The following is a 72,089-nucleotide window of genomic DNA, read 5'->3' on the forward strand; positions in this document are numbered from 1 at the left end:
GGGTCTTGATGGAGCCCTGGCCAACCAGGAGATGGCTGTGTGTGGCTGTATAGCTCCGTGGTGTTGGACAATGACCTGTGCTGTAAATTTCCTTTCATTTTAGCCAATTCTGAGCCCTGAATGACCTATAACTTGGCCTAATTCGTCCCAGCACGTTTCTTTTTCAATTTCTGAACATCATCTTGCCCGCCTTCCAGCCCCCCCCCCCTCACCCTTCTGGAGCTCACCTGATACAGACAACCTCGGTTTAAAAAACTATCTGAAATGGCGGGAAACTTAGCTGTTGACTACTTCTTCAGTGGATGATCAGGAAGGTAAGAAATTGTTGTGAAACGTGTGAAAATTTGGTATGCGTAGCTACCACCATTGGCTAGCTACAACACACTGAATATTTAAAACCGACGTTTCTCGATACTTTTAAGTGGGCGATAAGACCGGTTTCCCCAGAGACAGTCACAATTAAGCTTTGGCAGCCTTGCCAACAGATTTACACTCAGACATTTTCTCGGTGTAAATTTCATGTATTTACATCCATGACTTTCTTAAAGTAATCCTTGTGGAATATTACTCATTAAGCTTTTGTGCTGTAGGTCTGCAGGACGCCTATGTAGTTCTACAGCCGTGCACAAGAATGAATATTTAATTGTCTTCTTGGGTGCGGGCCACTACTTTAGTGAGCTTCTTGGAGCTGTGTAGACATAGCCTTCTTTCTATTTCCAACAAGAACTCAGTTACAATATTATTCTCAATGAAGCTGCTGTAAAACTTTCTGAGTCTATTCTCACACTACAGTAAAGCAGACACCTGCTGATTATGTATAACTTGAACATAACCAGTGCCTATAGCATCATTAACATAATATTATTGCATAACAAGCAGAATAATTGTGTGAAAATCTATGTGCTTTTTTTTTACTTGTAAAATGCATGTTACAGAAACAGTTAAATGTTCATCATATGAAATCATGAAGGTTTGTGTAATCTCCAAAAAAAAAAACAATAATAAAAATCAGCTTCACAATACCTTTCATGTTGCCTTGGCAATATTGATTGGTCAAGTATAATCAAGCATTAAAGTGCCTTCAGTAAGTTGATACAATTATTTTAGTTTAGTGGAATAACTGACTAATTACACACGCCTTCCATCCAGTCTATCTCAATAACAACAAGGCTACTGTATTGATTTTTCACTGTTATATAATAATTATGTCACTACAACCTGATGGATGCCTTTTGGTATACCATGCTATGTACTATGTGCACTTCATGGATTTACTTTTGTCCTTGTTTGCGTCCCATTTTCTTCACACTGCCAGTAAGTGTATTGATCTTTTTAGTAAGTAGTAGTATTGTTGATTTCTGGATAAAATTTGAACCCAGCTCAAAAATAAATACATAATCAAATTATAGGAATTATACAAACTAGCAGAGATCATTACAATAAAAAGGTGCTTAAACAAGAGGGCCATCACTTGAAGTGCAAGTTTAATTCCTATGTGCTTTATCCCATATACAGTAATTGTCAATAAACCAACATGGCTAAATTAGGGATTAACCACTACCACTTCAGATGACGGTCCCCTTATTCAGGCATTTCCAGCTACCTTGTGGATTTCTCAATTCTTACACTTAATTCAAAACTTTTTTGCAACAGTTTACCATTAGTGAATTTCTTTAAGAACTGAAAGGATAGTGCTATATATATGCATGAAGCTACACAAATCATTGTACAACAAAATGCATGTCCATGGGCCGAAGCAGTCAGTTTCTCAACTATGTTACACAGCCCTACACAGGGAATGATACTGTATGTGAAGCAGGTTTTTTAAATGTTGGAGGCATGGTGCAGTATTTACAGATGATTTTCAAATGAAGCTATCAGTGTGCTATACAGTACCATGATTTGACCCATTACTATAGAGCAGTTCAGTAACTGGTTGTTTTATTAGATTATATTGATGAGATATTTCACAAAGCAGCAATTCCCAAACAGTTGTTCACAAGCATGAAAGTTCTCATTTATTCAGAAGGTACATATATATGAAAAGTATTGGCACTAAGATATAGCATTTATTGTAGTGAGAAACAGCTTAGAAAAAAAAATTGGAGCGACAAAAGGAGCATTTGCAGCTAGTTTGTTCACATACATAGCAGAGAAAGGAGACTATGTCTGGCTACATAACAACAACGTACTTTAAGGAGATGGGCTTATTATCCACTGAACAATTTTTGTTGTCAACATGAACTAGACAATACCACTAAAAAGTTTGCAGGGATCCATAACTTGAAGAATAGCAATTTCCCAATCCTTATCTTATTGTTTAGACAACTATAAGTGAATTTAAATTGCCATGGAACTTGAATCATCTGACATGAGAAAGTGATAAAAACCATTGTGAAATCAATGTATATTACAACTGTAGCTGCCTCTTAGTTAGGTATTATCCTTCTATGCAACATGATCAGATTGTATTAATATTTGGTCCCATTTTTGCTTTTAGCTAAAACAATGCAACTGTTGTCATAACTAGGTGAAATCACAAGGCCTCTAGTGGCTTGAGCTTCACATACATAAGTACCTGCAGTTTACTACATATGTGGTTCTAAAATGACAGTACTTCACTTGTGAATGAGAGTCTTCCAGCTTGTACATGTCCATGTGTACAGCTATGTGACAGAGCAGCAAATAGCATAACTAAATAAAGTTATTCAAAAGACTTTTTTATTCCCCAGGTTCATCATACATTATCTGTTGCTACTGAGTAAACATCCAGCCAATAACTGTCCATTCTCCAACACCAGAGAAGGTATTATCTGGTGTACAAACATCAGTAGAATGACAAGAAGTCTGTTGATGTTTATCCACTGATGTTATAGGGCAATTCAGACAAAACAGTCTTTTAGTATTTATTTTATTATTTATTTATTAAGACCTTACAACACAAGTGCTTAAGGTCTGTAGAACTCCTGGTCCTACAGCCTGTTTAAAGTTGTTACAGAAAGTATGTTTGAAAAGGTGGAGAAAGGAGAAAAATCCATGACTGGACCTGGGTAGCCTCAAACCTGCAGCCATCCGATTAATGCTTGAACGCTTACAGGAGTCTGCCAGGCAGTCAGGATGTCTTCTTCTTGTTAATTTCAAGTATTTGTATCCATAGGAACCTTAGAGAGTGACTTTATTATCTCAAAGTACCCCAAGTCCAACCAAGTGGACATTGTTTTATTTATTAAGACTTTACAGCACAAGTGGAGGTCTGTGGGGCTCCTGGTCCTACAGCCTGTTTAAAGTAGTCAGTTTTCTTATTCTGCTGAATGATTCAAAGTTTTCATTGTGGACAAGATCAAATTTACAACAATGCCACTTTTCTATGTAAAGATATTTGGAGGGTTGTCATTGATCCAAAGCATTTTACTTTTTGCACAGACAACTACTATTTCAGCAATGTCAGCATAATAATAATGCATACATACACACTCTGGCTATGAGAATTGATTAAACATTTTGCGGATCAACAACTGTAACAGTTACTTGAATATAGTATAGAATTTAATCCCTCAAGTAATGCTCCTCTAGATTATGTTCCATGGAAATACTTTACATAGCTATAGGATATCCTTCAGCTTGACTGCTCTTTGTCTGATGTGTATGTGTTCTTTATTGTAGCACAATTTGGGCATACCCAGCACCATTCTTTGTTACGCTTTGATTACCCTAAAATATCTCTTGGATGTTGCTCAAAACCATGTTCTCACCAAGATGGCTTTTTGGATCCCTTTTACGGCTTGCTGTGGAATGTTTGGCTGCACACACCTGGGAGCCACTAACTGTGAATCATGCACAATGGTCTCACTAATGTTTCTGCTAATTTCTGCCATTACTATTATGGCACAACTTGTATATTAAACCAAATAACTCAATTCACAGCTGGAAGTGAAATAAATCAAACTCTTTATCATAAACCAAGTCATAACAGTAATTCAACTCTAGTTGATAATTCTATGTAAATGATGTCTTCACTTAATTAGAATTATTGCTCAGATTATCATCATTACAATTTATTCACCATCTACAATGTTCAAACTACATTAGATTGCAAGTGGCATTGGGCACTCACTATTAGTTTTAAGACCACTTCTGGAGTTGGATGTTCCATTGTGTAGGTTCATCTTGGAGAGATAGGTAGCAATTGTTTATTCCATCGTACCACTTGTATGTTTGCATTGTGCAGATATAGTATGCAGAATGAAACTAAGCAGATGATTTTGTATGATCCTATTTTATTTTGTCTGTCCTCTTTGCACTTCTACAAGAGCTTCTTGGCACTACTGAGTTGCGCAATTACTTCTTTCTGTTATGGTTAACAATGCTTTGATGATTTATAGTTCTATAGCACTTATTTTCTTGTCTCTTAGCAACTGCTCCAAGGTTTTCATTATTGCAATTGTTTTGTCTTAGTCATACATTCCAAGTGAGATATTTCCCTCATGTCCAAACATATACTACAGTAAGTAGAATGGCAAAAAAAATTGTGAATACCTATTCACTGTTGTTAAGGGCAAATACAGGCAAAACAAACATTCAGCAAATACATTGGCTCATTCTAAATTATAGTAAACATTCATTACGAACTATTATTATGAATATTGTTGGTTCCAAAAAGCTTATCAATTAAAAGCTCGAGTTATTTATATATAACCTCAAAAGTTAATATAGCATGCTGCCAATCAACCATTATGCCTGCCCCCTGCCTGGTATGGTATCTTGACTGGGCTTCTTAGGAATCATTCTTTGTACATTTTTAGCATGCCTAGCACTATAGAATGCTTGGGTACCTTTAAGCCTATTGCTCAAAGTCTTTACTTTGTCAAGATGGCCTCTCAGAAACCTGATTGTTTTGACTCTTAAGCTACATACACCTGGATGGTACTTGATGTCAATGAAGCTTAATTTATTTGAGGGTATCAAGTTTCTTTAGTGCAACCTGTCATTGTGCAGCAATTACTTTCACTGCTCAGCTAGCTCTCAATAGTTTTTTCTGTTGTCTATCAAGTTTATCGTGTACATTTTAGCCATTGGCCTTACTCTATTGCTTTCATGTGATGTATTCTGATACCACTGCAGGTGTACGTAGCAGTGAGTTATAAAATGGTCAGTTTATTGCTTAGATGTGGTCTATTCAATTATCTGAATACTAAGTATTTCCCAAAGGTTTGGATTTATGAGATTGTACTGTAGTAGCATTCATCTTATTCCTCTGTTTAAGAACATGTCTCCTGTCATCACCATCATCTACATACATTTTCCCATTAAAGATTATACAAAACTATGGGTAGGTTGAGCACCAATTAATGCTAGTAATGGTACTGATAGTAGGTGTTTGTCTTAAGACCACTTTTCTCATTGCATGGATGTGTAAATTTTGGTAAGATAGGTGATAATACCAAATCAATCAAAGTGCAATACTTTTCTGTCAGAGAGATTCATGCAAGCATTTAACACTCCTGTTCAGGAACAATACATCTATTTAAAATGTCTTCTTTACACTTCTTCATGGGATTCTTGTCACTTCTGGGTTGTGTAATAAGGCATGGCTTCCATTCATTCATGGTTCACTTTGAACTACAACTCTTTTTGTTTCTTTGAAGGTTTTCTGATTGAGTACTATAAATCACTTTTCAGGTATCAACTGTATGGTTTCTACATATATCATAAGGAATTTGAGTTGTAGCAGTCTAGACATAACTTGTGTACTATATACATCTGTAGCTGTCTACTGGTTGTGGATTGTATGTGTGAAAAAATTGGTTCCTACTTCTGTTATATGCATCATTAGGTGTTCTTAATTGACATTCTGCAACCTCCTGTGTTTGAGTTATATAGCAAATTCTATAAAACCTCTTTTGCATATTGCCCCCCACCAAGATAGCTTTGGTTTGAGTTTTCAAATCATGGTATGTGGCATGGAGCATTAATTTAATCACACATTCTCACTGCTGAGCTGTTGCTGACTTCTTTTTTTATCTCTGAAAACTTCATCATCTAACAAGTATAAGGAAAAGTTAGCAATTTTAAGTTCAATTGGGAATCACAGTAGAGCGTATAGTGCAAAAAATAGGCATTTTGTGCACTTTGTGATACAATTAGCTATAAAGCTTTCCACATGAATAGTATTCCTGATGACATTCATTTTTGATATAGTGCCAGTGTAGATTTTGCCTTTACAGTTGTTTCTTGCATTGAAAATTCATCATTTTTGTCTTTTTCTCCCTGAGGCATTATTTTATACTGTTTAACCATGCTTTCAATTTAAAGATGTTGTTCTTAGAAACAATATGACTTTGTTTGAAGTGAATAGCTTGCTCCACTGATTAATTTTATTACTCATAACATTTTTTGAATTTATTTGCCCTTGGGGTGTAAATTACCACTGGCAGTAAACTTTATAGAATTTCATGGCTAATATAACTTTGGAATGGGATCACCAATACCAGCTGTTAATGACAGTGATCGCCCAGCTTCTGGTAGTGCAATTTGTCAGAGAGCAGCAAGGATTTACAACTGCAAAGGAAACGTTTAGAACATATAGAACAAATGTTGATGGACAGAAGAAGTGATATAGTTGTTGCGATCCTAGTGAACAGGAGACCATGTCTGGCTACACAGCCAGAAACTCATGTGGAAGTGCCAAAACAGCTGATCAGATACATAAAATGATCAGTTAGCTATTTAAACACTGAGTGCATGGTAACCAAGAGTTGCAGCTGAAATTACATTAGAGATTTGCACCACCAGGTGTACACAACCCGAGATTCTACAGGAAGCTCATCATGGAGTCATGAGAGGCCATTTTGGAGATCTTTGAGCAAAATCTCATAGGTAGGTTTTATTGGCCAGCATATTCCAAGCATATCAAGGAATGGCTCAAATTGTTCTTTAAAGAATGAACCTCACCATAGAGAGAAAGAAGCCTTAAGTCAAGGCATGGGCAAATGGCTTCTCCTTGAATATGAACAAACACATTGATTCTTTTGTGCAGTGCTTATGCAATACTTGTTAACCAGAAGGCAACTACAGCTGCAGCTAAGTTGACCAGCAATGTGTTCAAATGTCAGTGTAGCTCCATTAAAAATAATATGGAAGCCCAATTTGAGTCAGAAGGTAATTATTATGTATTATTCACCATTACTGTGAAACTTCATTCAGTGAAGGTTATACACAGATGTACAGTACAGCATTTAATTTTGACAGTTGCTACTGAGGTAATTATCTTAATTATACCTAATGTGTCACAGTCAATCAAGGTGCTGAGTAATTTGTTCCACATAAGAATTGCACTTGGGATGAAGGAGAGTTTTTCTACAGGATAGCTGGATCAATTTGCAGCGGTGGTGGAATCTTGTTGATGTTATTGAAAGAGTATATCAATGGTATAGAATTTCTGCAAGATTGTTAAACATTTTATAAAATATATGCAAGTAAGGTTTCATTCAACAGACTTCTAAGTGCTCCCAGGAGAGATTTTGGAGTACATTGAACATGGGATAGTAAACATTACATATATATCGAGCAGCACTCCATTGGACTTCTCAAGATTGTGTATTACTACTACATCAACATTATTATCCTTTGACAGACCCTTGTCTTGGCCAGTGAATAATTTTAAACTCTTAGTGTTCCAACTACTAACTGTTTGTTCCTCTGATTCCTTATATTATGCAACCACATGCAGTCAGATAAAACTGAAGGCACATCAAATGAAAGCTTTACAAATAAAAGCCAATAGAGGACAGTAGGTGTTATTTAACAGCTTTACTCTTACCAATAATAGAGGGAGCATAATCAGCATATCTCAACTATGGATAAGGCTATGCATGGGCTTGGTTTCTTCACTGCTATTGTGTTTCATATAGGGAATGCGTGATGCTTTTTCTTGGCTGATTATTCACACTTAACCTATTGCCATTGCAGCACCAGAGTCTGTAGGCACCTCTTGGATCTGCATGATCCATGTATGTATGTGACACACTCTTGTTAAATTGCTAAATTTATTTACTACTTAATATTACTTAATATTTACTACTTATTGATCACGTTTCTATCCTATTATGGACTACACGTAATTCTTTTGTAAGTTTCTTCTGAACACATGGGTTTAAGGCAGTCAATCTTCTGATTAAGTGTAACTATATATCTCCATTACCCTGATGGCAGCAGCATGCACACAATGATTCACTAGGCTTATATATACATCTAACTGTAACTACAGGATTATTGTTATTTGCTGGTCTCTTCTAATAAAATAAGGATATCTCATATATTAATATAGAAAACATTGAGGAATACGAGGAGATCAAGGTGCATATATATCAGGATTAATATATTCAAGATCAAAAGTTAGCTTTGGGATATAACATTGTCATTTGCTTTGGAGAAATGTATCATCAAACTGATTCTGTTTAAGGTACTATACTGGAATAGTTTTGAGCATGATAGGTGCTTAAAAGCATCAAGAAGTATATAATTATGCCATACTGTAAGTCTTTACTGTGAAAATTTTGTCAGGGTAAAATCATCATACTCTAATGGAATAGTCAGTAACTCTAACGGAATAGTCAGTAACTCTAACAGAGGAATCAGGTAACTATAGGCTGGTGGCAAAATTCATAAACTGGAAATAAGAGTTACTAATCCCTCCATATCAATTGCTGGAAACATAGGCGGATCTGAGGGGGGGCCAAGGGGTGCTGTGCCCCCCTGGCCCTTCTCTTGCCCCCCATTGGACTCACAGTACTATATTGATACCAGACTCTGGAGTCATACATTCACACTGTATTCAGAAGTAAAGAAATCCAATGGGCAAATAGAAGAGAACAGTTATAAATTTACTTTAAAGTTATACTGTACATTGTAAAGAAAGTGAGACAAATAAGTTTGAATTGCTGTGCCAAGATTGAGATACTCTAATAGAGCAGTCACTACTCTAATAGAACAGTCACAATTCTGATGTCATTATAACAATACTAGCTACACCTTATTTTTGATTTAGTACACTTTACCATCAATCGGAAACAGGCACGTCTGATGCTGTTGTTTAAGTTTGTAAACAAATTAATTTATGTTCCAAATCAGTATCTGCCAGTGTTATCTCCTGCAACAAGTACCAGGGCAAACCATCCCTTGAAGCTATTACAGTTGTATGCCAGAACAAATCGATATAGTAACTCTTTCTTACCAAGATCAATACCAGACTGGAACAATTTAGATATGGAAGATCTTGACAATATAGACTTACTTACTTTCAAAAACCGTTGCAAAATGCATAGACATTAAAATTTTGTTTTTGTACATTAGCGATTTACCCAATGGGTTTTGCTAATCAATAATAATAAATAATAAATAAATCAAACAGGTTTATCTCACATAGGCTAACTAATCTTTATATGCATTGCAAGCATACACTTCGTTAGCTAAATGTTATCAAAAATGTTCTCAAATTCAAACCTAGGAGGTTTAATTTTTAAATATTTTCTCTTACTACAGTTTTAAAACTACATGACTATCATTCATCCAGCTATGCTGAATAAAGTTATGCAACTGAATATAACTTGGTGTACTAGAATTCCTCTTAGTGGAATAAACACTGTTGCACATTAAAACTTCTTACCCCCCCTTGGCCCCCCCTAACAATGCCTCCTAGATCCGCCTATGGCTGGAAAGTTGTAATTATTGCGGAAAAACTTGCCATCATTATGAGTTATTACTGCCTAGCATATATGTAATAAGCTGTCTAACCTAACACCATTACTACATGTCTAAGTTGACTGCTGTAGTCATTATCACTTTAATCTATGTCATCATGGTTGGTGATCTATAGGGGCCTGTTTCAAAACCTTTTCCAGTACTTTTTTATACATGGAATGATATTGTAGCGCTTATTAAGCAAGTTTGCTATTAACTATAAGATACAATTGTTGTGATGATGGCTATTAGTCCCTACCACAGGATTTGTGAATATTGTTTGGCAGTGGTACTCAGATAATATTGTTTTTATTAGAGTAGTATAATATGTGAATAGTTTAGTTGGAATTTTATTCTCAATTATTGTTTGGGCACATTAATCTGTCTCTATATAAACGCATTACCTGCAAGAAGTCTGTTGCTTAATTATGTGTTTAAGCACATCTTACAAATAACACATTAACTTTAATACTTTCTAACTGTACATGTATCTTAAAATTACAGTTTAGTATAGTATTGCCACTGCTAATTTTTGATATTAATATTATATTTGTGCAATACCAATAAGCTATATTCTTTGTACATGCATGTAGGGAAAATGAGAGAAATTTTATCTGTTTGGTTATTGCTAATGGCATTGGTTGAAGTCAGTATTCAACAGTGTACCATTAAGGGATCCATGTCCAAGATTAAGGATAATCTATCCTCTACCACTGATGCCATGATCACCATCAACAGTACATATTACAACTGCTTGTCCAGATCTGATACTAGTGATCATTACAGTTCCATGTCAGTGTCAATATTGTACATCAGATCAGATGATCCTAATAACATACATGAAGTTCGTTACAACCTACAGTGTAATAATAGTGTTTGGGAAATTGTTGGGAGCCAGTCAATTGCTCTGAGAAATAACAACACAAGATATTGTGAAGACTGTACTGAACAAACTGTGAACAAGTACCATTGTACAGGTTATTTAGGTAAGGATAAGGGTGAGCATTAATGAGTCTGAATGATATTACTATTATAGCTTTGTTGTATAGTAGTGCATATTGTTTAGGTAATCCTCCAGCATCTACTGATGGACCACTGTATAAGAAACGCTTGATGAAAAAGCGACAAACTGATGGTAAAGATTTCATGTATATTCAAAATGGCTTTATTCACACTGTAATTGTTATAGTTGAGTGAACACATTGTGACTATCATGTATTCATGCATATACACTTACTGTTAACAGAATATGTTTGGGGCATAACTGTTACAGCAATTTTAGTGATGGTACTGTTTAACACACCTGCTGTAACTTATATCCCAATATACAGAAAATGAGCACAGCATGCAAGTTGTAATAATTCATGTGTGTTTTATGCGATTTTAATACACACTCTAAAGGACACCGTAGATTTATCCTCCTTATAAAGGACAGTTACTGAGGTCCCTGTAAACCCTATTTTTATCTCTGAAAAAGGACAACCACCTCATAACAGTAAAAAATTGTCAAAATCAGTCAATCTACATAGCTAAATGTTTGCTCTAGCAAAGTTAACTAAATGTATAAAATGTCTGCTCTAGCTAAATGTTTGCTCATTTCCAGGTATCTGGTGACCTGCAGATCAAGTCACATTTGGTTTTTTCAAACCCTTCTAGGCATTTATCCCATTTAGAGGTTTTCACTTAGGTGTGGTAAACACCTCATACAGGCTCTGCCTCCAGTGTTTGCCCTCCAGTGCATAACTGGTATAGCAGATAAAATCAACAGCTTTCCCCTACTTAGCTGGTCTCCCTGGTTTGATCACTGAGTGTGGCACTTGGTCAGTATCTAGGTGGCCTGTGGAACAAGTCACGCTGGGGTCATTTGTGCCTTTGTTCACTGGAGATTAAAACCCTGGTTAGCGCAAGTTTGTAGGCCTGGTAATTTTCTCAAACATTAATGTATAATAAATTATTTATTTGTGACCATATCTGTGAAAACCCAGCATAATTGTGCAAGCCTAATTAAACTTACCATATAAACCCATTACAGTGGATCCTCGCTTCTCCAAACCTTAGTTATCCGAACATCTCGATTATCAGAACACCAAATGTGATTGTTCTATTAGAGTATTTGTCATCAGTGTGCATTCTATTAGAGTAAATGACTGTTCTATTAGAGTAGTTCAACGAAGCTCTGTATATAAATCAATGGGCTTCAGTTATCCAAACAAATCCACTTACATTAACACTTTTGGCTAAGTATAAGAACAAAGCTGTTCGGATAACTTAGGACCCACTGTACTTACAATGGGTAAAACACTTGCTCAAAAAATAATATCCTGTACATTTTAATGCTTTTTTCTTTGCAAAGAAATGGTCTAACAGTAAAAGCTTTCATATCATCTTATTTGCCTATTCAAGAGAAGTTCAATTTTTGTTCCATTGCAGACCAACAGATATGTGAGTTATGGGCATTTGTTTACATTATGTCATCTGATTTCATCTCTGTATGTATTGAAGGGTGATACAAGGAAAAACTTACCAAGCAATGATTTTCCCTATTCATGGCAAACACGATAGTGCAAGTTGCAACTCAGTATATCATTGCATTCGTAAGTTACCACCATTTTTGTAATCGCCTGTAATTTATTTTCCATATACTTGTTTCTTTCTGTTTTTGTTATTATTTCATCTGCTTTACCAGTTAGGCACTGGAGGGTAAACACTAGAGGTAAAGCCTGTACAATGTGTTTACTACATACCAAGGAACCTTGGATTTTTTCAAACCCTTCTAGGTATTTGTCCTATTTCACTTTAGTTATAGGTTTTCACTTTGTAATAATTGGGAGTTTTTGTGCCAGTGATTAAAATGATATGACGATTGCCAATCAAAACAGTTTAACATGTGATGTGCATTCCAATGCTGGTGTAGAACAGGTGTAAATCTAGCGAGTCAAAGTGATGAGCCATCATCCATGAAAGTATACATTTAAATGTGTTAGTGTAATTGTGTACTTCTGAGCCGTTTGCATTTTGCTGGTGACCAGTGAGCCACGGTGGCTTAAATATTGCCAGTGTTTTGCCTACTTGTCAGGTGTTGGAGAGATTACGCTTGTGAGATAATGTTGTAAGCAGGGTGGAAGTAAATCTATTACATTATGTAAAGTACTGCACAATCGAGATACTCTAATAGAGCAGTCACTTAACTGTGTAATAGAACACACACTAAATTGCTGGTAACAGTCTAGCTCTCCATTCTAAAATTAAAATCAAACTATGTGTGTCCAGCTTGCAGTAGAGCAACCTAATATGGCAGTCAGTTTCCTACTTGGTATTGATATGTATGTTTTGCTCTCTTGACGGTACATACTGAATATGTCTTACCCTGGTGTCAGGTTGATACATGTACTTATTGTAGTTGTATGCGATGCAGTCCTAGTAATAGCTAACAGCCAAGTGCTAAGAAATGCAGTTATAATTATTTCAATAAAAATTTAATATTGAATTAGTGTTTGAGAAAACTACATGTCCTAAGGCTTTATAATCTTGACTGGCTTTGATTAACCAGTACTAGTACGAACCAGTATTGCAGTAAAACTTATAGTCTACTTACCATCCGTGACAATAGCCAACTTGGACTAACTAACCATTGACCAAGTGACTGTGATCCTAGAACATTGAACTGAGACACATTCAGGGGTGTAGCGAGGAATTTTTTGAAGGGGTTCGGATTTAAAGTGGAATGTCTTAAGGGGAAGGCCTGGGTGCTTTCCCTAGACCATGTTTGAACGAAAATTAATGATGCATACACAAAATGTGCCCTTAGGCAGAAACATTAAAAGGTGTTGTTTGTGCATCTAACTAGCTAAAACCTACACACTGCTGTTTATGCAGCTTAAAGAAACTAAAGAAACTATAAACCTATTGTAAAACTAACTAATCTTCACTTCCGGACAGCATACTGACAGCCAACTTCAATTTCTAGCACACGGAAGCCTCCACACTCGAGTCCCTTAGTTGGCAATACTTCTTTCCAGCTATACATTATTGGCCCTCCTGTTGATGGTCAACTTCAGACTTGTACTCCAATATGTTCGAGACATCACGTGCCCACAACATGTAACAAATAAACAATCCATTCATCAGGTATTATACATCAACAATTCACAGTTTGTGCTAACCTGGCACATGTATAACACATGACGACCACTCAAGTTTAGCAGCTGCTGCTTTGTAATATGTCTCCACTGAACAGTCTTTCGCCATTTCACTCACGCCATTTCAACAATGCATCACGTGCGCAATTGATCACGTGATTCAATATCTATGATTTGCAATGGTTCAGCATTAATTCAGTGACCCTCAAGAGTAGTACAGAGGAGCGCCAGTAGGCAAGTAGCTACCGGAGAGCTCCAGGGCTGTAAGATTTGGTGTAGGCACTGGCCTATTATGCCCAAAAATTTACCTATTATGCTTTTGAGAATTACTCAAAAATTAAACCAAAATTATGCTTTCAAAATCAAGATTATGCTCTAGAACTGACTGTTTAATTAGAGTATATCAGCCTTTCCTGACTGCTCTATTAGAGTATCTCGATCTTATTTCTACAAAGTGTGAACAACCAACAAAGAAACGGTTTAATAAGTTATATTACGTGTTTTTAAATATGAAATGCACTAATAATGCTATTGGCAGTGAATATTTGCTTTCTTTCAGGCGCGCGTATTGAGCGTTTAATTAATTTTTCAAACATCGTCCCTATTATGCTGGCATTATGCTTGATGCTTTTGGTCACCTATTATGCTTTAAATTATGCTGGCATAATCGGCCAGTGCCTAATTTGGTGTGATTTTTTATTTTTAAAAATTTTGCCTCTGAAAGGGGGGTTCGTCCGAACCATCCAAACCCCCCTGCCTACGCCCTTGACATTATACGTGTATAGATGCATAACAAGACCATAGCGGACGCTAATTTTAACTAAAGCCCAGTGTAACTTTATTTTTCACGTGATTAGGATTTTTCTAAAAAGGTGTCATGGTTGAGCCAGGTTACCGTACGCAAGGAAATTTTGGCGTCAAAAAAATTTGACGAATCGGTTTAATTCGTCAAATTTAAATTCGTCAAATGTTTATAAGCTCCCGTAAAAGTACAGGTTTTGCCTACAATTTCTTCATTTTCGTCAACATTTTATTCGTCAAATCTGCTGAAGTCTGAATTCGTCAAATTTTTTTGACGTCAAAATTTCCTTGCGTACGGTACAACGCTTTAACTGACCTCTTGTTTTTTTCTGCTGGACAAGAGTTATTATAAGTATTATTTCTGAACTATATTTTACGAAGTTCAATGTTGTCATTACGTTAAGCGCGAACTGGGCGGTGAGCATTAGTTGGAGAAGCCAAACGGAATTGCCGAATTATTGGTTCATTACTTTATTGGCATAGGTTGCTGCAAGGAGGAATAAATTTGTTGTTATTATGTCATCTGTTGTTGAAGAAGTGGAAGATACCAAGGCATGTCAGAGTCTCGAATGTGTTGTGACACGTGATAAAATGAAACTGGCCTGAAGGGAGGCTGAGCTGCGCATCGTAATGTGTTGGAAGATGTGTATTACATAAGTCTAGTGAGTGAAGTATGACTATTAGTGAATTGCAATGGCCATCCCTGCAGTCTAGACAGCAATTCTTGTCACTGTCAATTTTGTATGATATTTGGAAGGGGCGTACTGGAATAAACTTTAGTGATTACTTTGAGTTCAATACGCTGTGTACAAGTTTGTACTCCCTAACTTTAAAAGTGTTTTCTTCTACTATCAATGCTTTCCGTTATTGTTTTTTTGTATCCGTGGCATTCTTGTGGAATACTATTCCTGAGGACATTTTGGCACGAAGCCAGGTTAAACATTTCAGATCTAGATTGAAACAGTTTATTTTAATGTGATTGTTTAATTCTGTACTTGTATTGTGTATGTTGTTCTGTTTTTGTAATTGTATTTTTGTAACTAAAGATTGTATGTAAAGGTATCACCTTGTACAGGCACATGCCTTTTGTGTATCCCGTTAAACAATTTGATAATAATAATAATAAAGTATTCATGACTGCAACATGGAGATTACAAATTAAGACCATCAGAATGATGAAGCCTTCCACTCCTACTACATATCAAGAAGTGTCACGTGCATAGATGATGCCTGATCCAGCGACAAGCTGTGGTATAGTTTGCCAATAGCTACTGCATGCTAATCATGCAATGGTGTTGAATAGTGAAGCTGCAGGTAACAGTAGTGTGTAGCTAGGCACAACAATGCACTTTAACAGTTTTAAACAATACAAGTCTGCCAAAGACAGGACTCGCGTTGTATCTAATGCGTGGGTGAATTTCTTTGGCGAACAGGTCCTACTTGTGCCCCACCATCACAAGAAGTCTGGCTACACCACTGGCTGTGGTCTACGTTAGACATAGAAACACAGGGTTCTATGAAATTTAGAAACTCCCAGGCCCTGTAGTAGCACCTTCACTTTGCTCAGGAGCCACAATACAGGGCCTTTCAGTTTACTACTATAATTTCCTGTGGTTAGTATATGTATACTCACCTGTAGTTGGGGCAGGTGACATGCAAATGAGTGCCATGCAGGCCAATAGCCTACGACGTGTGCCAATAGAACCAATTACTGAAGCCAAATAGCCTGCACTACACACCACCCCAACCCATACAAGAGATTCAAACCTGTAGACTTTGATGGTGGTTGTTTGTGATTAGCAGCAGTATTTGTTGATACTAGAGTCCCTATAGGCTGCCAAACTATGGTGAAACACATGTACTGTAAGTCACACATGTACTGTAAATTACTCAGATAAGTTAGTTTGTGTATACATATATAATGTGCTTGTGTCCATGATGGTACTGTATATGAACCATGGCTACTTTGGTGTTTTGTAGTTATATGCACTCCTCATCCTTAGTCACCAGAAGTTTACCACAAGCTGAGTGCAAGTGGTTTATTAACAGTAAATGTGACTGGATTTGCGAAAAGGGGTCTTCCACACTCCAATTTTATAAACTTGAAAGACCATAACTTTGGTTTTAAAAACATACAAAGCTGAAACTTTCTTCATCCATTAACCTATTTTGGTATTCATCATTGATCAAATTTCAGGTCAATAGCTTATACTGATCTGAAGTTATGAGTCGCTAAAGTTAGTAAATTAGATGTATGTGTAAGACCCCTTTTCGTAAATCCAGTCACAAGTTACAGGTACCTCTGACTTAATATGGATTTGGAGTGTACAATACCATTACATGTAGTGTATAACTAACAATGCGTGTATGACTGTTGTACATATAATAATTATTATGATGATCCTGCTATGGTAGTTCTGCTCTGGATTAATTGCTCCATCTGTTGCCCTGTAATTTTTATAGCATTGTTATGAAGTTGTACTGAAAATAGAACTGGTTGATGGTGCTATTCTGGTGCCTGTGTATTGGTACTGCTTCTGAACATGTATAAGTGGGTTTCCTCCTTAAGCTTGTTAACCTCGGAGCATCTATGTTTACTCAATTTCCTCGAGGGTTTTGCACAATAGTGCTTCATTTAGTTTATGTCTAATTATGCGTAACTTGCTCCTACTAGTAATAATAATTGAACACTATACTCGGTTTGGATTCTCCAGAGCACTTGTTTTTTTGTTACATGGGCCAGCTGCCCAAAAATTTGTCATGCTGTGAAGACCAGAATTGTTATCAAAAAGTGCTCTGACAAGTGAGTTATGGGGCTTTAAAATTGTCTTGTAAATTTAGTACGGGCAATTAATATTTTACAACATGAAAACACACTTGTCCCATTACAAAACTGTTGTTGTGAGTGAACGCTTGTTTATCTCTTTGATGCCACTATTTTTGGTGGGGCCCAGGTGAATGCAAACTGAGAGGGAAATAACTTGAAAATGATAGTGCTTATGTTACTTAGCAATTTTACATTTTGTCATTTACAGACTGTGATAATGCCGGGATAGATCTGGTGTTTGTTCTGGATGGCTCTGGAAGTATTCGACGTAGGCGATATCAACTAATAAGAGAATTTGCTGAAAGTGTAGCTTCAGCTCTGACTATTGGTCCACAAGATAGTTTAGTTGGAGCAATCGTGTTCAGTGCAAGTGCATTTATTCATTTTAACTTACAGCAACACACCAATGCTACAACTCTTCTACCAGCCCTCAATCCTGGTCTACCATACCCAAGTGGAGGAACTAACACAGCAGAAGCTTTACAACTTCTGTTATCCAGTGCACAAGATGGTACAATGGGAATAAGAGATGGACATCCTCATATTGCCATTGTTGTGACTGATGGAGAGTCCAATGATCCTTCAAGCACTAGAACTGCTGCTAATACTCTTCATGCAGCTGGTATCTATCAGGTTTATGCTGCAGGATTGGGTGGTGCTGATGTGGATGAACTGAATAGCATTGCTAGTGATCCCTCACTTGTGTCGTTTACAACTACATTTGATACAGACAGTGTTATTGAGTTGACAAACAACTTCACTCAGACAATCTGTCTAGAACAAAGTTAGTTTTATAACTCAGATACAGCACTGTCCTAGATGGTGTATTTGTGTATGTGAATATCAATGCAATCACTCAGTATCAACTCAAGTGCTGTATGGTATTGTAGTTGCTTCCTGTAATACCTATTGTTGAGCTTGTAGATTGGAAAACAGCTGTCCATGGTTTACTTTGGAAGTCTACTTGCAACATGCATTACTTGTGATAACATACTTGTAATCACCTTAGATTTAGTATTACTTGGCATAAAATTTAACTTACTGTATAACATAATTCACGTTATTGCAATCAACATGTTAAAATGTACTTTATTATCTAAATTCAAATTTTTTTGTGATACAATATTGCAGTGTTCCATGTGTTGTAGTGGTGTATGTTATTCAGTTAATGTGTATAATTACTTTATGTGTAATTAGTAATGCTATCTGTACCCGGCACAACTGCAGAATTTATATAGCATTGTCTTATAGTACTACAGCACACTATTTTTTCATTTCTATTTACAGCTTGTCAACTACTAGTTGCTCCTGATGATGGAATGATTAATTGTTCATTGGGAGATGATGGACAAGCTAGTCTTGGAGACACTTGCACCTTCACATGTAATAGTGGTTATGAACTAAGTGGTAATACAAGTAGGTCCTGTCAGATTAATGGAAACTGGAGTGGTACTGAGCCAACATGCACACAAAGTAAGAAGTTACTGTTGTAAGACACACCTTTAACCTTAAAATTTAAAGTGTTGAATTTATACACCTACGTACCAGAAACAGAAACATTTAGGCTGAAAAAATAGAAAATGGATGTATAGACTTTTTTCACTACTTCCCCTTGTTTTCTACAGCCTTAAATATTTAACGTTTTGCCCAATGTTCTATTGGGGTGAGTGCTCCAATAGAGCATCTTAGTAATTATAAATATCTGGTTTATGTATTATTTAACTCCTTGTTGCTTTTATAAGTCTTAGAGATGGTTTTATTAACATGAATACTACAGCTACAGTACTAATATAAAACTCTGTGTATCTCCTACTGGAACACATGGCATGCTTTAAAACTTCATAATAATGCAGTATAGCTACAAGTATAAGGAAACATTAGGAATTCAATTAGGGATCATAAGTAATGAAACTAGGGAGGTTGCTTACACTGAAGATTACGCTTGTCTGAAGACATCAGTCAGTCAATTAGGCAGTCACTTCAGGGAAAACTTCCTTTTTAAAATAATTTACTGGAGGGTGTGTACTGAAGCAATGGTGGATCCAGGTTGGGGCATTTGGGATAAATGCCCCCCACCTTCCCCTTGAGTCCCTGAGCCATACTTCTTTAGAATGAAATGCTGAACCTTGTCAGGCAAAAATAAAATTGTATAACTTAAACTCAACTGGAACCAGTCACAGCAGCTGTCAAACTGTCAATGCATACTAAGTGTCTCTACAAATGATTATTGTGCTGCTGGTTTTTAAGACATTCATAGCCTTTTAACAGCTTTTAAGATTTCACGACCATCTGAAAAGGCCAAAATGACAAAAATCAACTGTGTGGTACTACTAAGAGGATTATTTGCTGCTTCAAAAATACAGGAGAATCTCCTCTCCCTAACCACCTACAACTTGTGCCCTAGCTCTCCTTGCCAGCTTCTGGATCCACCCCTGTGAAGCTGGCACTTTTAGGCTTGGTTATATATACCCCACACTGCCTAGGCACCATGAAGGTATTGTGAGGATGGTTGTAGGGTAATATTTTTGGCCAGAAAAGCCATGATCTCTAATATGTACTGTATGCTATAAATACAAGTATAATATGTTTTAATCACTTACCAAACACAATTAACAGTACACATGTTCTTGAATTGCCACATAATCAGAAACCACAGTACCACATGTTGGGAGGAGGGGCACATTGTTGTGGCATAATATCGCACTCATTGTTTCCATAATAATTATGCATAATAATGACGAATATCACATAATCACTGGATTGAACTTTTCTTGCTTCCATGCTTACTCAAATTCTTTTTTCCACATGTCAAATTTGTTGCTTAGAGCATGCCAATTTTTTTTACTAGAATAAATTGTATCTAATCCAAAAAAAGCCAAGCTATGAAAAATGGTGCGGTCTTCCAAAATAAGCTAGCATGAAAAAGATGCCAAAAAGGTAACTTGTTATATAACTCCTGAGCAACTCTACAGGATCACTTGTTTGTAGCTCTTAATGAACTATATACTGGGTGAACAGTAATGTACATGAACTCTCTACCAGGAGATTTGTAATGTAACTGAACTCTTCACTGGGTGGCTTGTAATGTAGTTGAACTCTCAACAAGGTGGCTTGTAACATAATTGAACTCTTCACTGGGTGAGTAGTTGAACTCTCTACTGGGAGATTTGTTACATAGATGAACATTGTAAATGGTAATGTGGTTGATCTCTCTTCAAGGTGACTTGTAATGTAGCTGAACTCTTAACTGGGTGACTTGTAATTGGGATGGACTCTCTAGAGGGAGATTTGTAGTGTAGCTGAACTCTCTTCTACTGGGAGACTTGTTAGCTGTTTGTAGCTGCAGGAACTCTCTATGTGGTCACTTGATAATAGCCAAACTCTCAACTGGGTGACTTGCTACTTCCTGAATGTTCTAACAGGGTGACTGCATTATTAGAGTACCTCGATTGTGTTACATGTATTTGCAGTGCTAAATTCTTCTAAAGTTATTCTACAATCATTAATCCACCTATATGCAACAATTTTCTGCTCATTCCTATATGTGGTTTACCTATAGCACTGTGGCAACTAAAAATGTTTTAATCTCAATCACATGATTATTACACACTGTTGGTTTTTGCATTGCACATTCATGATCTCAATCTTGATTTGTTTCAAACCACTAAAAGGCACTCTTAAGGTGATTACTCTAACTACAACCAATTTCAACCTAATTCTCAAAGTGGTTTAACCTGTAGGCATTACACGTATTATCAGTCATAACTCCATAAATTTTAATCAAATTCCCACCAAAATTGGCTCTGAGGTTTGCTTTAATAAGCTCTTACATGTGCCAAATTTCAGCTTGATTGGGGATAAGTTTGTGTTTATGGTGGATTTTCCACGCCCACAGTGTGGCATGCTGAGCCGCATGACAAACTGTTGATGTACATTATACTAAATTGAAAATCCTACTTTATGAAACTTAACAATAAAAAAATTCAAGCATTCTATTTTTCACACAAATTGGCTTGTTGTGGTGCAGAGAAAGGAACAAAATATGGAACTTTGAAACTAGAACTGCAGTGCTGATGAAAATCAACACAAGAAACTTTTAACATTACTTGGCTGAGATGTGCATCCAATCTACTAAAGTCCAACCAATTCAAGTTACACTTAGCTGACTCTAATATGGCTGCAAGCCAAAAATAATGCTATTAACTGGCACTGCTGTTGATATTTCCAAAGGAACTATATAAATAACTAGTAGAGCAGTCACGTATGTGACCTTACCTACTATGTGGTTGGTGTTCCATGAAATGTCTTTTGATATATTTGTGTTTAAAGAGCATCACATGCAAAGTCTCCAAAACAGAGATGCCAAATCTACAGTCACGACCATTATATGTATTACAATTTGTTGTTGCTGTCGTAAACCATTTGATGAAAATGATGCGTCTTTTTTATGAAAAGCATAGTGTATATTTAGAAGCACTAAGTCTATCAAGTTTCTATTATGATTTTATGCACATTACCAGATTCAAGTGTTATTATAAGGATGCTTAGCACAATCTGAAAGCTGCCACTGTATAACTAACATTGCATAAGCCTAATCCTATAAATCCCATAATGATCCCATATAGTCAAAGGACTTCTATTACCATTAACTGGTAACCAGGGTTGCCCACAGAAGGTGGGACAACTGAGGCATTTTTTCCGGGCCCCAGCCTGAAAGGGTCCCCAGGGGGCCTCATCAAGGGCTCCTTGAATACCTGTTAAAAAGATCGATATACTCTAATAGAGTAGTCAAGGTCTAGATACTCTAATACATTAGTCACCGTATTCTTCACAGGAGCAGTGTAGCAAGCTATGTATGTATGTAGTAATAAACAAGGAGGTAAAGTTGGTGAGGGACAGTTATTGTCATTGTTGACATGTAATGACCTTTGTTTTGGTCTTTGACTTACAGCTAGGCTGAAGTTGTGATTTGAAGTGGAATTCTCCTTGCCCTAGGGGCCCCACTTTAATTCTTTTCCCTGGGTCCTTTAATTTCTCTGGATGGCCCTGTCTGCTTGGTAAGTTAATCAGCTTGTTTGCGAGTGACCACACCCCGGCATCGCTAATGGTGAAGCACAGCTGAGAATTTTGCTGAAGAAGTTGTAGTAGAAGAGTTGTTGCCTTATAAAGAGTTCTTTATGACTAGTTGTACCTGGAAAAGGTCTTATAGCTGTGATGGTACATTAATGGTAATAATTTTAATAAAAACAATTCAGGTGAATTTGGTGATGAATGATCTGGGCACCAAATTCACATGAATTGCCATTATTAAAAATTTTACTACCATCACAGCCATTTCTTGGCCGCCACCTTGGATTTCATAACTTTTTACACAATAGCCTTTCTGCGGGCTGCACCCTTTTTTTTACAGCTTGGCTGTTTTTGATTATATTTACATTATTAGATCATTTACAATCATCAGTTTATTCACCCATACCCATAATACCTTTGTCAGTACTGCATTATATACCAATAGTTTGAATACATTATATAGACAGTAAATCTATCTATACAACTGAAATAGCATTATATATGTGCGAAATTACAAACCTAATAATCTTTGGTATTACATTATTTTACTACATTGTTTCTATATCCAGTTACATGTCCTGATGGATTTACTGGTGACAATTGTGAAACTAACATAAATGATTGTGATCCTAATCCTTGTATGAATGGAGGTAGTTGTACAGATGGTGTCGATTCTTTCACCTGTATTTGTGCTGATGGCTACACAGGAGACAATTGTGAAACTAACGTAGATGATTGTGATCCTGATCCTTGTATGAATGGAGGTAGTTGTACAGATGGTGTCGATTCTTTCACTTGTACTTGCACTGATGGCTACACAGGCGACAATTGCGAAACTAACATAGATGATTGTGATCCTAATCCTTGTATAAATGGAGGTAGTTGTACAGATGGTGTCGATTCTTTCACCTGCACTTGCATCAATGGCTACACAGGCGACAATTGTGAAACTAACATAGATGATTGTGATCCAAATCCTTGTATGAATGGAGGTAGTTGTACAGATAGTGTCGATTCTTTCACCTGTACTTGTGCTGATGGCTACGCAGGAGACAATTGTGAAACTAACATAGATGACTGTGATCCAAATCCTTGTATGAATGGAGGTAGTTGTACTGATGGTGTCGATTCTTTCACCTGTACTTGTGCTGATGGCTACACAGGAGACAATTGTGAAACTAACATAGATGACTGTGATCCTAATCCTTGTATAAATGGAGGTAGTTGTACAGATGGTGTCAATTCTTTCACCTGTACTTGTACTGATGGCTACACAGGTGACAATTGTGAAACTAACATAGATGATTGTGATCCAAATCATTGTATGAATGGAGGTAGTTGTACAGATGGTGTCAATTCTTTCACCTGTACTTGTGCTGATGGCTACACAGGAGACAATTGTGAAACTAACATAGATGATTGTGATCCAAATCCTTGTATGAATGGAGGTAGTTGTACAGATGGTGTCAATTCTTTCACCTGTACTTGTGCTGATGGCTACACAGGAGACAATTGTGAAACTAACATAGATGATTGTGATCCCAATCCTTGTATGAATGGAGGTAGTTGTACAGATGGTGTCAATTCTTTCACCTGTACTTGTGCTGATGGCTACACAGGAGACAATTGTGAAACTAACATAGATGATTGTGATCCCAATCCTTGTATGAATGAAGGTAGTTGTACAGATGGTGTCGATTCTTTCACTTGCACTTGCGTTGATGGCTACACAGGCGACAATTGTGAAACTAACATAGATGATTGTGATCCAAATCCTTGTATGAATGGAGGTAGTTGTACAGATGGTGTCGATTCTTTCACCTGTACTTGCGCTGATGGCTACACTGGTGACAATTGTGAAACTAACATAGATGATTGTGATCCCAATCCTTGTATGAATGAAGGTAGTTGTACAGATGGTGTAGATTCTTTCACTTGTACTTGCGTTGATGGCTACACAGGCGACAATTGTGAAACTAACATAGATGACTGTGATCCCAATCCTTGTATGAATGGAGGTAGTTGTACAGATGGTGTCAATTCTTTCACCTGTACTTGTGCTGATGGCTACACTGGCGACAATTGTGAAACTAACATAGATGATTGTGATCCAAATCCTTGTATGAATGAAGGTAGTTGTACTGATGGTGTCAATTCTTTCACCTGTACTTGTGCTGATGGCTACACAGGAGACAATTGTGAAACTAACATAGATGATTGTGATCCTAATCCTTGTATGAATGGAGGTAGTTGTACAGATGGTGTCAATTCTTTCACCTGTACATGCGCTGATGGCTACACAGGTGACAACTGTGAAACTAACATAGATGATTGTGATCCAAATCCATGTATGAATGGAGGTAGTTGTACAGATGGTATCGATTCTTTCACTTGTACTTGCGTTGATGGCTACACAGGTGACAATTGTGAAACTAACATAGATGATTGTGACCCAAATCCTTGTATGAATGGAGGTGGTTGTACAGATCGTGTCAATTCTTTCACCTGTACTTGTGCTGATGGCTACACAGGAGACAATTGTGAAACTAACATAGATGATTGTGATCCCAATCCTTGTATGAATGAAGGTAGTTGTACAGATGGTGTCGACTCTTTCACTTGTACTTGCGTTGATGGCTACACAGGCGACAATTGTGAAACTAACATAGATGATTGTGATCCTAATCCTTGTATGAATGGAGGTAGTTGTACAGATGGTGTCGATTCTTTCACCTGTACTTGCGCTGATGGCTACACAGGTGACAATTGTGAAACTAACATAGATGATTGTGATCCAAATACTTGTATGAATGGAGGTAGTTGTACAGATGGTATTGATTCTTTCACCTGTACTTGTGCTGATGGCTACACAGGTGACAATTGTGAAACTAACATAGATGATTGTGATCCCAATCCTTGTATGAATGGAGGTAGTTGTACAGATGGTGTCGATTCTTTCACCTGTACTTGCGCTGTTGGCTACACTGGTGACAATTGTGAAACTAACATAGATGATTGTGATCCCAATCCTTGTATGAATGGAGGTAGTTGTACAGATGGTGTCAATTCTTTCACCTGTACATGCGCTGATGGCTACACAGGTGACAATTGTGAAACTAACATAAATGATTGTGATCCCAATCCTTGTATGAATGAAGGTAGTTGTACAGATGGTGTCGATTCTTTCACTTGTACTTGCATTGATGGCTACACAGGTGACAATTGTGAAACTAACATAGATGATTGTGATCCCAATCCTTGTATGAATGGAGGTGGTTGTACAGATCGTGTCAATTCTTTCACCTGTACTTGTGCTGATGGCTACACAGGAGACAATTGTGAAACTAACATAGATGATTGTGATCCCAATCCTTGTATGAATGGAGGTAGTTGTACAGATGGTGTCAATTCTTTCACCTGTACTTGTGCTGATGGCTACACAGGAGACAATTGTGAAACTAACATAGATGATTGTGATCCCAATCCTTGTATGAATGAAGGTAGTTGTACAGATGGTGTCGATTCTTTCACTTGCACTTGCGTTGATGGCTACACAGGCGACAATTGTGAAACTAACATAGATGATTGTGATCCAAATCCTTGTATGAATGGAGGTAGTTGTACAGATGGTGTCGATTCTTTCACCTGTACTTGCGCTGATGGCTACACTGGTGACAATTGTGAAACTAACATAGATGATTGTGATCCCAATCCTTGTATGAATGAAGGTAGTTGTACAGATGGTGTAGATTCTTTCACTTGTACTTGCATTGATGGCTACACAGGCGACAATTGTGAAACTAACATAGATGACTGTGATCCCAATCCTTGTATGAATGGAGGTAGTTGTACAGATGGTGTCAATTCTTTCACCTGTACTTGTGCTGATGGCTACACTGGCGACAATTGTGAAACTAACATAGATGATTGTGATCCAAATCCTTGTATGAATGAAGGTAGTTGTACTGATGGTGTCAATTCTTTCACCTGTACTTGTGCTGATGGCTACACAGGAGACAATTGTGAAACTAACATAGATGATTGTGATCCTAATCCTTGTATGAATGGAGGTAGTTGTACAGATGGTGTCAATTCTTTCACCTGTACATGCGCTGATGGCTACACAGGTGACAACTGTGAAACTAACATAGATGATTGTGATCCAAATCCGTGTATGAATGGAGGTAGTTGTACAGATGGTATCGATTCTTTCACTTGTACTTGCGTTGATGGCTACACAGGTGACAATTGTGAAACTAACATAGATGATTGTGACCCAAATCCTTGTATGAATGGAGGTAGTTGTACAGATGGTGTCAATTCTTTCACCTGTACTTGTGCTGATGGCTACACAGGAGACAATTGTGAAACTAACATAGATGATTGTGATCCCAATCCTTGTATGAATGAAGGTAGTTGTACAGATGGTGTCGACTCTTTCACTTGTACTTGCGTTGATGGCTACACAGGCGACAATTGTGAAACTAACATAGATGATTGTGATCCTAATCCTTGTATGAATGGAGGTAGTTGTACAGATGGTGTCGATTCTTTCACCTGTACTTGCGCTGATGGCTACACAGGTGACAATTGTGAAACTAACATAGATGATTGTGATCCAAATACTTGTATGAATGGAGGTAGTTGTACAGATGGTATTGATTCTTTCACCTGTACTTGTGCTGATGGCTACACAGGTGACAATTGTGAAACTAACATAGATGATTGTGATCCCAATCCTTGTATGAATGGAGGTAGTTGTACAGATGGTGTCGATTCTTTCACCTGTACTTGCGCTGTTGGCTACACTGGTGACAATTGTGAAACTAACATAGATGATTGTGATCCCAATCCTTGTATGAATGGAGGTAGTTGTACAGATGGTGTCAATTCTTTCACCTGTACATGCGCTGATGGCTACACAGGTGACAATTGTGAAACTAACATAAATGATTGTGATCCCAATCCTTGTATGAATGAAGGTAGTTGTACAGATGGTGTCGATTCTTTCACTTGTACTTGCATTGATGGCTACACAGGAGTCAATTGTGAAACTAACATAGATGATTGTGATCCAAATCCTTGTATGAATGGAGGTAGTTGTACTGATGGTGTCGATTCTTTCACCTGTACTTGCGTTGATGGCTACACAGGCGACAATTGTGAAACTAACATAGATGATTGTGATCCTAATCCTTGTATAAATGGAGGTAGTTGTACAGATGGTGTAGATTCTTTCACCTGTACTTGCGCTGATGGCTACACTGGTGACAATTGTGAAACTAACATAGATGATTGTGATCCTAATCCTTGTATGAATGGAGGTAGTTGTACTGATGGTGTCGATTCTTTCACCTGTACTTGCGCTGATGGCTACACAGGTGACAATTGTGAAACTAACATAGATGACTGTGATCCAAATCCTTGTATGAATGAAGGTAGTTGTACAGATGGTGTCGATTCTTTCACCTGTACTTGTGCTAATGGCTACACAGGAGACAATTGTGAAACTAACATAGATGACTGTGATCCTAATCCTTGTATGAATGAAGGTAGTTGTACAGATGGTGTCAATTCTTTCACCTGTACATGCGCTGATGGCTACACAGGTGACAATTGTGAAACTAACATAGATGATTGTGATCCAAATCCTTGTATGAATGGAGGTAGTTGCACAGATGGTGTCGATTCTTTCACCTGTACTTGCGCTGATGGCTACACTGGGGACAATTGTGAAACTAACATAGATGATTGTGATCCCAATCCTTGTATGAATGGAGGTAGTTGTACAGATGGTGTCAATTCTTTCACCTGTACATGCGCTGATGGCTACACAGGTGACAATTGTGAAACTAACATAAATGATTGTGATCCCAATCCTTGTATGAATGAAGGTAGTTGTACAGATGGTGTCGATTCTTTCACTTGTACTTGCATTGATGGCTACACAGGTGACAATTGTGAAACTAACATAGATGATTGTGATCCCAATCCTTGTATGAATGGAGGTGGTTGTACAGATCGTGTCAATTCTTTCACCTGTACTTGTGCTGATGGCTACACAGGAGTCAATTGTGAAACTAACATAGATGATTGTGATCCAAATCCTTGTATGAATGGCGGTAGTTGTACTGATGGTGTCGATTCTTTCACCTGTACTTGCGTTGATGGCTACACAGGCGACAATTGTGAAACTAACATAGATGATTGTGATCCTAATCCTTGTATAAATGGAGGTAGTTGTACAGATGGTGTAGATTCTTTCACCTGTGCTTGCGCTGATGGCTACACTGGTGACAATTGTGAAACTAACATAGATGATTGTGATCCCAATCCTTGTATGAATGGAGGTGGTTGTACAGATGGTGTCGATTCTTTCACCTGTACTTGTGCTGATGGCTACACAGGAGACAATTGTGAAACTAACATAGATGACTGTGATCCTAAACCTTGTATGAATGGAGGTAGTTGTACAGATGGGGTCAATTCTTTCACCTGTACATGCGCTGATGGCTACACTGGTGACAATTGTGAAACTAACATAGATGATTGTGATCCTAATCCTTGTATGAATGGAGGTAGTTGTACTGATGGTGTCGATTCTTTCACCTGTACATGCGCTGATGGCTACACAGGTGACAATTGTGAAACTAACATAGATGACTGTGATCCAAATCCCTGTATGAATGAAGGTAGTTGTACAGATGGTGTCGATTCTTTCACCTGTACTTGTGCTGATGGCTACACAGGAGACAATTGTGAAACTAACATAGATGACTGTGATCCTAATCCTTGTATGAATGGAGGTAGTTGTACAGATGGTGTCAATTCTTTCACCTGTACATGCGCTGATGGCTACACAGGTGATAATTGTGAAACTAACATAGATGATTGTGATCCCAATCCTTGTATGAATGGAGGTGGTTGTACAGATCGTCTCAATTCTTTCACTTGTACTTGTGCTGATGGCTACACAGGAGTCAATTGTGAAACTAACATAGATGATTGTGATCCTAATCCTTGTATGAATGGAGGTAGTTGTACAGATGGTATTGATTCTTTCACCTGTACTTGTGCTGATGGCTACACAGGTGACAATTGTGAAACTAACATAGATGATTGTGATCCCAATCCTTGTATGAATGGAGGTAGTTGTACAGATGGTGTCGATTCTTTCACCTGTACTTGCGCTGATGGCTACACTGGTGACAATTGTGAAACTAACATAGATGATTGTGATCCCAATCCTTGTATGAATGGAGGTAGTTGTACAGATGGTGTCAATTCCTTCACCTGTACATGCGCTGATGGCTACACAGGTGACAATTGTGAAACTAACATAAATGATTGTGATCCCAATCCTTGTATGAATGAAGGTAGTTGTACAGATGGTGTCAATTCTTTCACTTGTACTTGCGTTGATGGCTACACAGGTGACAATTGTGAAACTAACATAGATGATTGTGATCCAAATCCTTGTATGAATGGAGGTAGTTGTACAGATGGTGTCAATTCTTTCACCTGTACTTGTGCTGATGGCTACACAGGAGACAATTGTGAAACTAACATAGATGATTGTGATCCAAATCCTTGTATGAATGAAGGTAGTTGTACAGATGGTGTCGATTCTTTCACCTGTACTTGCGCTGATGGCTACACTGGTGACAATTGTGAAACTAACATAGATGATTGTGATCCCAATCCTTGTATGAATGGAGGTAGTTGTACAGATGGTGTCAATTCTTTCACCTGTACTTGCACTGATGGCTACACTGGTGACAATTGTGAAACTAACATAGATGATTGTGATCCTAATCCTTGTATAAATGGAGGTAGTTGTACAGATGGTGTCGATTCTTTCACCTGTACTTGCGCTGATGGCTACACAGGTGTCAATTGTGAAACTAACATAGATGATTGTGATCCCAATCCTTGTATGAATGGAGGTAGTTGTACAGATGGTGTCAATTCTTTCACCTGTACTTGTGTTGATGGCTACACAGGAGACAATTGTGAAACTAACATAGATGATTGTGATCCCAATCCTTGTATGAATGGAGGTAGTTGTACAGATGGTGTCGATTCTTTCACCTGTACTTGCGCTGATGGCTACACTGGTGACAATTGTGAAACTAACATAGATGATTGTGATCCCAATCCTTGTATGAATGGAGGTAGTTGTACAGATGGTGTCAATTCTTTCACCTGTACTTGTGTTGATGGCTACACAGGAGACAATTGTGAAACTAACATAGATGATTGTGATCCCAATCCTTGTATGAATGGAGGTAGTTGTACAGATGGTGTCGATTCTTTCACCTGTACTTGCGCTGATGGCTACACTGGTGACAATTGTGAAACTAACATAGATGATTGTGATCCTAATCCTTGTATGAATGGAGGTAGTTGTACAGATGGTGTTGATTCTTTCACCTGTACATGCGTTGATGGCTACACAGGAGACAATTGTGAAACTAACATAGATGATTGTGATCCCAATCCTTGTATGAATGGAGGTAGTTGTACTGATGGTGTCAATTCTTTCACCTGTACTTGCACTGATGGCTACACTGGTGACAATTGTGAAACTAACATAGATGATTGTGATCCAAATCCTTGTATGAATGGAGGTAGTTGTACAGATGGTGTCAATTATTTCACTTGTACTTGTGTTGATGGCTACACAGGAGACAATTGTGAAACTAACATAAATGATTGTGATCCCAATCCTTGTATGAATGAAGGTAGTTGTACAGATGGTGTCGATTCTTTCACCTGTACATGCGCTGATGGCTACACAGGTGACAATTGTGAAACTAACATAGATGATTGTGATCCAAATCCTTGTATGAATGGAGGTAGTTGTACAGATGGTGTCAATTCTTTCACCTGTACTTGCACTGATGGCTACACTGGTGACAATTGTGAAACTAACATAGATGATTGTGATCCCAATCCTTGTATGAATGGAGGTGGTTGTACAGATAGTGTCAATTCTTTCACTTGTACTTGTGTTGATGGCTACACAGGAGACAATTGTGAAACTAACATAGATGATTGTGATCCTAATCCTTGTATGAATGGAGGTAGTTGTACAGATGGTGTCGATTCTTTCACCTGTACTTGCGCTGATGGCTACACTGGTGACAATTGTGAAACTAACATAGATGATTGTGATCCTAATCCTTGTATGAATGGAGGTAGTTGTACAGATGGTGTCGATTCTTTCACCTGTACATGCGTTGATGGCTACACAGGAGACAGTTGTGAAACTAACATAGATGACTGTGATCCCAATCCTTGTATGAATGGAGGTAGTTGTACAGATGGTGTCAATTCTTTCACCTGTACTTGTGCTGATGGCTACACAGGAGACAATTGTGAAACTAACATAGATGATTGTGATCCCAATCCTTGTATGCATGAAGGTAGTTGTACAGATGGTGTCGACTCTTTCACTTGTACTTGCGTTGATGGCTACACAGGAGACAATTGTGAAACTAACATAGATGATTGTGATCCCAATCCTTGTATGAATGAAGGTAGTTGTACAGATGGTGTCGACTCTTTCACTTGTACTTGCGTTGATGGCTACACAGGAGACAATTGTGAAACTAACATAGATGATTGTGATCCTAATCCTTGTATGAATGGAGGTAGTTGTACAGATTGTGTCGATTCTTTCACCTGTACTTGTGTTGATGGCTACACAGGCAGCACTTGCAAAATTAATATAGATGATTGTGATCCTAATCCTTGCATGAATGGAGGGAATTGTACAGACTGTGTCAATGCTTTCACATGTAGCTGTGAGGATGGCTACACTGGTGACACTTGTGAAACTAACATAGATGATTGTGATCCTAATCCTTGTATGAATGGAGGTAGTTGTACAGATGGTATTGATTCTTTCACCTGCATTTGTGTCGATGGCTACACTGGTGACTTTTGTGAAACTAACATAGATGATTGTGATCCTAATCCTTGTATGAATCAAGGTAACTGTACAGATGGTGGCGATTCTTTCATTTGTACTTGTGCTGATGGCTACACTGGTAATACTTGTGAAACTAACATAGATGATTGTGATCTTAATCCTTGTATGAATGGAGGTACTTGTACAGATTATATCGATTCTTTCACCTGTACTTGTGTTGATGGCTACAAAGGCATCATTTGTGAAACTAAAATAGATAATTGTTATCCAAATCTTTGCATGAATGGGGGTACTTGTACAGACAGTATTGATACTTTTACCTGTACTTGTGCGGATGGCTACACCGGTGATACTTGTGAAACTAACATAGATGACTGTGATCCTAATCCTTGTATGAATGAAGGTAGTTGTACAGATGGCGTCAATTCTTTCACCTGCACTTGCATTGATGGCTACACTGGTGACAATTGTGAAACTAACATAGATGATTGTGATCCTAATCCTTGCTTGAATGGAGGTAAATGTAAAGATGGTATCAGTTCTTTCACATGTAACTGTGCCGACTTTTTTACTGGAAAGCAATGTGAAAATGGTAAGTTTTATGGATTAATTTTGCATTCATAATCATTGGTTTGTATAGTTTTATAGTAGTAACATAATAATGCTCCACTAATGTTGTTGTTGTTACTACAAAGTTAATTATCAATACTTTGTAATTACAATAATTGGTATATTAAATCTTGTGTATCTGTATAATATCATTAAGGATCATAACGATTTGGGCTTTTCTAACCTTAAATATTACCCTAAAACCAACCTCATTTTTGTTTTGTGACAGCTTGGCGGCATTTCTGTAACAACTTTAAACAGGCTGTAGGATCAGGTGTCCTACAGACCTTCAGCACTTGTGCTGTAAAGCCTTAATAAATAAATTTAAAAAAAAAATTGCTGAGATGTAACTGAGATCATAAAGGTTTTTGAAGTCCTTCCAACCACTGCATATTTTTAAAATTTAATTGAATTTCCTATTAACTGATTGTCTCATATCTCCAGAATGTCACAATGGATAAGGCCACAGGTTTGATTACTTCACTTTTCAACATTATTTCTTCCCGAGATGTGCCTTTTTGCCTACCACAACAGCTACAGTGCATGCACCATGGATATACCTTTGTGTCTCACTGTGTTGATTCATGATAGTGCACTATCGTTTCCCTGTGGTTGTGTTGACTAGTTATAACACTAAAAATGCCTGTATTTTCTGTAGCAAAGTGGATTGATTGCATAGTTCTTGTACTGTACTTCATTTGTAATGCTGTGTAACAGGCAGAACATAGCTGAAAATGATGCATAATAGCCACTTCATTTTTCAGTAATTGGTTGTTGGGAAATATGTTCAGACTTGAAAATAATTTTATGCACAATTTTTCTTTGTTTTCATGTGGGTTCAGTAGTCATAATTATGTTATGAAAACGTAACAAACAAGCTGAAGGAAAAATTAGGAACTTAAAGTTGGATTAGGGATCAAAGTAAAAAAAAGTAGTGAAACAAAGGAGTAACTAAAAGTACAGTGAAACAAGAGAGGTTGTCTACACCTGCAGATATACTAATGGACATTTAATCCCTAATTCAGCCATGGTTATAGTCATAGACTGAGGTACAGTAAATCTAATCAAAAACAGCCAAGCTGTAAAAAAGGTGCGGCCCCTAAAATGGCCAAGGTGAAAAAAGATGTGAAATCCAAGGTGGCGGCCAAGAAATGGCTGTGATGGTAGGTTAATGGTAAAAATTTTAATAGCGGCAATTCAGGTGAATTTGGTGCTGCTTGGTCTTGGCACAAAATTCACCTGAATTGTCGTTATTAAAATTTTTACCATTAACCTACCATCACAGCCATTTCTTGGCCGCCACCTTGGATTTCACATCTTTTTTCACCTTGGCCATTTTAGGGGCCGCACCTTTTTTTACAGCTTGGCTGTTTTTGATTAGATATCACTTCTTTTTGTATTTGTATACCCCAAAGTTGGCCATAGGCTGGCTTTGGGGCTATTTTAACCTATCCTATTTCTTTACCACAGGAAGAATAAAAAGACAGAGCAGATTTTTAATACTTTAACTGTTTTTGATTTTATCAGTAATTATATAAATATATTTATTACATGTCTATTATTCCCTACTTGATAACTTGTTCACAGCTGATCTTTCTACTAAGGGACTTGAGATGTAGCTAAACTCTCTACAGGTTGATTTGTTTGTAGCTGCACTCTCTACAGGGTGATTTGTTTGCATCTGAACTCTCTACAGGGTGATTTGTTTGTAGAAGAACTCTCTACAGGATAGTTTCTTTGTCACTGAACTCTCTACAAGGTGACTTGTTCTAGCTGGCTCTCTACAAGATGACTTCCTCTAGCTGATTTCTCTACAAGGTGACTTGTATCTAGCTGAACTATCTATAGGATGATCTGTTTGTAACTGAAATCTCTACAGGATGACTTGTTTCTAGCTGATCTCTCTATAGGGTAACTTATTTCTAGCTGAACTCTCTACAGAGTGGGTTTTTTGTAGCTGAACTCTCTACAAGATCACTTCTTCTAGCTGATCTCTCTATAGGGTGACCTGATCTCTCTATAGGGTGACTTTTATCTAGCTGAACACTCTACAGGGTGATTTGTTTGTAGCTGAACTCTCTACAGGGTAATTTATTTGCAGCTGAACTCTATGCAGGATGATTTGTTTGTAGCTGAACTCTCTACAGGATGGTATCTTTGTAGCTGAACTCTCTACAAGGTGACTTGCTTCTAGCTGATCTCTCTACAGGGTGAATTGTATAGCTGAACTTTCTACAGGGTGATCTGTTCATAGCTGAACTCTCTGGGTGATTTGTTTGTAGCTGAACTCTCTACAGGATGACTTGTTTCTACATATAGCTGATCTCTGTATAGGGTAACTAGTTTCTAGTTGAACTCTCTACAGAGTGGGTTCTTTGTTGCTGAACTCTCTACAAGGTGACTTCTTCTAGCTGACCTCTCTATAGGGTAACCTGATGTCTCTGCAGGGTGACTGTTATCTTGCTGAACTCTCTACAGGGTGATTTGTTTGTATCAAAACTATCTATAGGGTGATTTTTTTATACCTGAACTTTCAACAGGTTGATTTATTTGTAGCTGAACTCTCTACAGGGTGATTTGATCTCTCTACAGGGGGTGATTTGTTTATAACTGATATCTCTACGGGTAGATTTGTTTGTAAGTGAACTCTCTACAAGGTGATTTGTTTGTAGCTGATTTCTCTACAGGGTAATTTGTTTGTAGCTTAACTCTCTACAAGGTGATTTGAACTCTCTACAGGATGATGTGTTTCTAGCTGATCTCTCTACAGGGTGATTTTTTTTTTGTAGCTGAACTCTCTACAGGGTGATTTAGGTTTTAGCTGCTCTCTCTACAGTGGGTGATTTGTTTGTAACTGAAATCTCTACAGGTTGATTTGTTTGTAGCTGAAGTCTCTACAAGGTGTTTTGTTTGTAGTCGATCTCTCTACAGGCTGATGTGTTTGTAGCTGAACTCTCTACAGGGTGATTTGTTTGTAGCTGATCTCTCTACAGGGTGATTGTTTGTAGCTGATCTCTCTACAGGGTGATTTGTTTGTAGCTGAACTCTTTACAGGGTGATTTGTTTGTAGCTGAACTCTCTACAGGGTGATTTATTTGTAGCTGATCTCTCTACAGGGTGATTTGTTTGTAGCTGAACTCTCTACAGGTTGATTTGTTTGTAGCTGAACTCTTTACAGGGTGATTTGTTTTGTAGCTGAACTCTCTACAGTGTGATTTGTTTGTAGCTGATCTCTCTACAGGATGATTGTTTGTAGCTGATCTTTCTACAGGGGGGGTGATTTGGTTGTAGCTGATCTCTCTACAATGGGTAATTTGTTTGTAACTGAACTCTCTACAGGGTGATTTGTTTGTAGTTGATCTCTCTACAGGGTGATTGTTTGTAGCTGATCTCTCTACAGGGTGATTTGGTTGTAGCTGATCTCTCTACAGTGGGTGATTTGTTTGTAACTGAAATCTCTACAGGTTGATTTGTTTGTAGCTGAAATCTCTTGTTTCAAACTGATTTCACTGTAGCAGGGGCGTAGGGAGGGGGGGTTCCGGGGGATTCAGGAACCCCCCTTGTAAAATTTAGACTTCTGCAAGCAGGATCCTAACACACTATTTAGTGTGGCAGGACAAAATGAGTGAGTAATATAGCACAGCACAACAATTGATAAAGCTTGCATTCATCTCTCAGGGAAGGATTTACAGAGGTAACATGAGCCCTAGACCTCTTCAAAACTTGTCAAAAAGATCGATATACTCTAATAGAGCAGTCAGGTATATACTCTAATAGAGCAGTCAGGTATACTCTAATAGAACATGCATGTAAATATATCCATGTCCATATGAAGTTTTTCAGACATTCTAACATCAAATGCAAACTTAGCATGACCTTATATTGCTTTAGCTTTGGTGTGCAGTGTTTAAAGATATAGAGCTCCAGTAATTTATCACTTGTGTTATGCAAAATGAATTCGTGCTATGCATATTTGTATAGTTATATTGTTTTGATTGTAAGTCATTCCATTTGTATCAGTGGATTCATGGCTCTTATACCACAGTGAGATAACTATCACTTACAGATCACTATGTGTCTCTATATATGTATTATGCTGTCTGTTTCCACTAGGTGGCTTTATCTAGCACTACTTTCATCGCGGGGCACTTATATGCATCATAATTAATGTACTTTTTACATATAATATAGCAATTTGCTGAGTTTTGATTCATTAAAATATTGAAAGTATCTCAGCGGCTGGGGGCTGTGTCCCCAGACCCCTGCTTCTGGTTACTCAATACTGCTGGAACCCACCTTCAAAAAATCCTGGCTACGCCCCTGCTGTAGGGTAACTTGTTTGTAGCTGAACTCTCTACAGGATGGTATCTTTGTAGCTGAACTCTCTACAGAGTGATTTTTTTTGTAGCTGAACTCTATATAGGGTGATTTGTATGCACCTGAACTTTCTACAGGGTGATTTGTTTTTAGCTGAACACTCTGCAGGGTGATTTGTTTGTAGTTGATCTCTCTACAGGGTTTCTTTGCAGCTGAGATCTCTACAGGGCAACTTCTTCTAACTGAGCTCTCTCTTGTTTCTAGCTGTTCTCTCTACATAGTACCTTGTTTGTATAGCTGAACTCTTTACAGGTGGTTTTTTGGTTGCTGAATTCTCTTGTTTGTAACAAAATTCTCTACAGAGTGACTTGTATGATGCTGAACTCTCTACAGAGTGACTTACTTGTAACTGAACATTGTATAAACTATAAAGTGACTTGTCTGTAGCTGAAATCTCTACAGGGTTACTTGTTTGCAGCTGGTCTCTATAGGTTAACTTGTTTGTATAGATGAACTCTCTACAGGGTAGTTTCTTTGTAGCTGAACTCTCTCCACAGTGACTTGTTTGTAGCTGAACTCTCTAGAGAGTAGTGTAGCCAAACTCTCCACAGGGTGCATGACTTGTGTATAGCTGAACTCTCTTCAGTGTGACTTGTAATGTTCTGATTCTTCTGAATCACTACAGCAATATATCTGTAGCTGAACTCTCTATAGGGTGACTTGCTTCTTGCTGAACTGTCTATAAGATTAACTGTTTGCAGTTGAACTCCCTACAGAATAACTTGCAATGTAATAGAATTCTATAATGGAGTAAATAAATTAGCTGAATGCTCTATTAGGGTGACTGTTCTATTAGAGTATCTCGATCTCGCATATGTTACGCGTAGTTGGCTTTGGAATCATAACTCAGTGGTTTGTAATCCGATTCTTCTGTACTACTGCAAGGACTTTCTATGATGATTATTCCAGCTACACACTGATTTTCAGCTCACTGCTCTAAGCGGTTTGCCAAGTAGGCGTGAAAACTAATAGTTTTTTTATTCATAAAAATCGATCGCGTAATTGTGATACAGGTCGGGTTTTGTGTCATATCTCGATGGCCTTTAACTGGATTCCTTTCAAACCACAAAAAGGCACTCCTACGATAGTTACTCCATCTACATAGCAATTTTCAGCTCATTCCTTCAAGCGGTTTACCCTGTGGGCTTGACAGACCTTCGACCTTATTTTACGCAATTAATCGGTCATAACTCGGTGAATGTTCATCAGATTCCTACCAAACTTGGTATTGAGATTCGCCTTAATGAGCCCTTTAAGTGTGCCAAATTTCAGCCCGATTGGAGCACGAATTCGTGTTTTATGGTGGATTTTGCAAAGTGTGCGAAAAGAAGTAGAAGAAGAAAAAAACGAAGAAAAAAAACCCAAACTTTGGCCGCTCGTATCTCGGAAATGGCTAGAGCGATTTTCTTCAAATTTGGAATGTGGACTTCTCTACCTAGCCGGCATTTCTGTAGCAACTTTGGTTTCAATCGGATTAGGAATCACGGAGCTACAAAGGTGTGAAAATCGCGTTTACTTTCTTCCTGTAAATATACTCACGGTGTGGCGCGCCGGCTTCTTGGGCCGCACGACATACTACCGTGTGTCTTGATGTTCATTAGTACAGTATATCTGCAGGTATAGACAACCTCTATTTTTCACTACTTTTAGTTATTCCCCTGTTTCACTACTTTTTCCTTTGATCTCTAATCTTCCTTCTACTTGTAATATTAGCTAAATCAGTTGTAAAAAAAGTGTGTTGCCTCAAAAAGGTAGGGTGAAAAAGTTGTGAAATCAAAGGTAGTGACCAAGCAACGGCTGCAATGATTTCAATATAATATTATACTGATGCAAATGAATGAATAATACCTAATAGTTACTGATGTAAGTGAGTGCACTAGAGTGTGGCTGCTGAATGATACATAGGATTACATATGTGAATTCTCTACAAAGAAACTTGTATTGAAGTTGACTTGTCTACAGCGAGATTTGTAATGTAGCTCTCTTTACAGGGTGACTTATAATGTAGCTGAACTCTCTAAAGTTTGTAATGTAGCTGAGCTTTCTACAGGCACATAGCTAGCTGAACTTGAGCTGTCTGCAGGGTGACTTATAACTTGGCAAAACTCTCTAGAGGTTGACTGGTAACATGGCTAAACTTTCTACAAGGTGATTGTGATTTAGCCAAACTTCTTAAAAGGTGACTGGTAATGTAGCTGAACTTTCTACGGGGTGACTTGTAACTTGTAATTAGCTGAACTCTCTACTTTACTAGGCTTTTGATAAACTACATAGTGAATACAATATTGATGGCCAAATTGTTAATTAAAGTGCTATATGTGTCATCGTGCCAGGTGTCTATTTTATATCAACAAAATAAAGCAGAAAGTGAGCTCATATAAAGTACTTATTACTAGCCATAAAACAATGTTAATGACCAAAGCACCACGTCAGCGCTATACGTATGTGCCAAGTATCTATTGTTAATCAAAACAACAATGTAAACTAACTTGTGGCCTTCTTTATTTAATAAATTTCTTCTTTTCCAAATCTACAAGTTAACTCTGGCTCACCTTTATAAAACTAAAATCCAAAATCTATCCTGTGAAGTGTCACTATATTTAGCAGAGGAGATATTGAATACAGATTCATCAAAGAAATATGGTGATTTATGAGAATTCCTGTACATTGAATGCATTAACGAGAAATGGAGGAAGTATTATCAAAACTAATAACTGGCTGGTTGACTGTGTTTTGTGGTTCTACTACTGTAATAATAAAATGGTTTTAAATAGAGCAGTAGTGACTTTAACTATATACAGTACATCTCATGTTTCAATGTTATGTATGTTGATTTTGAATTTACAAAGGATTAAATATGTGTGTCTCGTAACCCGTGCAAAGTCCCAATATTAGGTTATTTACCATATTGTGCTCTACTGTGTCCTTCTCTCCTCTGCTAAATGCCACACATAGATATTAGGATAGGTACACTATATTATATATACCTAAAATGTGATGGTCTGAAACTTTTCATCCTTTTAGAATAGTATGGATTTTAATTTTCATCTCATAACTGAAGCATCTTCACCACGATACTTGCAGGACTTGTCTGTTAACGTTAAAAATGTGGTCATGATGCACATTAGTTACTGCCAACCCATAATCAAATTTTACAATTTAGTCTATATAATAAATCCAATGGTTGGCCTCGTGGATAGTCACCCACCAAGGGCTATTAGCCTGCAATTGGCATGGTACATATCAGTTGTAATGTGTCCTCATAAATTGCACACCCACGCCCTTGGCCCTGATGTACCTATCAAGTGGGCGTATGATACAATTATTACATGAGTACAGTAATATGCAAGCAACACAGGTATATTAATAACCAATCAGAATCACATGTTGATTCTAAAAAGAATTTTATTGCACATTTACTTAGTTTTTAAACTTTAGCATGTAAATACTTTTACTGAATGAAGATGAAATCTATCATACGATAATAGCAAGAGTTGATGAATTATTAACTCTTGAAATATCAAAATTTGTACAACAGTAAATTCTTTTTTCTTATAGAGTATTGCCCAGAGGAAGTTATGAATCACACTACAAGAGTTGCACAACCTTTGAATGCAACCAGAGTGCTGTACTGTAGAACTGACAAAGGTTAGATAGTTATTATGTATGTTACTAATAATAAAGTGGTACTTTTAACAGTATTTATTATACAAACCTGTGAAAAATCTGCTGAGAAAGAACCAAAATGGTATCCACAATTGACTTCTTTTTGCAATGAAGATGGACTGCCAATTTCAGAAGATCTTTACACAACAATTACAACTGTAAGAGGATATATGCATTGGGTATTTGCAATGGATTTATAATGCAATTGCAAGCAATGGATATATAATAAATCATTCAATATTGTGTTTTTCAGATACCATTTAATGAAAATGACACTGAATTAGAGACTATTAAAACTTACATTGAGAAACCAGATGTAGAAATTTTAGATGGTGACCCAGTTGTAATCTTGGATATACTGCAGAACAGTTCAAGAGAAAACTGTACAAAAGAGTACATTGAGGTACAGTCCTGTGATATCATGTTCAGATAACATTAAAGGTATTGCTATATACATACACATGCTTATCATCCTATAGAATTATGTTATTTCAATTGATAACTTGATGGACTCTCGATACTTAAATAGAATCAAATTGCTTGGAAAGGTAAAGTAAACAGGTCAGAGAACACTGATTAAATGTGTATACATTCACAGCAAGTACAAGAAAGCTTTATAAGTACACTATTTTCTTCAACCGATTACTTTGTTCTCTACTGTTACAAGCCCAAATATCCTCCCCCACCCACTTCATATACTGGTTAGCTATTGCAGTTATATACAGCAGACACTGATGTAACCTTTTAACAGGAATCAGTGCAGTTGACATTGAAGATCCCAATAATGTCAAGAAGTTGAATTTATCAACCAGTGCTTATGGATCATTCAGACCTCCAGATAGTATGATTGCCATAGCTCTTGAAGAAGGAATTAAGAAATGTGAGCAAATGCTATAATATTATGCATTTTAGACCAAAACTTGTGTATACTGTCTGCAGTCCGAGTTGGGTCTTATTCTTTTGAATACCTGGATGAATTACTGCAGAAACCAATATACAGGAATAACACAGTAGACTACTATAATACCCTTCAGTTTATATCCCCTGTGAATTCCAAAGTAGTCAACTGTGCAACTCACAACTGTAAAAAAGCAATGGAAGAAGGTGTAGAGATAGTAATTAATCACAGACTGACAACAGGAATCACAATGTGTGCATACTACAATTTCAGCATGTGAGTCACAGCTTGCTATAATAAAGCAATATGTCCATACACTCTATGCAGAACAGAAGAATATGAACCATTCTGGTCTACTGATGGTTGCAGAGTACAAAAAAGTAGTCCAGAACAAACTGTGTGCACTTGTACTCATTTAACACACTTTGCTGTCTAGACAATCTATCACCCAGGTGACCACACATATTCAATTTATCATTACATTTATAGTGATGTTGTTACCAGGCTAGTACCAGTGAAGACCAATGCACCCAGCCAATTATAATATACGTGTGCATTGCAATCTCACTTGTAGTATTGATGCTAATCATTGTAATTCTAATAATGAACAGGTATATGTTCTATAGTTGATATGTGTATACATTAGTAAGGTATAACTAATTGCAGATCGTTGTGGAACTTTGCAACGTTTGTCCATATTAACCTATGTACTACTCTATTTATTGCACATTTGCTGCTTATACTTATTTGCATAATTGCCGACAAGGTAAGGCACAACACTTTACTAGCAATTGTATGTACTGTCTTATGCACAGGCTGGCTGTGCTACTGTGGCCATTCTTATCCACTATTTCTTCCTTGCTTCGTTCATGTGGTTGTTAATGGAGGGAGTAGTGTTGTATATTATACTAATAAAAGAGTTCAACAAAGTCAACTGGAAACATTACATCATTGTTACACTTCTGTCTTATGGTAAGCCGCACATAAGCAGTGGCGGATCTAGATGGGTTTCTGGGGTTTTTACAGAAACCCCCTTTTGAATTTAGCTCAGTGGCAGTCTAAATACATAAACATTGTTGTACTGACAATTTGTCATATCAAACAACTATATACCACTGTGTTTCAGTAGCATGCATGCAGCTGCACTTAACTGACACCATTGATAGCTATTAAACTCTCAGCAACACTTAGCTTTTCATCTACCACTGCATTAAAAACGATTGAGATACTGTAATAGAGCAGTCAAGTAACTGCTCTAATACAGCAATCAAAGCTCCAATTTATACTCACCATCTTCCAATAGTTAGCTATAGTATTTACAGTTTAAAGCATTGGATTTATTGTAATTGCTAACTAAAAGTAGCCTAAAATCCGATCTCAGCGTTTCTAAAATCTCAAAGTTTCTGGAGAAATGTTATCAGATGCCTTATTCATCTATACAAACTTTCAGAAACCCCATTTTAAAAATCTTAGATCCGTCACTGATAAGATGATGATCCATTATACTGTAGTTGAATAGATATAATAAACACGACTACATTTTGTCTATTGAATGTACAATTGTAAACTTTAATAGATGCAATATGTTAGACTGGGAGAGCTAAACAGCAAAGCAAACACTTGAGCTCATTATTTTTATCTGTCATAACCATATCACCTTAATTTAATTGAGATTCATGTTCCAGTTATTGCGTTATGACCTGTATAACATAACAAGTATTATGAACCAAACTAGCAACACAGTTATATCCATATGTACATGGTCAACTTGTGCACTAAAACCATTGCAATACATTGTATAGCTTTAAAGTGTTGTATATTCAATTGGTATAAAAATTTACAACTATAATATAATACTGCTGGTATATACACACACAGGTGGCCCTCTATTGTACATGATATTGTGTATTCCTTTGGCACTGGGAAGAAGCAATGAATGGAGTTATGGGAGTGAAGAACTGTAAGCTCCTATACACTTCAGTTTTACATGTACCTTTATTGAATTGTGTACAGATGTTGGTTGACATACAAGGATGGTTTTATACTGGCATTCGTTGTTCCTGTGCTGTTTATTGTATTAGTGAGTACCATATTCTTATAATTGCACTATATACACTTACATGTATTTACAGCTAGCATTCATGCTTTTGATAATACTGCTCACCATGCAAAAGAAATTTGAAAGGAAGCACAAGATTGATGAAAACTGTTTGCAGACTATGTAAGGCTCTACTTGAGTATATACTATACTGAACAATGTCATATGTGACCCTAGTTCTTATTGCTACAAACGATGGTTACAAGGACTTATCCTGCTAACTCTCACAATGACAGCAACATGGGCATTAGCACTGATTCATTATTACATGCTGTTATTACTGACAGCATACATCTTTGGAATCAGCCTTGTTATTCAAGTATGCTGGGTGTTCCTAACATTATAATATTGCATAATCTACTATTTTTTAGGCAATTATACTATTCCTACTCTTAATCATTTATTTCAGAAAGGTTAGCAATGAATAAACATTTTAGCACCTACTTACTAAGTGTGTTAATCCAGGTGTGTAAAGTATGGTATGCCTACATTTTCAAGAAGCCAACCAGCAAGGTTAGCACAAAAAGCACTGGCTAGTTAAAGATCAACACTTATATCACTTAGGCCGATGACACACTAGAGGATTGTACATTTGAAAACATGTACGCGATTAGTGAATATTCAGAAGATATACAAACCATTAGTGTAAGTATAGCACAAAGCACAAAATACATTCCATGATATGTTTCATTTGCATACAGTATTCTCCAGTATCCCACAAAGATTTTATGCTTGAAAAGTCCAAAAGTTTCCGAGAAAAGAACTACACCCTCAAAGAGACAGTTGTGAACAACAATGAAGAGAGGGTTGACTTTTTGATTGCCAAACCTGCTGCTGCTGCTGCCTCATTTTAATACTATATCATCATGTACTGTACATGTATTTTGCACACAAGTACAACACAACAACAACTATACACATGTTATAATTGTTAGCAACATCCAGTAAAAGTATATGTAATTAGCTGCAAACACTTTGGTACTCATTCCATCATGCAAAACTGATCAAACTTTGTGATGACATGTATGTACTAGTTTACAAAAGAAGATGGACAGAAAAGTATGTTAGTGGTGCTAACATAGCACAGTGCTTGTATCAGTGCTATGTATACAGCGTACAGCAAGCAAATCATCTGCAATGAACTACACTGAGGGTTTTACAAGCTAGCAATAATGCATTTTATAAGCACTGTGCTGAAATGTGTTGATTTCATAATTATATCTGTGGTAAGGTTTGGCCATAGAAGGCAATAAAACAAACAAAAACTTGAGTCCAGTGATCTAGTCCATAAATGGATACACATGTATCCTACATCTAAATAAAACAAGTTGATGTTGTGCTACTTCTAAAAACCAGGCGCCACGCAGCTAGCTAACTCATCTGGTATAGACAGTATATGCTACTATGAATTAGCCAACTATGTATAACTACTTTACAATAGGGTAGTTTTGGGTTGTACAATAATATTATTAGCTAATTCTCGTATTTCGTAATTCATGAAATATTCGTAATTCGTTCAATTACGTTGCTATGCACTGCTAAGGAAGCGTCTGTTACACAAACCGCTTTTACCAACAAGCTGCTCTTCATTTTCGTTTGCGTACGTAAGGGATACGCGGCATCATACGCCCCAAGCGATAGGCTATTCCTGGTAGTGTACGAGGCCTGCACCGTTGTTTTTCAGTTGCTAAATGCCTGAAAACCTCAAGGGGAAGGTAGTCTGAGGAAAGTCACCACACCCGTATTTCAGTCCGCCGGAAAGAAACCACCTCAGAGCAAAGTTTACCTGTGCAGAAGTTTACTATAGTCACTTTTACTTCTTACTTAAAAGCTGTTATTAAACGATTTTGCTCACGTGGGTGCGTACGAACAAACATAGGTACCGTGTTTTTCAGGTTTCTGGCGAAAATCAAAGCATTAACGTGATCAAACACGTGATCCGTGCTTCGAACTAGCAAGGCTTACATAACTTGCAGCATACTAGCAATACTTGAACGTGTACAATGATCGGCAAAAGGTGCGAATATTCACTTTAAATGCCTTGCAAGTTCGAGATGTTTGAATTACAGATCACGTGTTTGATCACGTTTATGCTTTGATTTTCGCAAGAAACCTGAAAAACACGGTAGATAGGTAGTTAGGTACACACACACACACTTTTACCATAGATACAATATACTTTATATATATAGGGTTTCCAACTCAAAATAGGAAGGTGCTTCCTTTTGTTGTTTCTGGTGATTTTCACACAGACTGACCTTTATGATAAAGCAAACAAGTGCTAATTTATTATTAGATTGTTTGTAGCATTGGGTAGCTATCAACATAAGTTTAGCACACAAAAACATACAAGAAGTAGTCACGTGACCAAAAATATCATAATAGTTAAATTGGGCAGCTTATTAGAAAATCACTGTATTGTGGGGTGACTAAAGTCACAATTAGTGTATTTTCTTGCCTTATAATGAAGACTTCTACATCTTGTAGTGCTATAGCACATCCTTTATAGCCGTAATGGGATTTTTCACCACGTGACCACTTTTTGGGTATTTACAGTTAAAACTGCACTGATATTGAAAGTAATAGACAGTTTAATAATATACTAGCACTTGTTCATTTTGTCTTTAGGTTAGCCTGCATGAAAATCATCAGAAACAATGAAAAAAACTGAGGTATCATTTTATTTTGCAGTGGAAATTCTATATGAAGGGATTTTTGGTCACGTAACCACTTTTTGGATACTTACATATGTTAAAATTGTGCTGATAGTGACTGCTGCAAACATTCCAATAACAAATTAGCACTTGTTTGCTTTATCTTAAAGGTAAATCTGTGTGAAAATCTCCAAAAAACAACAAAATGAAGCACCTTCCTATTTTGAGTGGAAATCCTATTATATATCTATGCTTTTATGAAAACAATTTTAGTAAACCAGGCGCATGCCCACAGCTGGCTGTGGGCGCGCGCCTGGTTAAAAAAAAAACTAGAAGGTATAGTCTTTAAAACTAGGGCTGGGCGGTTTCTCGGTATTATAGTAATACCGCGGTATTGCAATGAAACGATATCTGTATCGCGTAGATTTCGGTGAAACGATAATATCACGATATCGATATTATTACGATTTTTTGTGTTTGTGACAGCTTATTAAGCCCTTAAGGTTGTTATAATGCACCTCAAATAATCACGTGATACTACTGCAAACAAGGACCACTGTGAAAAAAGCTCAGAATAATAAGGTCTATAACAGTCTTATTATGTTAGTATTGGAATGAAATAGTACAGCATATATTAATAGATTAGGACTTTGCTATAACAAGCTTATTGAATACATTTAAGACAGTCATATATTAGAGATTAAATCACTAGTATAGTGCAGTGTATTATCAGACTATACTAAGCCTATTTCAACCATATATTGGCTACTATACTACTGTACTTTTTTACTTTCTTATAATCTGTGGCTACCTTAATTAAATAATTTCTATTATTATATTTGTAATGAATTAAATTCTGTAAATATATTAAAACCACAATAGGTACAGCTAGTAAATCAATGTCTCCTTGGCCGGCCATGACAGTATCAAATCAGTTTCGTCATTTATCAGTCTTTATCCAACTGCAGCAGGTACGACAGTAAATACAATTCACAAGTTCCATTACAAATTACCTGTATTATCATCACCATGTAGAACTCTGTGACAATCTGTTAGTTGGCTTGGTAGAACTGTCCCACAGCTCTAATACAAAGATGGTAAATATAATGTGTATTCTGGACAATCGTTGGACTTACAGTTTGTAACAATAAGAATCTCATAAAACCGAGACCTTGTCTGGAAACCTAGTATTACCATGTAGAATGGTGGCTAGGTCCCACAACTCTATTAATGATGGTAAATATAATGCGTATACTGAACAATCATTGTACTTACGTATACAGTTTGTAGCAATCTTTTAAAACTGAGGCCGAGTCTGGGACCAACAATCCATGTACAACTAAGACAAGTCTGATAAGAACAGGTCTCGCAACCCTAAATGGAGGCAAACATAATTCATATTCTGGATTATTTGGTGTACTTACAGTTGTTATCAGTGAGTCTAACCAGACATAAAATAGCCACTTCGTATGTGACTTTGTTGGGCTAACGTGTTATGTAAGCTCACAAGAAGCATCTGATACACTGATAACCAAGTCCAAGAATCTTGTAATCACTAAGTACAACTGAAACAAGACTAAATATAATATAATTTGCATACTCTCAGTGAACTTACTTTTGTTAGCAATACGAGCATGGTCAGTGAAATAAGGACAAACAAGATGGAACAGGTTCTTGAAAGCACTCAACTCATTTACAGTGCCAGACGAGGTAGCAGCCGTCAGCTGTTGATAAAAAGTATGAAGAAATGAGACCAGTTCCCAGAAGAAATGAGACCAGTTTCCACAAACCTAAATGAAGGTAAATATAAATTGTATACTGGACACTCTCAGTATACTTACTTACAGATGTTAGCAATAAGAAGAATTTCCTAGAACTGAGACCAAGTCTGTAATTCCTACCCTATTAAAAAGAAAATGAATAAAAACACAATCAGGCTTAATGCACTTACAGCTGTAAGTATAATTAGAAGATGACGTTGAACAACTCCGTGAAAAAAGAACAAAACTGTCCACATGTGGTCGCTACCAGATTCTTTAAAGGAAGCAGCTGCCATTGAAGGAAACTAACACTGCAGATGTTATACACTGACAGCCTGTAGAACTAAGAGGTTCGACAAGAAACTGTACCACTGAAGAGATAAGGATATACAAAATCATAAGAGCAGACCATGCATACTCTTACCGTTGATGGCTGATGAACTGTGTCCACTCGTCATCCGCCATATGCTGAGATAACAGGATATAAAACATGTAATACGTACACAGCAACACCAAAGTTGAATCATTTACAGGCCATTGTCATACAGTACACAATAAACAATTTAATACGGCTAAACCTATCGTACAAGCTATCATTTTAGTCTAACACTTACTCATCTAGAGCTGTTTTTGATTGCTGCCATCGAAGGAATTGTCCACTTGGCCGTGCCACTTCACCACTGGCTACAGCCAGCAGGGATGTACAGTTGTGGTCCATAACTATCATCGTGGCTCATTGGACGATTGCGCCGATCGCGCACACTCTCTCCGCGAGATACACCGTCATATCACTCACATTTACAACCTCTTTTTTTATTTTTATTTTTTTATATTTTTTATTCCGGCCCTAATGGCACTCCCATCCTCCCCGATCTCTAGCTAGAAGTTAAACCTAATTTAATTTAAAAAGCAGAAAAAAGAAAAAGCAGCTAAACCTACAGAGCCTACACAGGCCTACAAAAACACCGCATGGACCGCCAGCATACACACAGCAAAACCCCCGGACAGGGGCCTTAACAAGAAAGCCCTGCAGTCTACTGGCCTACAACCTCTGATACAACAATAGCGACAAAGATGGCGACTTAATTGCATCTAATACGCATGCGCACACCACTGACCCTTTCAATCAACAAGCATTACTACGAACTTTTGCAGGTGTGCTAACTGTGCAAGAAAATCTAGATTTGTATGACTCTTAGATTGAATAATTAATTTTTCTGGTATTATATGCTTTGCTATATGAAAATGTGTGCGTATGAAATTATCACAACAAACTGAAGTTAGTTAGCTAGCTATAGTGATTAACAGAAGTGTAGCTACTTATTGTAAAATCATCATGACTTTGTTTGGTACAGTAAAAAAAATCTTAAGTCACATGAGATGGTGAAGCTAAAAATAATGAGATCTGATGGTGAAGCTAAAAAGTTATCACATTTAGTTAAGTAAACAAAGCCATACAAAGAATGTGTATTAAACTAAAGTATAATCTGTTTCCCATAATATAAGATGGGTTTATACTAAACTATAAGATAGTTAGTATAATGCAAGACTATACTGAGATTATTTGTATAGTTTAAGCCATTAGATATACCATCTTATATTCCTCTTTTTTCCCAGTGGACCTAGTACTAGCTAGTCAATTTTTTTTTACAAAGATCGAGATACTCTAATAGAACAGTGAGCTAGGATCGAGATACCCTAATAAAGCAGTCAGCTACTCTAATATAGCAGTCATCTTTAATAACCGCGATAAATAGTAATATCGTGATATATTTCTGCACGATATATCGTGAAGCGAAACTCCAATACCGCCCAGCCCTATTTAAAACCTGGAGTGAAAGTTAAACTCTGGCCCCAGCAAATGAGATTCTTTACTATAAAAGTCAAGATGATTACACATTCAGTTGGTTTAAAGGCAACATGAAGCCATGGCTAAAACTACTAGCAAAGCAAAAATTGAAGTCATACACAACTTACTTGTTTATCTAGCCCCATTATTATGTTGTTGATGAATTGGGATAGAAGGTGTGTCATATAGTCAAGTGCTTCAGGAAGTCGCACCTGCACTTGTAAGATATCCTTGTTATCATTGTCTCAGCCTCAATTTCCTCTTGGTCTCAAGTTGATAGCAAAATATCCTACTCATGGGAGGGGGGGAGTAACTACCTATTATACTATATAGTTATTGGAGCACAAACTACAAAAGCATTATACCTTTTTAAGCTAGTTTGGTAGCAACTACCCCAGCTTGTCAGCGCAAAAGAGATAATTTTAGTAGGTTGTGGTAATTGGCGAACATGAAGGTAATCAGAATATCTGGATGTGCTAATCATTATCATTTAAGGCCAGCTGTAATGTATAGATCTGTACAGATATATCCCTAGGATGTTAAACTAAAGTATTCAATACATTCATTACATGGGGAACCATTTGTCAATATAAGTTTGCTTTTTTTTCTTTAAACACATCAGGGAATGTATGCACAACGGCACATATCATTGAAACCACTCAAATGTCAAAACTCATTAGGTGATTAACTTTAGACTAAATAATAAACTAGCTATCCTGGAGACCTGGTTAACACTTCTGCACTAAAAGAAAATGTGGCAAATTTTGTGGTTAGTTTTAATGGTAAACACCTTGTTGCCTGCCTATCTTAAACAAGGAAATTTTATACTTATTATTGTATGGGTTTCCTCGTAATATCATACCAACAGATGTGCAGTTTCAGAACTAACATGTACACATTTTTAGTTCCACTGTTTATTCATACCCTAAACTCTACACCATTATTCATTGTACAGAGTGTCTCATGGTAAGTACTATTCATACCCTTGTATCACCTGTTGTGGCTAGTAAGAAGACTTTGAGGTTGGGAGATAAAAAGATATCTGGTAAATAGATATATAGACATTCATGGCTGATTACACCACTTTAGTGGTTTGTACTGTCTGTACTCTACTCCATGTAGTTATTCATATGTAGCATAAAAAAAGCACCCAACATAGTTGCAGAGTATGTACAAATATCTAAATCATATTGAACCACCAGTTTTTTTTTTTCAACTTTGTACTTTTGCTTAAGCACTGTTGAGAAATATTATAGTGAGTGTTTGATTCTATATAGTGGTGATGTGTACATGTAACGTACTAGATATATATCCATATAAGTGATTACGCAAATGTTTTAGTTGTAATGTATCCAAAGAATGTACAATACAACTACATAGCTAGTTAGCACATCTAAAATAAAGTATTCTTGTACATACACATAGCTAGAGATGTTTATCATAGATGCATCACCCCACACCTTGCTGTAAGGCAAAGTGTCTAATAGATTCTGAAATATTTATTATCTGTGAATGTCTCCTACAGTAGCACACAATTTATTGCCCCATCAGAATTCCTGTTTGGTTACAAAAAAGTATATTATGTACAAATAAATGGTCACCAAGTTCCTATACATAGAAAAGACAAAACTACATTACGTTACAGTAGGACAATACAATGTAGGAAGCTACACCCTTATTGACACCTCATGAGCGATCTGCAGAATCCTATACAAAATTTCCAATTTTTAGAACAAAATTTGTGGGAACTATAAAGTTACATTCTTGGTTATATGAGCTATGTAATTCAGCTATCAGGTATATAAAATAAAATTTAAGTCCTCCCACCCATATGTTGTTTAGAGTATTGGTGAATAAAATTTATGTTGTGACAAAAATTTCCGTGCATATTTGAATTCTAAATATTCGACTAGTTACTAACTTACAGAGTTGTATTGTGGCTGCATTCAGTTGATACGGCAAGGAAAATGGTGATATCATTGGTGGGGTTGAGAAACTAGTAATTTCTTAAGTTGATGTGGCCTAATATCAGATTTGAAATCCTCCAGCAAGCTGTACAAGATTGCAGACCCGTCGAAGAGCTGATAAATCTGATACAAGTGACAACTATTTCTGACTCAGAATTCATAAGAAGTGAGCTCATAAAATTCTTGCTATATGACCCTAATGAAATCATTCTGTTTTAGTAGCTAGGTAGCAAGATGGTGTGATTAGTTGGAATTGGATATTTTGCAGTGTTTTATGAAGTCACATTATGGCTTCATTATTATAATTGTTAAAGTACAGAACTAAAATATGAGTGTAAATGCACAAATTAATTAGAGATAAGATTGTCTTTAAATTCGTTAAAAGATCCTGACCTACTGATATTGGTAAACTGTTTCACATACAGTATGTAATAATTGTTGATGGGAAAATAAATCATGTATTTGTAACAATCAACCCTGGTGGTTGGCTGGATGAAGTTATAGAGATGACCTTGGGAGATGTTGTTTAGGTTGGAGTAGCTATGTTAGGGCTAAGTTTTGCTGAAGTCCATTAACTATTTTGTACATCATGCATCGTCAGTGTTAGCTGTCATATAACTAAGGTGGACCAATCAAGTTGTTGTGTAACATACTTGGTGTTTTGAATAATGGTTAACAACAAATCTAGCCGTTCTCCTCTGTACTACTTCAATGAGTTGTATTGGTGTCATTCTTATACAGTGTGGTGCCCAGCTAGATAGCTAGTACATGCACATATTCTAATCTAAAGTGGGTCTCACGAGATTTTTGTAAACTGAGCTTTTTATATCAATTTTATCAAGCACATGTACAAACAAGCAGCTACCTATCACAACTGTTAGTCTTCAGAATTGCAATCCAAACAACTATTGTATGCACTTCAGTGTGTGGATTGCCGCGGCCACCAGGTGCACATGACACGACTTCAACGCAATAATTGTACTACCATCGTGGCAAACGACACTACTGGTATACATCTCGTGGTTCTGCTGGATACTTCTACTACTTGCGCTCTCTGTCGTCCTGTACTGTTGATTTCATTTTCGTTTGAACAGTTCAGTCCACGATACAAGCTCCGTGTTTTATGACAGGCTGAGTTATGCCATACGGGTCACGTAAAGGCACAGCCTGTATACCCGATCAATGCAAAGTATTATACAAAAATATATCTTGAATCTAGTAAATAACTGTCTAACCAACGATTTAAAAGTATTAATTGAAGTACTAATTTACAAGTGGCATTACAGACAGGATGTTATCCGTAACACGGAACTAATATACTAATAAAAACGGAAATTAACCTGTCTATACAGTCTATAGTGACTAACCTGTCTATAGTGACTAACCTGTCTATACGGTTTATAGTGACTAACCTGTCTATACGGTCTATAGTGACTAACCTGTCTATACGGTCTATAGTGACTAACCTGTCTATACTGTCTATAGTGACTAACCTGTCTATACTGTCTATAGTGACTAACCTGTCTATACAGTCTATATAGTGACTAACCTGTCTATACAGTCTATAGTGACTAACCTGTCTACACAGACTAACTTGTCTATACAGTCTATAGTGACTAACCTGTCTATACAGTCTATATAGTGACTAACCTGTCTATACAGTCTATAGTGACTAACCTGTCTATACCGTCTATAGTGACTAACCTGTCTATACAGTCTATAGTGACTAACCTGTCTATACTGTCTATAGTGACTAACCTGTCTATACAGTCTATAGTGACTAACCTGTCTATACAGTCTATTGTGACTAACCTGTCTATACAGTCTATATAGTGACTAACCTGTCTATACAGTCTATAGTGACTAACCTGTCTATACAGTCTATATAGTGACTAACCTGTCTATACAGTCTATAGTGACTAACCTGTCTATACAGTCTATAGTGACTAACCTGTCTATACAGACTATAGTGACTAACCTGTCTATACAGTCTATATAGTGACTAACCTGTCTATACAGTCTATAGTGATTAATCTGTCTATACAGTCTATATAGTGACTAACTTGTCTATACAGTCTATAGTGACTAACCTGTCTATACAGTCTATATAGTGACTAACCTGTCTATACAGTCTATAGTGACTAACATGTCTATACAGTCTATATAGTGACTAACCTGTCTATACAGTCTATAGTGACTAACCTGTCTATACGGTCTATAGTGACTAACCTGTCTATACCGTCTATAGTGACTAACCTGTCTATACCGTCTATAGTGACTAACCTGTCTATACCGTCTATAGTGACTAACCTGTCTATACAGTCTATAGTGACTAACCTGTCTATACAGTCTATAGTGACTAACCTGTCTATACGGTCTATAGTGACTAACCTGTCTATACCGTCTATATAGTGACTAACCTGTCTATACCGTCTATAGTGACTAACCTGTCTATGCAGTCTATAGTGACTAACCTGTCTATACAGTCTATAGTGACTAACCTGTATATACAGTCTATATAGTGACTAACCTGTCTATACAGTCTATAGTGACTAACCTGTCTATACGGTCTATAGTGACTAACCTGTCTATACCGTCTATAGTGACTAACCTGTCTATACAGTCTATAGTGACTAACCTGTCTATACGGTCTATAGTGACTAACCTGTCTATACCGTCTATATAGTGACTAACCTGTCTATACTGTCTATAGTGACTAACCTGTCTATACAGTCTATAGTGACTAACCTGTCTATACAGTCTATATAGTGACTAACCTGTCTATACAGTCTATAGTGACTAACCTGTCTATACAGTCTATAGTGACTAACCTGTCTATACAGTCTATACAGTCTATAGTGACTAACCTGTCTATACGGTCTATAGTGACTAACCTGTCTATACCGTCTATATAGTGACTAACCTGTCTATACTGTCTATAGTGACTAACCTGTCTATACAGTCTATAGTGACTAACCTGTCTATACAGTCTATATAGTGACTAACCTGTCTATACAGTCTACAGTGAATAACCTGTCTATACAGTCTATAGTGACTAACCTGTCTATACAGTCTATAGTGACTAACCTGTCTATACAGTCTATAGTGACTAACCTGTCTATACCGTCTATAGTGACTAACCTGTCTATACAGTTTATATGGTGACTAACCTGTCTATACAGTCTATATAGTGTCAGGTTAGTCACTATAGACTGTATAGACAAGTTAGTCACTATAGACTGTATAGACAGGTTAGTCACTATAGACTGTATAGACAGGTTAGTCACTATAGACTGTATAGACAGGTTAGTCACTATATAGACTGTATAGACAGGTTAGTCACTATAGACGGTATAGACAGGTTAGTCACTATAGACCGTATAGACAGGTTAGTCACTATAGACTGTATAGACAGGTTAGTCACTATAGACTGTATAGACAGGTTATTCACTATAGACTGTATAGACAGGTTAGTCACTATAGACTGTATAGACAGGTTAGTCACTATAGACTGTATAGACAGGTTAGTCACTATATAGACTGTATAGACAGGTTAGTCACTATAGACTGTATAGACAGGTTAGTCACTATAGACTGTATAGACAGGTAAGTCACTATATAGACTGTATAGACAGGTTAGTCACTATAGACTGTATAGACAGGTTAGTCACTATAGACTGTATAGACAGGTTAGTCACTATAGACTGTATAGACAGGTTAGTCACTATATAGACTGTATAGACAAGTTAGTGACTATAGACCGTATAGACAGGTTAGTCACTATATAGATTGTATAGACAGGTTAGTCACTATAGACTGTATAGACAGGTTAGTCACTATATAGACTGTATAGACAGATTATTCACTATAGACTGTATAGACAGGTTAGTCATTATATAGACTGTATAGACAGGTTAGTCACTATAGACTGTATAGACAGGTTAGTCACTATAGACTTTATAGACAGATTAGTCACTATAGACTATATAGACAGGTTAGTCACTGTAGACTGTATAGACAGGTTAGTCACTATAGACTACATAGACAGGTTAGTCACTATAGACTACATAGACAGGGTAGTCACTGTAGACTGTATAGACAGGTTAGTCACTATAGACTACATAGACAAGTTAGTCACTATAGACTACATAGACAGGGTAGTCACTATAGACTGGTTGGTCACTATAGACTGTATAGACAGGTTAGTCACTATAGACTATATAGACAGGTTAGCCACTGTAGACTGTATAGACAGGTTAGTCACGATAGACTGTATAGACAGGTTAGTCACGATAGACTGTATAGACAGATTAGTCACCGTAGACTATATAGGCAGGTTAGTCACCGTAGACTATATAGACAGGTTAGTCACTGTAGATTGTATAGACAGGTTAGTCACTATAGACTACATAGACAGGGTAGTCACTATAGACTGGTTGGTCACTATAGACTGTATAGACAGGTTAGTCACTATAGACTATATAGACAGGTTAGTCACTGTAGACTGTACAGACAGATTAGTCACTTTAGACTATATAGACAGGATAGTCACTGTAGACTATATAGACAGGTTAGTCACTGTAGACTATATAGACAGGTTAGTCACTATAGACTATATAGACAGGTTAGTCCCTGTAGACTGTATAGACAGGTTAGTCACTATATAGACTATATAGACAGGTTAGTCACTATAGACTATATAGACAGGTTAGTCCCTGTAGACTGTATAGACAGGTTAGTCACTATATAGACTATATAGACAGGTTAGTCACTGTAGACTGTATAGACAGCTTAGTCACTATAGACTATATAGACAGGTTAGCCACTGTAGACTGTATAGACAGGTTAGTCACTATAGACTACATAGACAGGTTAGTCACTATAGACTGGTTGGTCACTATAGACTGTATAGGCAGGTTAGTCACTATAGACTATATAGACAGGTTAGCCACTGTAGACTGTATAGACAGGTTAGTCACGATAGACTGTATAGACAGGTTAGTCATAATAGACTGTATAGACAGATTAGTCACCGTAGACTATATAGGCAGGTTAGTCACCGTAAACTATATAGACAGGTTAGTCACTATAGACTGTATAGACAGGTTAGTCACTATAGACTGCATAGACAGGTTAGTCACTATAGACGGTATAGACAGGTTAGTCACTATAGACTGTATAGACAGGTTAGTCACTATAGACCATATAGACAGGTTAGTCACTATAGACTGTATAGACAGGTTAGTCACTATAGACCGTATAGACAGGTTAGTCACTATAGACTGTATAGACAGGTTAGTCACTATAGACTGTATAGACAGGTTAGTCACTATAGACTGTATAGACAGGTTAGTCACTATAGACTGTATAGACAGGTTAGTCACTATATAGACTGTATAGACAGGTTAGTCACTATAGACTATATAGACAGGTTAGTTACTATAGACTATATAGACAGGTTAGTCACTATAGACTGTATAGACAGGTTAGTCACTATAGACCATATAGACAGGTTAGTCACTATAGACTGTATAGACAGGTTAGTCACTATAGACCGTATAGACAGGTTAGTCACTATAGACTGTATAGACAGGTTAGTCACTATAGACTGTATAGACAGGTTAGTCACTATAGACCGTATAGACAGGTTAGTCACTATAGACTGTATAGACAGGTTAGTCACTATAGACTGTATAGACAGGTTAGTCACTATAGACTGTATAGACAGGTTAGTCACTATAGACTGTATAGACAGGTTAGTCACTATAGACTGTATAGACAGGTTAGTCACTATATAGACTGTATAGACAGGTTAGTCACTATAGACTATATAGACAGGTTAGTCACTATAGACTATATAGACAGGTTAGCCACTATAGACTGTATAGACAGGTTAGTCACTATAGACTACATAGACAGGTTAGTCACTATAGACTACATAGACAGGGTAGTCACTATAGACTGGTTGGTCACTATAGACTGTATAGACAGGTTAGTCACTATAGACTATATAGACAGGTTAGTCACGATGGACTGTATAGACAGGTTAGTCACGATAGACTATATAGACAGGTTAGCCACTGTAGACTGTATAGACAGGTTAGTCACTATAGACTACATAGACAGGTTAGTCACTATAGACTACATAGACAGGGTAGTCACTATAGACTGGTTGGTCACTATAGACTGTATAGACAGGTTAGTCACTATAGACTATATAGACAGGTTAGCCACTGTGGACTGTATAGACAGGTTAGTCACGATAGACTGTATAGACAGGTTAGTCACGATAGACTGTATAGACAGATTAGTCACTGTAGACTATATAGGCAGGTTAGTCACCGTAGACTATATAGACAGGTTAGTCACTGTAGACTGTATAGACAGGTTAGTCACTATAGACTATATAGACAGGTTAGTTACTATAGACTATATAGACAGGTTAGTCACTGTAGACTGTATAGACAGCTTAGTCACTATAGACTATATAGACAGGTTAGCCACTATAGACTGTATAGACAGGTTAGTCACTATAGACTACATAGACAGGTTAGTCACTATAGACTACATAGACAGGGTAGTCACTATAGACTGGTTGGTCACTATAGACTGTATAGACAGGTTAGTCACTATAGACTGTATAGACAGGTTAGTCACTATAGACTGTATAGACAGGTTAGTCACTATAGACTGTATAGACAGGTTAGTCACTATATAGACTGTATAGACAGGTTAGTCACTATAGACCGTATAGACAGGTTAGTCACTATAGACTGTATAGACAGGTTAGTCACTATAGACTGTATAGACAGGTTAGTCACTATAGACCGTATAGACAGGTTAGTCACTATAGACTGTATAGACAGGTTAGTCACTATAGACTGTATAGACAGGTTAGTCACTATAGACTGTATAGACAGGTTAGTCACTATAGACTGTATAGACAGGTTAGTCACTATAGACTGTATAGACAGGTTAGTCACTATATAGACTGTATAGACAGGTTAGTCACTATAGACTATATAGACAGGTTAGTCACTATAGACTATATAGACAGGTTAGCCACTATAGACTGTATAGACAGGTTAGTCACTATAGACTACATAGACAGGTTAGTCACTATAGACTACATAGACAGGGTAGTCACTATAGACTGGTTGGTCACTATAGACTGTATAGACAGGTTAGTCACTATAGACTATATAGACAGGTTAGTCACGATGGACTGTATAGACAGGTTAGTCACGATAGACTATATAGACAGGTTAGCCACTGTAGACTGTATAGACAGGTTAGTCACTATAGACTACATAGACAGGTTAGTCACTATAGACTACATAGACAGGGTAGTCACTATAGACTGGTTGGTCACTATAGACTGTATAGACAGGTTAGTCACTATAGACTATATAGACAGGTTAGCCACTGTGGACTGTATAGACAGGTTAGTCACGATAGACTGTATAGACAGGTTAGTCACGATAGACTGTATAGACAGATTAGTCACTGTAGACTATATAGGCAGGTTAGTCACCGTAGACTATATAGACAGGTTAGTCACTGTAGACTGTATAGACAGGTTAGTCACTATAGACTATATAGACAGGTTAGTTACTATAGACTATATAGACAGGTTAGTCACTGTAGACTGTATAGACAGCTTAGTCACTATAGACTATATAGACAGGTTAGCCACTATAGACTGTATAGACAGGTTAGTCACTATAGACTACATAGACAGGTTAGTCACTATAGACTACATAGACAGGGTAGTCACTATAGACTGGTTGGTCACTATAGACTGTATAGACAGGTTAGTCACTATAGACTGTATAGACAGGTTAGTCACTATAGACTGTATAGACAGGTTAGTCACTATAGACTGTATAGACAGGTTAGTCACTATATAGACTGTATAGACAGGTTAGTCACTATAGACTATATAGACAGGTTAGTTACTATAGACTATATAGACAGGTTAGTCACTATAGACTGTATAGACAGGTTAGTCACTATAGACCATATAGACAGGTTAGTCACTATAGACTGTATAGACAGGTTAGTCACTATAGACCGTATAGACAGGTTAGTCACTATAGACTGTATAGACAGGTTAGTCACTATAGACTGTATAGACAGGTTAGTCACTATAGACTGTATAGACAGGTTAGTCACTATAGACTGTATAGACAGGTTAGTCACTATAGACTGTATAGACAGGTTAGTCACTATATAGACTGTATAGACAGGTTAGTCAGTATAGACTATATAGACAGGTTAGTCACTATAGACTATATAGACAGGTTAGCCACTATAGACTGTATAGACAGGTTAGTCACTATAGACTACATAGACAGGTTAGTCACTATAGACTACATAGACAGGGTAGTCACTATAGACTGGTTGGTCACTATAGACTGTATAGACAGGTTAGTCACTATAGACTATATAGACAGGTTAGTCACGATGGACTGTATAGACAGGTTAGTCACGATAGACTATATAGACAGGTTAGCCACTGTAGACTGTATAGACAGGTTAGTCACTATAGACTACATAGACAGGTTAGTCACTATAGACTACATAGACAGGGTAGTCACTATAGACTGGTTGGTCACTATAGACTGTATAGACAGGTTAGTCACTATAGACTATATAGACAGGTTAGCCACTGTGGACTGTATAGACAGGTTAGTCACGATAGACTGTATAGACAGGTTAGTCACGATAGACTGTATAGACAGATTAGTCACTGTAGACTATATAGGCAGGTTAGTCACCGTAGACTATATAGACAGGTTAGTCACTGTAGACTGTATAGACAGGTTAGTCACTATAGACCATATAGACAGGTTAGTCACTATAGACTGTATAGACAGGTTAGTCACTATAGACCGTATAGACAGGTTAGTCACTATAGACCGTATAGACAGGTTAGTCACTATAGACTGTATAGACAGGTTAGTCACTATAGACTGTATAGACAGGTTAGTCACTATAGACTGTATAGACAGGTTAGTCACTATAGACTGTATAGACAGGTTAGTCACTATATAGACTGTATAGACAGGTTAGTCACTATAGACTATATAGACAGGTTAGTTACTATAGACTATATAGACAGGTTAGTCACTATAGACTGTATAGACAGGTTAGTCACTATAGACCATATAGACAGGTTAGTCACTATAGACCGTATAGACAGGTTAGTCACTATAGACCGTATAGACAGGTTAGTCACTATAGACTGTATAGACAGGTTAGTCACTATAGACTGTATAGACAGGTTAGTCACTATAGACTGTATAGACAGGTTAGTCACTATAGACTGTATAGACAGGTTAGTCACTATAGACTGTATAGACAGGTTAGTCACTATATAGACTGTATAGACAGGTTAGTCACTATAGACTATATAGACAGGTTAGTCACTATAGACTATATAGACAGGTTAGCCACTATAGACTGTATAGACAGGTTAGTCACTATAGACTACATAGACAGGTTAGTCACTATAGACTACATAGACAGGGTAGTCACTATAGACTGGTTGGTCACTATAGACTGTATAGACAGGTTAGTCACTATAGACTATATAGACAGGTTAGTCACGATGGACTGTATAGACAGGTTAGTCACGATAGACTATATAGACAGGTTAGCCACTGTAGACTGTATAGACAGGTTAGTCACTATAGACTACATAGACAGGTTAGTCACTATAGACTACATAGACAGGGTAGTCACTATAGACTGGTTGGTCACTATAGACTGTATAGACAGGTTAGTCACTATAGACTATATAGACAGGTTAGCCACTGTGGACTGTATAGACAGGTTAGTCACGATAGACTGTATAGACAGGTTAGTCACGATAGACTGTATAGACAGATTAGTCACTGTAGACTATATAGGCAGGTTAGTCACCGTAGACTATATAGACAGGTTAGTCACTGTAGACTGTATAGACAGGTTAGTCACTATAGACTATATAGACAGGTTAGTTACTATAGACTATATAGACAGGTTAGTCACTGTAGACTGTATAGACAGCTTAGTCACTATAGACTATATAGACAGGTTAGCCACTATAGACTGTATAGACAGGTTAGTCACTATAGACTACATAGACAGGTTAGTCACTATAGACTACATAGACAGGGTAGTCACTATAGACTGGTTGGTCACTATAGACTGTATAGACAGGTTAGTCACTATAGACTATATAGACAGGTTAGCCACTGTAGACTGTATAGACAGGTTAGTCACGATAGACTGTATAGACAGCTTAGTCACTATAGACTACATAGACAGGTTAGCCACTGTAGACTGTATAGACAGGTTAGTCACGATGGACTGTATAGACAGGTTAGTCACGATAGACTGTATAGACAGATTAGTCACCGTAGACTATATAGGCCGGTTAGTCACCGTAGACTATATAGACAGGTTAGTCACCGTAGACTATATAGACAGGTTAGTCACTGTAGACTATACAGACAGGTTAGTCACTTTAGACTATATAGACAGGATAGTTACTGTAGACTATATAGACAGGTTAGTCACTGTAGACTATATAGACAGGTTAGTCACTATAGACTATATAGACAGGTTAGTCACTGTAGACTGTATAGACAGCTTAGTCACTATAGACTGTATAGACAGGTTAGTCACTATAGACTGTATAGACAGGTTAGTCACTATAGACTATATAGACAGGTTAGTCACTATAGACTGTATAGACAGGTTAGTCACTATAGACTGTATAGACAGGTTAGTCACTATAGACTATATAGACAGGTTAGTCAATATAGACTTTATAGACAGGTTAGTCACTATAGACTGTATAGACAGGTTAGTCAAGATAGACTCTATAGAGAGGCTATAGTCTCTATACACAAGGTGGTTAGAATTATTAGTATACTAGTAAAATCCCATTATCCGTGTTACGGGTAACATCCTGTCTCTAATGGCTACTCTAATTTACAATGCAGGCTGTAGGACCAGGTGTCCTACAGACCTTCAGCACTTGTAGTCATGGATTTTTTCTCCTTCCTGCAACCTTTCAAACCTTCCTGTAACTTTTCAAACACACCTTATGTAACTAATGTCTTTGTATCTAATGTCTCTGAGCAGGCTGTAGGACCAGGTGTCCAGCACTTGTGTAAGCAGTGTTTATTCTAGGACTGTTAGGGGGGGAACTCCCCCCCCCCCCCCCCCCTCTAAAATCTCAGACTCACTCCCTAAAATTGTAAGTGACTACTACACTATACTTAATTTAAGCTTGTTTTAAAATGACAAACTAAACTTATCAAAAATACCCTCAGAGTAACCAGTTTGGCAACTATTTCAACTGTTTTATATAGTTGTGGATTCGGACAACTGTATGCAGACTTTCACCTGATCACCTCCAAATTCCTGATTCCCCCCAAAGGAGAAATCCTAGAATAAACACTGCTGTAAAGCTTTAATAAAAGATAAAATAAAAAATGTAAGAAGGTAAGCTATTCCAATCATTGGTGATCCTATTAATAAAGTAATTTGATCTACACAACAATCTTGACCGTTCCTTAAACAACTTGAACTGATGCCCCCTGGTGCGGGTGGTATTTGAGAAAGTATATAAATTAGTAAAATCTGTAGTTATTAAGAATTTTATAAAGGAAAATTAGGTCACCTCTCAGACGCCTGTATTGGAGTGATGGTAATGATAATAATGTCAACCTCTCAGAATATGATTTATCCTGTAGTTGTGGGAGAAGACGGGTAGCTCTTCGTTGCACCTTCTCTATCTTTCTCTGATCAAGGGCGTAAATATAAGGTGAAACTCAAACCTTTCTTCAGTTTAGGTTTGCCACTGTATTGCCACAGTGATTTCTTATGAGTGGTTGTGACCAATCCGTAAAGCTGCTAGTGGTTATAAAACTGCCGCGGAATAATTCATGGCACAGCCAGAATGTTCAAACGAAAATGAAATCAACAGTGCAACGGAAATATTCCGTAAACTACCATATATGTATGTTTATCATGGAATTAGTTGAGTAGATTAAAAACGGATATACTGTACTGTACCTACATGAGTTTGCGTCTACATGATTATTGAAGCCTTACAATATTCATTGCAGTACTGGCAATCATACAAGGTGTTACTCAGCATAACTATGATGTGAGACGACTAATACTGTTTAATACCCTTACTGAAGGAGCAGTGTGTTTGTGTTAACAATGAATCGATTGCTGAATTACTAGCTGTGTATTATGAGTTTAGTCTGTGTAAGGTGTAGTGTCCAACTATGTAGTTATTACCCAGTAGGTGTATATATGATGTAGTTGTCAGCAATTGTATGTACTGTCTTATGCACAGGTTGGCTGTGCTACTGTGGCCATTCTTATCCACTATTTCTTCCTTGCTTCGTTCTTGTGGTTGTTAATGGAGGGAGTAGTGTTGTATATTATACTAATAAAAGAGTTCAACAAAGTCAACTGGAAACATTACATCATTGTTACACTTCTGTCTTATGGTAAGCCGCACATAAGCAGTGGCGGATCTAGATGGGTTTCTGGGGTTTTTACAGAAACCCCCTTTTGAATTTAGCTCAGTGGCAGTCTAAACACATAAACATTGTTGTACTGACAATTTGTCATATCAAACAACTATAATACCACTGTGTTTCAGTAGCATGCATGCAGCTGCACTTAACTGACACCATTATAGCTATTAAACTCTCAGCAACACTTCACTTTTCATCTCCCACTGCATTAAAAACGATCGAGATACTCTAATAGAGCAGTCAAGTAACTACTCTAATACAGCAATCAAAGCTACAGCTTATACTCACCATCTTCCAATAGTTAGCTATAGTATTTACAGTTTAAAGCATTGGATTTATTGTAATTGTTAACTAAAAGTAGCTTAAAATCCAATCTCAGCGTTTCTAAAATCTCAAAGTTTTCTGGAGAAATGTTATCAGATGCCTTATTCATCTATACAAACTTTCAGAAACCCCATTTTAAAAATCTTAGATCCGTCACTGATAAGATGATGATGCATTATACTGTAGTTGAATAGATATAATAAACACGACTACATTTTGTCTATTGAATGTACAATTGTAAACTTTAATAGATGCAATATGTTAGACTGGGAGAGCTAAACAGCAAAGCAAACACTTGAGCTCATTATTTTTATCTGTCATAACCATATCACCTTAATTTAATTGAGATTCATGTTCCAGTTATTGCGTTATGACCTGTATAACATAACAAGTATTATGAACCAAACTAGCAACACAGTTATATCCATATGTACATGGTCAACTTGTGCACTAAAACCATTGCAATACATTGTATAGCTTTAAAGTGTTGTATATTCAATTGGTATAAAAATTTACAACTATAATATAATACTGCTGGTATATACACACACAGGTGGCCCTCTATTGTACATGATATTGTGTATTCCTTTGGCACTGGGAAGAAGCAATGAATGGAGTTATGGGAGTGAAGAACTGTAAGCTCCTATACACTTCAGTTTTACATGTACCTTTATTGAATTGTGTACAGATGTTGGTTGACATACAAGGATGGTTTTATACTGGCATTCGTTGTTCCTGTGCTGTTCATTGTATTAGTGAGTACCATATTCTTATAATTGCACTATATATACTTAAATGTATTTACAGCTAGCATTCATGCTTTTGATAATACTGCTCACCATGCAAAAGAAATTCGAAAAGAAGCACAAAATTGATGAAAACTGTTTGCAGACTATGTAAGGCTCTACTTGAGTATATACTATACTGAATAATGTCATATGTGACCCTAGTCCTTATTGCTACAAACGATGGTTACAAGGACTTATCCTGCTAACTCTCACAATGACAGCAACATGGGTATTAGCACTGATTCACTATTACATGTTGTTATTACTGACAGCATACATATTTGAAATAAGCTTTGTTATTGAAGTATACTGGATGTTCCTAACATTATAATACATAATCCTAACATAAAAAGTGTGACATCATAATCCTAACATTATAATATTGCATGTTCCTAACATTATAATATTCCATTGTCCTGCTAAAAGAATCCTCTAGTGTGTCATCAGCCTAAATGATAAAAGTGTTTGATCTTTAACTAGCCAGTGCTTTTTGTGCTAACTTTGCTGGTTGGCTTCTTGAAAATGTAGGCATACCATACTTTACACACCTGGATTAACACACTTAGTAAGTAGGTGCTAAAATATTTATTCATAGCTAACCTTTCTGAAATAAATAATTAAGAGTAGAAATAATATAATTGCCTAATAAATAATAGATTTAATTTTAATTTTTGTTATGCAAGACTCAAATATGAGTGTAGTGCATATCAAGTTAACGTACACTTAATAAGTTAATAAATGAATGTAAGTTAGGAGAATTAACTTTTTCTTCAGACAGAGAGTTCCATAGGATAGCTGTGGGTAAGAAGGAGTGATAGTAGGTGTACATTTGAAAACATGTACGTGATTAGTGAATAATTATTCAGATGTACAAACCATTAGTGTAAGTATAGCACAAGGCACAAAATACATGCTATGATGTGTTTCATTTGCATACAGTATTCCCCTGTATCCCACAAGGATTTTATGCTTGAAAAGTCCAAAAGTTTCCGAGAAAAAAAGTACACTTTCACAGAGACAGTTGTGAACAATGAAGAGAGGGTTGATTTTTTGATTGCCAAACCTGCTGCTGCTGCCACCGCCGCCGCCACCTCATTTTAACACTATGTCATCATGTACTGTACATGTATTTTACTACAAATCAACAACTATACACATGTTATAATATTGCTAGAAACATAAACATTCAGTAATATAATATTTTATTGTAATTACAATAGCACTATTCCATCATGCACGACTGATCAAACTTTGTGATGACATGTATTATTTTAAAAAAAGAAGATGGACAGAAAAGCACGTTAGCAGTGTTAACATAACACAGCACTTGCATCAGTGCAATGTATATGGCATGCAGCAAGCAAGCAAATCACGAACTACACAAATCTAGAGGTGTAAAACCAATAATGCATATTATAAGTACTATACTGAAATTTGTTAATTTCATATTAATATCTCTATTAGCCATACTAGGCAAAAAAAAACAAAGCAACCACAAACAAAACCCAATAGCAATGTGGTAGAAGGATAGGAAATAGCCTTTCTATATTATAAACTACATCTCATTAAAAAATTTAAAAAAAAACTAGAAGGTATATTATAGTCTTAAAAACCTGGAGTGGAAGTCATACCCCAGTGGGTGAGATTCTTTAATATAAAAGACAAGATGATTTACATACTCATTCAGTTGGTTCAAAAGCAACATGAAGCCATGGCTTAAACTACTAGCATATACAGCAAACAAACAGGGCCGCCCATGGGGGGGCAATTGGGGCATTTACCCTGAGCCCCATGAAGGGCCCCTTAAATAGCCTGTTTACAAGATTGATATACTCTAATAGAGTAGTCAGATCTAGATACTCTAATAGAGCAGTCACAGTTTTCTTCAGAGGAGCAGTGTAGCAAGCTTTTAATAAGGAGATATGGTTGGTGAGGGGTAGCTATTGTCATTGTCAGCATATAATGACCTTTTTTTTTGGTCTTTGACTTGCAGCTTGGGTGAAGTTGCGATCCAGAGTGGAAACCCTGGAGGTCCCACTTTAAATCTTTTCTCTGGGCCCTTTAATTTCTCTGGGCAGCACTGCAAACAAATAAAATCATACATAACTTGCTTGTTTACCTAGCCTCGTTATCATGTTATTTATATGAATTGGAATAGAAGGTGTATCATAACATGCACTGCTACAATGCCTGCAAATACCTTGATGTCATATTGGGTATTGAAGTCAAGTGTTTCAAAGTGTGGGATATAAGGTACACCTGCACTTGTAGGATATCCTTGTTATCAATGTCTCAGCCACGATTTCTCTTGGTCTCGGGTTGATAGCAAAATATCCTACTGATTGGGGGAGGGGGGTAACTAGCTATATTCTATTGTACTATTTGAGACATAATTATAAGCCAGGCAAAGTAGATCCTTATTTCTCATCAGCTGCAGGCAGGCGGTCATTATTCATTATGACATCATTATTTTTAAAATTCGTTTTTATACCATATGTCACAAGAATCATGTCATGATAATACAAACCATCTAAATATTTTTACACAAATCCATTGTAGTGGTGAGACAAACAAATGCCATTGTTAACACAAGGTGCATCATGTGTGTTAAGATCATCTAATCCAAAACAGCCAAGCTGTAAAAAAAGTGTGCGGCCCTCAGAAAGGCTATGGTGAAAAAAGATGTGAAATCCAAGGTGGCGGCCAAGAAATGGCTGTGATGGTAGGTTAATGGTAAAAATTTTAATAATGACAATTAAGGTGAATTTTGTGAAGCGACACTTTTTTTACAGCTTGGCTGTTTTGGATTAGATTTCATTTCATTTTGTATTTGTATACTCCAAAGCCGGCCTATGGCCAGCTTTGGGACTTTTTAAACCTATGTTTTTTTTCTTTACTACAGGAAGAAGAAAAGATGAAGTAGATGTACTTTAAATATTTTATCAGTAAATGTACAATTATATATATAATACATATGTGACCGGATTTGCGAAAAGGGGCCTTCCACACATCCAATTTGCCAACTTTGACAATTGATAACTTCAGATTGGAAAGAGCTATTGCCTTGAAATTTGGGCAGTAGTGATTTCTTTGCAGCTGAACTCTCTACATGATGGTTTCTTTGTAGCTGAACTCTCTACAAGGTAATTTCTTCTAGCTGATCTCTCTACAGGGTGATTTGTTTGTAGCTGAATTCTGTACAGGTAATTTGTTTGCAGCTGAGCTCTTTACAGAATGGTTTCTTTGTAGCTGAACTCTCTACAAGGTAACTTTTCTAGCTGATGTCTCTACAAGGAGGCTAGTTTGTAGCTGAACTCTCTACATGGTGGTTTCTTTGTAACTGAACTTTCTACAAGGTGACTTCTTCTAGCTGATCTTTCAATAGGGTGATTTGTTTGTAGCTTCACTCTCTACAAGGTAACTTCTTCTAGCTGATCTCTCTACAGGGAGATTTGTTTGTAGCTGAAATCTCTACAGGTGATTTGTTTGAAGCTGAACTTTCTAAATGATGGTTTCTTTGTAGCTGAACTCTCTACAAGTTAACTTCATCTAGCTGATCTCTCGACAGGGTGATTTGTTTGTTACTGAATTCTGTACAGGTGATTTGTTTGCAGCTGAGCTCTTTACAGAATGGTTTCTTTGTAGCTGAACTCTCTAAAAGGTAACTTCTTCTAACTGATCTTTCTACAGGGAAATTTGTTTCTAGCAGAATTTTCTACAGGGTGATTTCTTTGCAGCTGAACTCTCTACATGGTGGTTTCTTTGTAGCTGAACTCTCTACAATGTAATTTCTTCTAGCTGATCTCTCTACAGGGAGATTTGTTTGTAGCTGAACTATCTACAAGGTAACTTCTTCTAGCTGATCTCTCTACAGGGTGATTTGTTCGTAGCTGAATTCTGTACAGGTGATTTGTTTGCAGCTGAGCTCTTTACAAAATGGTTTCTTTGTAGCAGAACTCTCTACAAGGTAACTTCTTCTAACTGATCTTTCTACAGGGTAATTTGTTTGTGGCAGAATTTTATACAGGGTGATTTCTTTGCAGCTGAACTCTCTACATGGTGGTTTCTTTGTAGCTGAACTCTCTAAAAGGTAACTTCTTCTAGCTGATCTCTCTACAGGGTGATTTGTTTGTAGCTGAACGATCTACAAGGTAACTTCTTCTAGCTGATCTCTCTACAGGGTGATTTGTTTGTAGCTGAACGATCTACAAGGTAATTTCTTCTAGCTGATCTCTCTACAGGGTGGTTTCTTTGTAGCTGAACTCTCTAAAAGGTAACTTCTTCTAACTGATCTTCTACAAGGGCAATTTGTTTGTGGCAGAATTTTATACAGGGTGATTTCTTTGCAGCTGAACTCTCTACATGGTGGTTTCTTTGTAGCTGAACTCTCTAAAAGGTAACTTCTTCTAGCTGATCTCTCTACAGGGTGATTTCTTTGTAGCTGAACTCTCTACAAGGTAACTTCTTCTAGCTGATCTCTCTACAGGGTGATTTGTTTGTAGCTGAACAATCTACAGGGTAACTTCTTCTAGCTGATCTCTCTACAGGGTGGTTTCTTTGTAGCTGAACTCTCTAAAAGGTAACTTCTTCTAACTGATCTTTCTACAGGGCAATTTGTTTATGGCTGCATTTTCTACAGGGTGATTTCTTTGCAGCTGAACTCTCTACATGGTGGTTTCTTTGTAGCTGAACTCTCTACAAGGTAATTTCTTCTAGCTGATCTCTCTACAGGGAGATCTGTTTGTAGCTGAACTATCTACAAGGTAACTTCTTCTAGCTGATCTCTCTACAGGGTGATTTGTTTGTAGCTGAATTCTGTACAGGTGATTTGTTTGCAGCTGAGCTCTTTACAGAATGGTTTCTTTGTAGCTGAACTCTCTACAAAGTAAATTCTTCTAGCTGATCTTTCTACAGGGTGATTTGTTTGTAGCTGAACTCTCTACAAGGTAAATTCTTCTAGCTGATCTCTCTACAGGGTGGTTTCTTTGTAGCTGAACTCTCTACAAGGTAAATTCTTCTAGCTGATCTCTCTACAGGGAGATTTGTTTGTAGCTGAACTCTCTACAGGTGATTTGTTTGAAGCTGAACTCTCTAAATGATGGTTTCTTTGTAGCTGAGCTCTCTACAAGTAAACTTCTTCTAGCTGATCTCTCTACAGGGTGATTTGCTTGTAACTGAACTATCTACAAGATAACTTCTTCTAGCTGATCTCTCTACATGGTGATTTGTTTGTAGCTGAATTCTGTATAGATGATTTGTTTGCAGCTGAGCTCTTTAAATAATGGTTTCTTTGTAGCTGAACTCTCTCAAGGTAACTTCTTCTAGCTGATGTTTTTACAGGGTCACTAGTTTGTAGCTGAATTCTCTACATGGTGGTTTCTTTGTAACTGAACTCTCTACAAGGTAACTTTTTCTAGCTCATCTTTCTACAGGGTGATTTATTTGTAGCTGAATTCTGTACAGGTTATTTGTTTGCAGCTGAGCTCTTTAAAGAATGGTTTCTTTGTAGCTGAACTCTCTACAAGGTAACTTCTTCTAGCTGATGTCTCTACAAGGTCACTAGTTTGTAGCTGAGCTCTCTACATGATGGTTTCTTTGTAACTGAACTCTCTACAAGGTGACCTCTTCTAGCTGATCTTTCTACAGGGTGATTTGTTTGAAGCTGAACTCTCTACAAGGTAACTTCTTCTAGCTGATCTCTCTACAGGGAGATTTGTTTGTAGCTGAACTCTCTACATGATGGTTTCTTTGTAGCTGAACTCTCTATAAGGTAACTTCTTCTAGCTAATCTCTCTACAGGGAGATTTGTTTGTAGCTGAACTCTCTACATGATGGTTTCTTTGTAGCTGAACTCTCTACAAGGTAACTTCTTCTATTGATCTCTCCACAGGGCGATTTGTTTGTAGCTGAGCTCTCTACATGGTGGTTTCTTTGTAGCTGAACTCTACAAGGTGATTTTTTCTAGTGAACTATCCCTTTCCATAGTTGCATAAACTCCCTACAAGGTAACTTCTTCTAGCTGATCTCTCTACAGGG

At 37.1% G+C, this 72,089-nt stretch overlaps 2 protein-coding genes and 1 long non-coding RNA gene across 9 annotated transcripts; 1 reads left to right on the forward strand and 2 right to left on the reverse strand.

The window, feature by feature from the left end:
• Positions 1 to 10,336: 10,336 nt before the first annotated feature.
• LOC136253712 (uncharacterized) lies at positions 10,337 to 45,065 on the forward strand. Its single transcript, XM_066046369.1, has 26 exons — positions 10,337 to 10,724; positions 10,805 to 10,873; positions 17,714 to 18,289; positions 18,793 to 18,978; positions 23,145 to 27,500; positions 27,615 to 28,925; positions 29,040 to 33,104; positions 41,198 to 41,343; positions 41,418 to 41,567; positions 41,644 to 41,712; positions 41,763 to 41,865; positions 41,916 to 42,044; positions 42,104 to 42,279; positions 42,350 to 42,432; positions 42,499 to 42,514; positions 42,567 to 42,673; positions 42,729 to 42,828; positions 42,878 to 43,034; positions 43,941 to 44,022; positions 44,076 to 44,142; positions 44,195 to 44,283; positions 44,338 to 44,479; positions 44,532 to 44,573; positions 44,626 to 44,673; positions 44,725 to 44,805; positions 44,862 to 45,065. The coding sequence occupies exons 1-26, from the start codon at positions 10,337 to 10,339 to the stop codon at positions 45,012 to 45,014; spliced, it is 12,891 nt and encodes a 4,296-aa protein (XP_065902441.1). The 3' UTR covers positions 45,015 to 45,065.
• A 2,643-nt stretch (positions 45,066 to 47,708) lies between these two features.
• On the reverse strand, positions 47,709 to 48,188 carry LOC136252827 (uncharacterized). The gene is made up of 3 exons (XR_010699789.1): positions 48,096 to 48,188; positions 47,951 to 48,038; positions 47,709 to 47,897 (listed from the first exon to the last, which is right to left on the reverse strand). It is a non-coding gene; the product is annotated as an uncharacterized lncRNA (long non-coding RNA).
• A 55-nt stretch (positions 48,189 to 48,243) lies between these two features.
• Positions 48,244 to 50,100, reverse strand: LOC136253243 (uncharacterized). Of its 7 annotated transcripts, none has more exons than XR_010700029.1 (6): positions 49,624 to 50,095; positions 48,999 to 49,379; positions 48,766 to 48,945; positions 48,656 to 48,716; positions 48,430 to 48,538; positions 48,244 to 48,379 (listed from the first exon to the last, which is right to left on the reverse strand). XR_010700029.1 is itself a non-coding variant. In XM_066045877.1 (6 exons), exons 3-6 carry the CDS (start codon positions 48,868 to 48,870, stop codon positions 48,308 to 48,310), a joined length of 354 nt encoding a protein of 117 aa, XP_065901949.1. In that variant the 5' UTR covers positions 48,871 to 48,945; positions 48,999 to 49,379; positions 49,624 to 50,100; the 3' UTR covers positions 48,244 to 48,307. The 7 variants fall into 7 exon arrangements, 5 of the variants coding, with proteins under 5 accessions (XP_065901949.1, XP_065901946.1, XP_065901945.1 ...); XR_010700028.1 differs by having other exon boundaries at positions 48,430 to 48,604; positions 49,624 to 50,090; XM_066045877.1 differs by having other exon boundaries at positions 48,244 to 48,390; positions 48,660 to 48,716; positions 49,624 to 50,100.
• Positions 50,101 to 72,089: the final 21,989 nt, after the last annotated feature.

This window comes from Dysidea avara, chromosome 4, assembly GCF_963678975.1.
Source record: "Dysidea avara chromosome 4, odDysAvar1.4, whole genome shotgun sequence".
NCBI lineage: Eukaryota > Metazoa > Porifera > Demospongiae > Dictyoceratida > Dysideidae > Dysidea > Dysidea avara.

Excerpts from the sequence above, each read along its gene's own strand:
- LOC136253712 (XM_066046369.1), top strand. The coding sequence starts at position 10,337 with ATGAGAGAAATTTTATCTGTTTGGTTATTGCTAATGGCATTGGTTGAA. Across the intron at positions 42,674-42,728 it reads GTAATTCTAATAATGAACAG|ATCGTTGTGGAACTTTGCAA; the intron begins GTATATGTTCTA and ends AACTAATTGCAG. Across the intron at positions 44,674-44,724 it reads TCAAGAAGCCAACCAGCAAG|GCCGATGACACACTAGAGGA; the intron begins GTTAGCACAAAA and ends TATATCACTTAG.
- LOC136253243 (XM_066045874.1), bottom strand. The coding sequence starts at position 48,870 with ATGGCAGCTGCTTCCTTTAAAGAATCTGGTAGCGACCACATGTGGACA. Across the intron at positions 48,717-48,765 it reads TTCTAATTATACTTACAGCT|GGTAGGAATTACAGACTTGG; the intron begins GTAAGTGCATTA and ends TCTTTTTAATAG. Across the intron at positions 48,391-48,429 it reads TGCTCGTATTGCTAACAAAA|TCTTGTTTCAGTTGTACTTA; the intron begins GTAAGTTCACTG and ends TATTATATTTAG.